Below are 72,089 nucleotides of genomic sequence, written 5' to 3' on the forward strand. Positions count from 1 at the left end.
AAGAAGAATAGAATTTAAGAAAATTTAGTGAAGGCAAATTGATGTAAATTTAGAAAATCAATAAAGATTAACAAAACTTGTATTTACAAAAGAATCCTCATAGGTAGCCTTGTTGCTCCTATAATGGGTCTCAGGATTTTCCCTTATCCTGAATGAGAGAACCTCGGACAACGAGGGTCAGGTTTATCCCTTAACCTGAGGGGGGGGGGGAAAGAATAAAGGAAATACCTCATGGGAAAGAGGCATCAGGTTTATCCCTTAACCTGAAAGGGTAAAGGATAGATAAAATTTAATAGAATTTGAGGAAATATTGATAAACTTAAAATTGATGTAAACTGGATAAAATGAATGAAATTGATGAAGATATCAAAATCAACTGAAGATTTACAAGATTTGAGAAAAAGGAGTTTTTCTGATCCTGCCTGCATATGGGATCTTGAAAAAGAATGTTTATTTAAAAGATAAGTGAGAAATCATTTTTGGGAAGAAAATTCATTTGTAAGAAGAACGATCAGTGTGAGATCTGATCCTTTTTTTTTTTAAGGAATCATCATGAGGTTTGATTTCGAAGATAGTGATTTGAAGAAAAAACCAATTTTGAAAGAGAAAACAAATATGAGATGATGATTTTGAAGACAAATGGTCTTCGAAACCTAATTTGAAAGGAAAAATCAACATGTTTGGTTTATTAAAAAGGGATTTAGATCAAAATATTTAAATTTTTGAAGAATTTTGCAATCATTTTATGATTTTGAAAATCCTCATAGGTAATATCATTTCTCTCATGATGATGTTTTTAGGATTGTCCCTTAATTTAAAAAGAATAGGAGAAATATAAATTTTTCTAAAATAAATGCCCCATCGTGGCAAAGGATAGAGGTATTTGATATCAATAGGTATGAAGAAAATTTTGACATTTTCATTGATAGGAAAACATTGATAACAATGACTGAAATATTTACAAGCTTGTTGACCAAAGGTCATAAAAGACTGGGACTGAGTTTTCCCTATTAGGTGATTGAAAAAGAGAGAAAGCAGAAAAATATTGACATGGTTTGGGAAGCTAGGCCAGGACGGGTAGCTACTCTTCCTCTTAATCTTCCACCAGCAGTTTTTTGTCAATGCAGACTTGGACGATGTTTTTGAAAACAAAGCAGTGCTCGATGTCGTGCCCCATCGCCCGATGGAATTTGCAGAACTGATCCTTGAACCTTCCCATAGTCACAGGTGGATCTGCTACCTTGGGAAGTTTAACCATCGCTTTTGTTGTCATATACTCAAGAACTTCCTCAAGTGTTTGCTCTAAGGGGGTAAACTCGCGGTCGTATCCCCAACCATCATGCTTCGGTTTTCCTTGAGGCTTTGACTCTAACTGGATGCTCGAGGGAGGGCTGCCATTCTGCCTGTTGATCCCACTCTTTTGACTGAAACAGTCATCTCTGCCTGACCCGCCAGTGTGGTTCTTTCTGCCACCTCTTTTGCCATTGTTGTTGGAGGAACTGGTAGAAAATGTAAAGTTGTTTTTTTTTTCACATCCTGACTGCCTCCTGCCAAGGTGATGCCATGATAGGTTCCATTCTCTAATCCCATTTCGAGCCATTCGACTCGCTCTATTAACTTGATGAAGGATTTAGACGGAGAAGTAGAGATCAGACCCTTCAGGGGTTGAGAGAAATTGTTCAAAAATATTGAGAGTGCATGCCCCTCCGATATCGGATCTTTCATCCTGTTGCAGGTGGACCTCCATCTATGAATGGAATCTTTTGCCTTCTCATTGTCATTTTGCTTTAGGTTGAATAGGTGGTTGAGGGTAGGCGGAGCCTCAGTATTGAAGAGAAACCTTTCAATGAACAAGTTGATGACTTTGTCAAATTCTCGCAGTTCAATCGGGTTGATGTGGTCGGCATACCATCTTGCTGCAACTCCTTCCAGACTACGTGGAAAGCATAAGAATAAAGCCCGATTGTTCTTTCTGAATCGGTTGCATTCGGCGAAAAATGTAGCCAGATGAGCCTTGGGGTTGCCGGTCCCATCAAATTTTATGAATTTACGAGAAAGATCTTCCCAGTTGTCATCCCCTTCTAGGCCGTCATAGAAATCTGCACCAGTGTAGACCTTTTTGCCTTTGTCTTGGGTTTGCAAGTCTTTGATTGCACGAGTCATTTCTCTCATTTTCTCCTGCATCGGATCTTCTGCTGGGATCTGACCTTTGGCTTTGCTTGCTGACTGGTGCCCCTCATTGACTTTCTTGGGTCGATACAAGGGATTGTGAAAATATGTCGGCTGCTCTTCCTCTGAGTCCTCCTCTGCTGACTCTGAAGTGCTGTCATACTGAACTTGCTTCTTGCTGACTTTTCCCTTGGCTTTGCTTTTAGAAGATATTTTCTCAGGGTTCTCCTCAGCTTGTTCAGACATCATTTTGGCCATCACTTTCTGAAACAATTTGTATGTAGCTGTATCAACATTGCTTTCTGCTTGGATGACCTGATGAAGTTCATTTCTTCTCCTTCACTGTCGCTTTGCTGGGCACTGTTTCCTTTCCAGTCCTTGCCCGAACCATGATGAAATGTCAATATCCTCTCTGAAGGTAAGAATGGGATATTTAGAATTTTTTTTTTGAGGAAAATTATGATAAAGGAAGAAGTCAAAGTCTGATGATGAAAATATCCCATTACGAGGGATTGGGTTGTCACTCAAACGTTTGTGACAACTGCATTGTTTTTCTGAAAAAGGATAAATAAATGCTTAATTTTGAAAAGGGACATATCCTGACAAAAATTTATTTTATCACAAAAGAATTTGAAAGAGGATATTTAAAGAAAAAATTGAAGAATTGCAGGCAGGATCAAGAAATCAGAAGAATAAAGGGAAAGTACTCCTGGGTTTAAAAGGAGAAAATTTTGAATAATATATACCCAGGGTTTTGAAGAATATAGGGAGGATATAAAATATCATACAATCACAGATATACAAACAAGGATGTACAAACAGCACTCCCTAAAGCTGACTCTATATGCAATACTTGAAATGGCAAATAGGATCTTAATCCTAACTCTAAGATTTATATCATCTGATTCCAATCAAGGTATGCCGATATACTCAAGCCGAAGCTCGAAGTACGTGGCATATAAGATATCTCTTCGGTTCTAAGGTAATGACTTCCCAACATCCTTGAGCACCTACCGATATACCTCGGACTATGGCCCTTAGGTACGTGGTAGGGGGCGCGAACCCAAATAAGTGGTCCAGTTGTGAGGCTCTCTCCCGAACTATGGTTCAGTGAGACAGCCCAGCAACATGAAGACCGGGACAATATAGGTAGGGATGTTTTCAAAATATGATCAATCATGCAATAAAATCAGAAGGCTCTAATGCAAGTCCTAAAGAGATAGATTTAAATAAAGAGAAGCATACACTTGCATACATTGTTTTGCATTCAATCCCTAAAATTGAGGAGAGTTGTATTTAAAATCTAAGTCTAATGTGAACATGTAATATTCTCCTCAATATGGTCCTACCAAGCCATACTTAGATCCTATATGCAATGATGTCAGCTTTAGGACAGAGTCTAGGCTCCTAAGGTTTGCATGGAAATGTAGCTGACATAGAAGAATAAAGACTTAGAAAATATTAAAGCAAAGCAAAGGCACAAATTCAATCGGACGAAGACGTTGTCCCATCACGGTCGCCAAATCTGTGATCATCGCAAAATTTTTCCTCTCTTGTGGTTTTCTCTCTCTTCCTTCTCTTTCCCTTTTCTAACCTCTATTCTCCTCCCTTTTGAAGGGAGAAGAAAGAAAGAAAAGAAAGAGAGAAGAGAAAAGAAAGAAAGAGAGAGAGAGAAGAGGAACTATTTTACGCGGTCTCACTTGACCTTTATTTGAAAATATTTAGAAATTTAACTCGCCTCCGTTTTTAAAAATATTGCGGGAAAATGGAGAGACGGGATTCGCTCGTCGGTACGAGGTTCGACCGTTCCTAGCGCCTTTACCAGGGGTAATCGAACCAAGGATCGAATCTATGCCTTTTTGCTTTGCCTAAATATAATCTAAGAATTTATCCTAACTCTAAATGCACAAAGAATCATGCTTGTGCAATGCAAGAATGCCTGCTCCTTTTGAAAGATGTTTTGAAAATTTTCAAGTATTCTGAGATGAACTTGGTAAAGGAGTGAAGAAATATTTGAATCTTAACTTAGAACTTGAGATAGATCAGAGAAGTTCTAAGTCTTTGAAATAAATCAGGATTTGGAAGAATAAATGAGAAGGAATGACTTGAAAAATGAAAGGAAATGAAGTTTCAAAGTCAGAAATGGATTTTGAACTTTGAATTTGATTTTAGGAAAGGAATTGAATACTTAAATTTAGATTTTGAAGTTTTAAATTGGAATGGATTGAGAAACTCAAATGGTATTTAAGAATAGAAATTGATTTAGGGAGTTCAGATGAGATCTGAAAATGAATTTGAAATCTAGAATTGGAATTGGATTCTGGATCCTAGAATGGATTTGGATCTGAAGTCTAAGATCCAAAGTAGAATTGGGTTCTGGATCCTGAGATGGATTTGGATCTGAAATCTAAGATCCAAAGTGAAATTGGAGTCTGGATCCTATAAGAAAATTGGATCTGAAGTCTAAGATCCAAAGTGAAATTGGAGTATGGATCCTAAGGAGAAATTTGGATCTGAAATCTAAAATTCAAAGTGAAATTGGAGTCTGGATCCTAAGATGGATTTGGATCTGAAGTCTGAGATCCAAAGTGAGTGTTGAATCCTGGATTCTATAAGGAAATTGGATCTGAAGTCTGAGATTCAATGTAGAATTGGATTTTGGATCCTAAGATGGATTTGGATCTGAAGTCTGAGATCCAATGTGAAATTGGATTCTGGATCCTAAAGGGAAATTTGATCTGAAGTCTGAGATCCAATGTAGAGTTGGACTCTGGATCCTAAGATGGATTTGGATCTGAAGTCTGAGATCCAATGTGAAATTGGATTCTGGATCCTAAAGTGGATTTGGAGTGTTTAAATTCAGGAGATGAATTAAGAACTTCCAAGTTTGAATTGAACTTGGGAAATGAATTTTAGAATTTGAATCTTGAATATACAAAATGAATTTCAAAGTCAATTTAGACCTTGATTTTTGAAGGGAATCTCAAAGTTAAATTGAACTTTGGATTTGATTTGGAGTATTTGAATTTGGAATTTAGAAGATGAATCAAGAGTCTCAAGGTTAAAATTGAATTTGGAGTTTTGATTAGAGTTTTGAATATAAATTGAAGTTTGGAATTTCAAAGTCAAATTGAACTTTGAAATCCGATTTGAATTTGAATACAAAAAATGACTTTGAAATCTCAAAGTTAAATTGAACTTTGAGATTTGAAAATGAAATTGAATTTGAAAATGAAATGATGAATTGGATTTTATAAGAATAGATTGAGGAAGATATTTACATTACTTGGAGTTTTTTTTTTTGAAAAAGGAAGTTTGAAAATATGATGCAGATCTATCCTAAGTGATGAATGAATTTAAAGAATTTGAAATTGGATTTTGAAAAGCTATTCCATTCTTTAAATGAATTAAAATAAGATTGAAGATATAATACATCCTCGACTATGGTCATTGAATGTATTATATAATAATCTATATTTAAACTCAGGTGAAGAATGAAACACATTTGGTGCTTTTATAGAATTTAAAATGAAATTAACTCTCAATATACCCTGACTATGGCCATTGGTATATATTTTGAATTAATTTTAAGTTAAATTCTGATAAAAGGGGAAAATATTTAAGGAAATATGATTAATTTTGAAAATTGATCCAGTGTTATTTCGTAAAAGATAAAAATCCTAAGTTTTGTCCACACCCTGACTATGGCCATTGATGTGGATCATCAACTTAGGATTGATTTACCTCTTACGAAATGGTGCACGTGTCATTCGTGTTTCACCAATGTGAGAATTTGAGAAATAAAAAAAAATGAAAACAAGCAATTCATGATGTATACAATGCTCATTCATCCTATCTAAAACAGGAAATGTAAATTTTCATTAAGATCTAACTATTATAATGTACCAAAATTGAATTTACAACCCCCAAATAATGATATCTCCCACATATTTCCTGCAAAGCAACCAGATTAGTAATGAAAAGAGAAGGAAAATTACATATATCATATGGAGATCAAATAGTGAAAAGATATGTATGGTGAAAATGATGGAAAATGGCACATATATATAAATACATACGTACATATATTTATACATATGGGTGTATATATGTATATATAGGTAGATGTATATATATCAATATCTTGGGAAAATATAGGAGTATACATAGACATATATGCATATATGCATATATATATACATATATATATATATATATATATATATATATATATATATATATATATGTATATACATGTGGATATAGACACATATATATATATATATTTATACAAAACATCAAATGAGAAACTATGTATGAAAAGGTCATTCAGAAACTAACTACTTGGATTTAACTTGGTAAATCAGAATTTTTAATGAATAGAAACTTGTGCCGAGCATTCAGTTTTAGCTTGATAAATCAGAATTTACAATGAGTCAGAAATTTGACATTGAGTTAGATAAGCAAGGCATTTTACAATAGCTCAAGACATAAGTAAGAGTGATGGTGATATTAATCTCTCTCTGAATCCAGATTGTATGATATACCAATGCTGTCAACATGTAATGAAGCAAGTGAAAGGGAAGAGGTTGGATGCCGTAGTGAATATCGAAGCTATAGCAGTGGTAAATAATTAAGATGCAATGTTGTGCACAGTGTAAAGGGCATATACAGTAATGCTGTGGGATACAGGAAATGGGAAGGAAACTATAACATAAACATAGTGAAAACATTGTAGCAGATGAACAGGCAAAACATAAGGCATGTCTATCAAATCAACGCAACAGGTACTGACTGAAGTCAGAATGCCTCTCAGTAATGTACATCATGTTGAACCCTCTATTGATGTATTTGGTACCATCGCAGAAGGTCATACAACAACTCGTCCTATAGAAGGTGCTGGACATAATATTGGGCATTCACCCCTTTACCTGTGAGGCAATCTTCCTCTAGGAGAAAGTTCTATAATTTCACCAAAAAAAAACTGATAGAACCTACATATATTATGCAGTAATTTAGATATATTCAAGAAGCTAAACAATTAGATTAACAGGAAAACCTGATACAGGAAAGAGTTACTTAGGCATGCACTGATCAACGTTAACACCTGACCACCCAATTTTGACATCAAAGGTATACACACCTCTAGACTTTGGTCTACTCCTTTTGCTAAAAAAAAAAAAAAATTTGACCCAAACAATACTGATCATATAATGAATGATCCTGTCATTGGGTATCATTCAGATGGATTGAGCCCTGTAAATGGGCATATGTAGACATTGTGGAACAAATTTTCCATATGATTCAAAGCAACCTTAAAAAAAAGATTTGCTGAAAGTGCTTTGGGTCCAATAGAAGCTTCAGAACGTGGCTTCTTCATAAATTTCCCAGGCTCATGCTATTAGCACAGATCAGGCTGAGTAGTTTAATACAACCATCTTTCTTGCCTTTTGAACCATAAAGGTGGCATGTACAGCAGCATGATGCACAGGAGGGTGCATATGACAGTGCAAGAAAAATGATGTAATGGAATGCAAAATGATGTGGATTTATCTATACAGATGTTGATGAAGACACCACAAAAGCCAATGATAGGGTAAGACAAGAATTCAATTCTAATTCCATAGACACACTACATCAAATAGAAAGGTTCCCCCTTGAAGCTGCAATCAATGATGATTTTATATGATGATGTTTTTGCAAGTCAGCCATATTCAATAGCCATGCTTTCATACGATGGTATTCGGTAAGATCAACATATTTCAAAGGCAGCTAATAGAATGTCAGGATTCATTCCAGACCATAACACATATGATGGAGATTTGAAATTATAAGACACAACAAACCCAATGTTGAGCATCAATATACTGATTTATAATCAACGTGAGAAACACGAATGCCAATATAAGACATGAAATGAAAAGGGTAAAAGAGCAAGCACTGAACAGTGAGATGCAAAGATGGGGATGTACTAAAAATAGAACTCCTGAAGCTATAAGATACTATTAACCAAAAGCTAGGAAAATGAGAATAAAACAACAACTTACAGATAACCACCATGACTGCAAGATGGGTTTGAAAATAGAGAGAGTATTTGCAGAAGGACGGTTATCTAGAAGCTTGAATTGAGCTGGTTGCCACAAAGTGCAAGATCTGCGCGATTTTCCAGTTCGTCTGTCTCCTTTTGAATAAAGCTTTCAAGGAGATTATCGTCCAGCAATGACTTTTCAAGACAAAACTCCAACGGCAATGCCTGCAGAGAGGCTACTTATAAGCATATGGTTGCTGATGGTTATCTCCTGCAGTATCTCAGAATTCGTCTGACAGCTTGCCACAAAATCCATTCTATGAGAGCTCCAGCGCGACCAAGGGTGACTTCCAAGGTATTCAGGAATTTTACCAGAGAGGTTATTTCCTGCTGAGATCAAATCTGTGAGACTCCACCTTGCTAGGAAATGTTGTTGTCGGTGAGCTTCTTCCGCGATAGAGACAAGTGGCTCAAGATGCTGATATTGTGAGTCTCCGTGGATATTTCACAATTGCCTAGCTGCTCTGGAGCGTAGCCACTCTAGCCAACGTTTGTCACCAACAAAAGGAAGGTTGCTTAGGTTTCCAATGCTTACTTGAAGCTCTCCTTCAAAGTCATTTTCAAATATATTGATGCTTGTTAAGTTCCAGAAAATCATGCCCATCAATCTGTTGTTCTGAACAGAAGAACACTTTTGGCTTCACCAAATTCCCCAACTCCAGTGAGATGTGACTCTCCGGACTGTTTGATATAACATACAACGATTTGAACTACTTGAATTCCATTAGGTGCCTTGTGCAGGTGACGTGCACAGGTACTAACAAACGTTGTGGAGCCTTTATATTGGAAATTACAGCACTTCAACTTCATGCTGAAAATCGAAGCAGTTAGTGATCCCCAAACAAATCAGAGAGATGATTTAGCTCTTGAGGGACCCATCCGATTAGGCCTAGTATAAACTGGTTACAAGGTGTTTGTGCCAAATATACAAGGATTATAACCCGATGATTGCTTAGGTTTCTTTTTTTTTATGAGGAATAACAAATCAATCGGATCATCATTTTATCATTAAGAGGAAAAACACAATTATAATATCAAAAACAGAGCATATATATAAAATGTCAAAACTTAAAAGGATTGATGCCAAAAGTAGCAGATGCAAGAATGACATCGTGAAGGATGATGAGATTTTACAGGACGACCTGTATTAACTATAGCCTGGAATGTAGTGTTAAGACGAAACTATCAACAACAAATTCAACATACAAAACAAATAAAAGGAACACTACAGAAGGTTTTTTTTTTTTGATACAGTAGATGAAGGCCAACTATTCAAGGTGGAAATGAGGGGTCAAGGTATATCATGACCAACTACATCCGCTGATTATCAAAAATGAGAATGGACATCCGAGAAATCCTCAGGCAATCAAAATAAATAGGAATCCGACCATTAATAGGTAAAATAAAAAAAAATAAAAACATAATCGGAATGAAAAGAAGGACCAAAGATAGACAGAGAAAAAAAGAAAAAAAAATATCAAACAAATGTATATTCGAAGAAGAAAGGAAAAAAGAAGAAGAGGAATTTATCAATAGAACATAGAAAGAAAAGGAAAACGAATGGAAATGTCGGAATGGGATTATTCCGTTAATGTCGCACAGAAGTGGACCAAAGTTGCCATGAACAACTCAGCTCCACCAAGCGTGCTTTTGGTGGGGTAAGAAAATCCAGAAAATGAGGAAAACTTCTGAGAGATGAGGGGAGGTAAAAAGGGAACTTACCGTAATCCTATAGAGATTCTAAAGGATGTAGGATAGGCTTCTTCAGTAGCTTTTGATTACCGTCGTTGGGGCCAGAGGTTCCTCCAATCAGTCAAAAAAAAGGGGGGAATGAGAAGAAGATGGAGAACAAAGGAGAAAGAGGGAGAGAATAGGGAAAAGGGGAGCGGTGAAGACGATAAAAAAGGGGAAGAAGGAAAGAAGGTGCATGCCGTGGAGAGGTAGGAGACGGATCCGTTTTAGGGTTTCTTAAGCTACTTTTTAAAGAGGCAAAAAGGAGGTTCAGTTGAAGATGGGAGGCTGGAGATGAGGTTGTTGGTGATGGAGGGCCGAAGATGGGGAAATTGGAGGGCGATGGAGGAGGGTTCGGCCTCGGAGAGGGAAGGAGAGCGGCGGCTGATGGCCTGAGGGAGAGAGAAGTGAGAGTTAGGGTTTTCAAAACCCTAACTCGATTTTTTTTTTAAACATCGAGAATCAGATTTTCCAAAAAAAGGCCTCTTTAAAAAGTTTTCTCTAAAACGGGTTTCTAAAAACTATTTTGCAATTTTCTTCATTTATTTTTGATTTTTTTGGTTCTTTTCCGAGTATTTTTATTTTTGTATTTTGGGAAATACAAGATCCTAAAATGTACGGCAAAATAAGGATTTAAACTAATTTTTTTTTGTATTTTTGAGAAATACTTACAAAAAAAAGGTTTTTAAGGCTATTTTGAGGAAATTTCTTCAGAAAATGGGTTCGGACCCAAGTTTTGAGAAAATGTTTGAGTTTTTGCAGCTCGAATTGAGAAATACATGTGATGGGTCCAAACGGATGTCGAATGGACTGTCCGAGCTATTTAAAGACTATTTTTGGTATTTTCTATAATTTAAATTTAAAATTTGAACAAGGAGATTTAGATTTGGATCTGGACAATGGATCCAATTCCGAAATCAATTTAAACAAATAAAATGAATTTGATTTCAGTAAAACTTGAAAAATGAACTAAAATTTATATTTAAAAATGGCACATTTGCTCAAAAAATGAATTTAAGGGCAAGAAGGGAATATTTAAAAGATTTTGAAAAATTTGGGGTGTTCACAAGGGACAGGGGCCTTTGGCCTCTGCTGAGTCTTCAAAAGGAGGGGCAAGGGCCTTCGAGGCCCTTGCTGGGTTTTAAAGAAAGGAAAGGCAAGGGCCTTCGAGGCCCTTGCTGGGTTTTAAAGAAAGGAGGGGCAGGAGCCTTTGGCTCCTGCCAGCCTTTAAAAAAAATGGGGCAGCGCAAGGGCCAAAGGCCCTTGTCGAGCCTTTGCTCGATAGAAAAAAGAGACAGGGGCCAGAGGCCCCTGTCGGCTAAAAGAGGGGCAGGGGCCATTGGCCCCTGCTCGGTTTCCGAGAGATGAGGGAGGAGCCTTCGGCTCCTGCCTCCTTCTTAAGGAGAAGAGTAGGGGCCATAGGCCCCTACATGAAAGGGAAGGGCAGGTGCTATGGCCTCTGCCGGAATGGTGAAAAGGGCGGAGGGCGGAGCCCGCTGCCTACTAAGAAGATGAGGGCAAGGGGGCGAAGCCCTTTGCCTGCTAAAAAAAAGAAAGGCAAAGGGGGGCGGAGTCCCTTTCCTGACGGAGAAAAGGAAGGCAAGGGGGCGGAGCCCCTTGCTTGACATAAAAAGGGAGGAGGAAGAAAAATGGGGGGGGGGGGGGCATGGCCCCTGCCGAAAGGTAAACAGAGGGAGGGAGAGTCGCAGAGGCCTTTGGCCCCTGCCTGCCGCTATCGAGAGGGAGACACAGAGAGGGACGAGGGGTACATGGGCTGCCGGAAGGAGTGGGAGGTTGCCGGGAAGGTGGGGCTCGCCGAAGAGGTGACCGCCGTGAAGGGGGGCTCGTCGGAGATGCAAAGAGAGAGAGACGAGAGATAGAGTCAGGGGGGGGGGGAGAGAGCAGAGACAGAGGGGAGAGATGAGAGAGAGAGTCGGGGGTTGGGGGAGGCACGTAGGCCCTCCCCTTTCCCCTCTCGCCTTTTTAAAGGGAGGGGGCGCACACAGGGCCTGCCCCCTGTGTCACCGGAGAAACCCCCCCTTCCATGGGCTGCCAGCCCCTCTGAAAAGGGGTTTTTGAGGGGCTGGGCATGGGTTGGATCTGGGTCGGGTTTGGACCCGATTCGGGTCCGAGTTTTTTTTTTGCTAAAATCTGGGTTTTACATCCAACCCTCCTTAAAATAATTTCGTCCTCGAAATCGAACTTATCGATCAAAGTACAAGTCAAGGTATTTCTCCCTAATATCAGAGTCAGGCTCCCAAGTACATTCCTCTATCCCATGGTGCTTCCAACGCACCTTTATAAGAGATATCGTCTTCTGATCTTGACGATCAATGATCTCGACTGGTCTTTCCTTGAAAGACAGATCCTTCTTAATGTCTACATCATCATAATGGATGATGTGTGATGGGTCGTGAACGTATTTCCGAAGCATGGATACGTGAAAAACATTATGGATTTGAGCGTACTAAGGAGGTAAAGTCACACGATAAGCTGCTTCACCAATCCTCTCCAGGATCTCGAACGGTCCGACAAATCTAGGGCTTAGCTTTCCCTTTTTCCCAAAATGAAATACGCTCTTTGTAGGAGATACCTTAACAAAAACCATATCTCCTATCGAGAAGGTGAGCTCTCGACGACGACGATCCGCGTAACTTTTCTGCCAACTCTGTGTAGTACAGAGTCGCTCACGTATCATCAACACCTGTTGAGTGTAGTGTTGTATCACTACAGGAGATTCCATCCTTCGCTCGCCAACCTCATCTCAGTAGAGAGGCGAATGAAAGGGCTTTCCATACAAGGCCTCGTAAGGGGCCATCCCGATGCTAGCGTGATAACTGTTGTTGTACGCGAATTCGGCCAGACTGGTATGAGAATCCCATTTTTCCTTCCAGTCCATCATGCACGCGTGCAACATGTCCTCCAAGGTCTGAATTGTGCGTTCAGACTGTCCGTCTGTCTGAGGGTGAAAAGCAGTGCTGAACTTTAAATTCGTAGCCAAAGTGATTTAAAGTTGTCCCCAAAACCTCGAGGTAAACCTCGGATCACGATCGAAGATGATAGATACCGGAACACCGTGCAATCTCACAATCTCACGAATGTAGAGATCCACCAAACTGTCTAAGGACTGACTAATACAGATAGGAAGGAAATGAGCCGATTTGGTGAGTCGGTCAACGATCACCCAAATCACATCGTTCTTTCTTCGTGTCCTAGGCAAACCGACGATAAAGTCCATAGTGATGTCTTCCCACTTCCATTGTGGGATCTCCATCTGCTGCATCACTCAGCCAGGTCATTGATGCTCGATCTTAATCTGTTGGCAAGTCAAACACTTAGAGATGTACTCGGCCACATCTCGCTTTATCCCGCTCCACCAATATCGGCGTTGCAAGTCTTTGAACATCTTTGTGCCTCCCTGGTGAATCATATATTTCGATTTATGGGCCTCTTCGAGAATCTCGTCTCTCAAAACAGGATCATCTGAGACCCAAAGACGATTTTTGAGCAAATTGCTTCCATCGTCCTTAAGTCGGAAAGGGGTATCGGTCTGCTGTGTACGAGCCTTCAGCTTCTCGTACTGCACATCAGTCTTTTGCCCAACAAGGATCTTGGCTAATAGCTCAGGTTGAGCTACCAGATTAGAAAGACTGATAGAATTTGACGAGACTGCGAACGATTTCCATGAGACCAAATCCTCAATCAACTTCCAACCCACGTATAATAGGTTGACGGAAATGCTAGAAGCCTTACGGCTAAGAGCATCAGCTACCACGTTCGCCTTTCCTGGATGGTAGGAAATGGTGAAATCATAATCCTTAAGAAATTCTAGCCACCGTCGTTGCCTCATATTTATCTCCTTCTGTGAAAACAAGTACTTGAGGCTCTTGTGATCCGTAAAAGCTTCGAATTGTTCCCCGTACAAGTAGTGTCACCATATCTTCAATGCGAACACCACAACCGCTAATTCCAAGTCATGAGTCGGATAATTCTTCTCATGAATCTTAAGTTGACGCGAGGCGTAGGCGATTACCTTACCATTTTGCATTAGGACGCAGCCTAAGCCTATCCCAGAAGCGTCAGTATAGATCACGAAGTCGCCTTGTCCTGAAGGCAAGGCCAAAATAGGAGCAGTAGTAAGTCATTCCTTCAGCAACTGAAAACTGTTTTCGCACGAATCGTCCCACACGAACTTAGCCTCCTTCTTTAGCAGCTTTGTCATAGGTAGAGAGATTTTGGAAAAGTCTTGGATAAATCTTCTATAATATCCAGCTAATCCAAAGAAACTTCTGATGTCACGAACATTCCTCGGCTGCTGCCAGCTTAGTACGGCCTCCACCTTGGCAGGATCCACAGACACTCCTTTCTCGGATATAACATGTCCCAAAAACATAACCTCATTGAGCCAAAACTTGCTTTTAGAGAATTTAGCGAACAAACGCTCCTTCCGCAAGGTTTCCAAAATGATGATTAGGTGTTCGCGATGTTGATCCCAGGTCTCCGAGTACACCAGGATGTCATCGATGAACACGATGACGAAGGTGTCTAAAAATGGTTTAAACACATGATTCATGAGGTCCATGAAGGTTGCAGGAGCGTTGGTGAGTCTGAAAGGCATGACAATAAACTCGAAATGCCCATACCTGGTTTGAAAAGCCGTCTTGGAGATATCATCTCCCTTAATTCTGAGTTGATGGTATCCTGACCTAAGGTCGATCTTTGAGAAAATCTTGGCATTCCGCAGTTGATCGAACAGATCTTCGATACGCGGTAACAGATACTTATTCTTTATCGTGGCCTGGTTGAGCATTCGATAGTCGATGCACAACCGCAATGATTCGTCTTTCTTTTTAACGAATAAAACAAGAGCTCTCCAAGGCGAAACACTAGGGTGAATGAATCCTAAATCCATTAACTCCTGTAACTGCTTCTTGAGTTCCTTGAGCTTGGCTGGCGCCATACGGGATGAAGCTTTAGAAATTGGCGCAGTACCCGACAACAACTCGATGTTGAATTCAACCTCTCGTGGTGGGGGAAGTCCTGGCAGCTCCTCTGAGAAGACGTCCGGAAAATTCCGAACCACCTCTAGAACTCTTATAGAAACTTGCGTCGGCTCGGACTGAACGACACTGACTAAAAAGGCAGTGCATCCCCTTCTCAGGTAATTTTGTGCTTTTAGAGAAGAAATCAACTTGCTTGCATGAACCGCCTTCACGAACTTGAATTCCACCTTAGGCATCCTTGGTGGAGATAACACAATCTTGCTTTCATGGCAAAAGATTTTGGCATGGTACTTGTGCAGCCAATCCATGCCTAGGATGACGTCAAATTCAGTCATATCTAGAAGGATAGTGCAGGCCGGATAATGTCGATCCGCCAAGACCACATCCAAAACTGGAACGTAGGTCGCACAAATAGTGTTTTTCCCAATCGGGTTATAGACGTTGAGAGCATTATCTAACGAAGTTACAGGTACGTGCAAGAATTCGACAAATTTTACAAAACTAAAAGAACGAGTCGCACCGCAATCAAAGAGTATGAAAGCTTCTTGGTTAGCAATCGAGATGGTACCTTGCACAAGCTCGCCTTTAGTCAGCTGTTCGACCGTGGCAGTGTAAACGTGTCCCGGTGCTTTCTTCTGGCCGCTGGACTGTGGTTGTTGCGCCTGGTAAGAATGTTGTTGTTGTTGTCATTGCGACGGTGGTCAGGGGAGCAGAGGTGCTCCACTATTCCGTCTGAGGTCGTCAGCCGCCTTCTTGCGGCACTCGCGTGCGAAGTGGCCCATCTTGCCACAGTACAGGCATCCGCCTGTAAGAAGAGAGCATGCTTGCCCGGGGTGAGGTCATCCGCATTTGGGGCAGACATCGCCCGCCTGCTGCCGGGCGGGAGGGTTGCCTTGAGGACGCTGACGTTTGGAAGGAGGATATTGCTTTCTTCTACCTTCCTTGTTTACAAAAAAGGGTGGTCGCTTGGTTTGACCGCCAGAGGGGTATTTCTTTTGATCGCTACCCACAACAGGTAGCTTCTTGCTTTGGGTGCTCTTAGAGCGTTCCCAATCCTCTGTCAGGAGAGTGGCTGCAGCAACAGCTGCGAAGAGAGTCGATGGCATGTTGTTTAGGACCCTTGGTCGGAGTCTTTCCTTTAATCCGCGGATGAATTTCCCTGCCCGTTCTCGATCATCTTCGAATAAGTTGGGGCAATAACGCTCTAACTCCTGGAATCTGGAGATGTAGTCCACCAGACTTGACGTGCCTTGACAAAGTTCCAAGAACTCCACCTTTTTTCTCTCCCTTGCATGATGAGGAAAATAGTTATCCAAGAAAGCCTTTTTGAAGGTCTCCCATGGAATAAACGAATCTGTCGGGAACTGTATGTTCCGAGTCGTGTCCCACCAATGGCGGGCGGCACCCAAAAGTCTGAAAGTACCGAAAATAGTCTTCTTGTCTTCTGGGACTGTCAAAACTTGGAATACTCGCTCCACTTCCAATATCCAGTTTTCAGCTGCATCGGGGTCGGGCTTGCTTGTGAAGGTTGGAGGATCGAGCTTTAAGAACTTTTCATAAGATACTGCCGCAGGGTGGATTGGTTCTGGGGTGGGTACTTGGTTGTGCACTTGATTTTGCATGGCGCTAGCCAATGCGCTCAGGGAGTCCATGATGAATCCCCGCTGATCTGACCATTCGTCAGATGAATCTTCGTTCGAACTTCGAACCATCCTTAAAATAACCAGATGATACATAAGTCAACACTTGAAGGAGAAGAATAATATAAAAAAAGGTTTATCGTATTTTCGAGTAATAGAGATTACAAAAGCCCAACAGTGCTGGTACAAGAGGGCACTTACAAAAAGCCAAAAACAAAAACTGCCCACGGGTACAAAAACCAACAAGTTTTATCTCCTTTAGGGCTGATGAGAGTACTTTTTCAAGTACTCTCTTGCGATACCCGTGCGCCTTAACCCGCGCAGAGGGGGAAAAGGATGCAAATCTTCATTCAGGACTCCTTGCCCGTGAAGAGGAGTTATGGTGGTGTAATGTGGTGAGGCATTCAACGCATAGGTCGGCGAAGCCAGAGTGTATACTGGAGAATCCGGTATGTATTGCGGTGAAGCTGGTGTGTACACCGGAGAATTCGATATGTACAACGGTGAAGCCAGATTGTTCACCGGAGAATCTGATATGTACTGTGGTGAGTCTGGGGTTGGTGTGTATATTGGTGAGTTGGGGGAAGGCATATGAGTGGGTGGAGCGACGTCCTAAGCACATTCTAGGGGTAATATTTGTCCATCACATGATGGTGTGTCAAAAGTACCCTGGACTGAGGATGTTGTGTCTTCCAGATCTTGTGCTGCAGGCGCCCTTCTATCGTATGCTTCCTTAAGTTGACAATTATTTATTGTATGTCCTTCTTCACCACAGAATTTGCACCCCATCTGGGCTTGCCAGGGGGACTCTGCTTCAAAGGATTCCAGAGAAATGTACCGATTAACTAAAACATGATTTGGTATGCGACTTCCTTCCCGAAAGTGCACTGCTGCCCATGTCGTGGCTAACAGTGCTTGGTAGGTATCTGGAAGCGTAAAGCCCCAAGAATCCGCAAAAGTGGGAGGGGGCGGCCTGCTGGTCCAACATTTTGAACCGATAGTCGAATGCTCAAGTCTTCCCACCACGGAGCTTCTGCCCCTAACTGACCGATATCGCGTTCTTTGTGCGCCTCTTCTGCATCACAACCTCTCACCATCCGAAGGGTTCATTTTCTTTGAACAAGAAAACCCCAAATACTCATGTAAGGTATGCTCTAGTCTAATAGTATAGAAAAAGAGAAATTAAGTTACTTACAGTGTGATGCGGATGCTCGATGACCAAGAATCACTGTTTCGATATGCTCTGATACCAAGTTGTAACGCCCCAAAATTTCGAACCTTATAATTTCTTTGAAATAGTTGAAAAATTCCTTTTCTTTACAGAGTTTGTTTTTAAAATTAGCGGAAACGATTTCTTTAAAAGAAAAAGGACAGGTTTGACAACCTTGGGCACGTTAGCGAGGAAACAAAGATTTACCATGGACGATCTGCAATAATACTTTAGAAAACCATTTCTTCTATTTAAAGAGAGTATCAAGTTTATACAAAATTTGGATTTCCTCAAGGGAAAACCGTATCAAAAACCAAAAATGTCCAGGAGAAGAACTACGAGCAGAAACAGTGGATCCTTAAATCATCTCACAGTCGCGCCATCGCCTGGTGCACCTATTCATCACCTATACCCATGAAATGAGTTAGTTTTGCGAAAAACTAGTAGGAGAGCATAAAGACAGAAAGAACTAAATTAGGCATGAATAATTTATGCAGCAGGTAGTAACGAGCAAACTAAGCCAATAAACTGAAGAAACAAGCTAAGTACAACAAACTGAAAAGATGAGCATGCTCAATTTAGTTATTACTTGTTAACCGGCCATGCAGATACATACATGGCACGTGAGTCGAAACAGTCGAGTCCAAGCCGAGTGTTCATTATGTTAAGTATTTTAAGATACCTCGGTTGTCTGACTGAATCTTATTCCTATAGAGACGACCGATGGTCGAGAGAGTAAGTCCCCAAGGCCTGATACGGATGCATCCAACTTCTGTAGAAGTGTTAGGCTAACTTATGTAGCCCCTATCTCCCCTAACCTCCGATGACTGGGGAAAATGGGTCTTTTGCCCTTTAAAAAACCATAAATGGTTTGTCCATCGGAGTTGGTACCCTTCGTCCTCTCTCTTGACGAAGCCAAGTTGAATTGAGCGCGATGGGGTTTCTTAGCCGTTGCCTCATTCTTCATGCTCTGGTCCATTAGACCAAAACGAGCATCTTGCCTATGAAGGTGATCCCATTTTTATATGTGTTTTCAACAACGTGCACAAATCACTAATTGAGGTCATAAGACCCTCTCATCCAATCATCGTAGTACTAACATGCCTCGCATGTTCAAGAGTACACTTACGAGGAAAGGGATATAGGTCCTTAATAGGAGCCTCAGGAGTGTGTTTCGCAGAGATATAATGTTTTTAAAAACTATTTTAACATTTCAAATCTTTCGAAACGACACACAACTTGCCAACATATGGCATGTGATTTTCTCGAATCTGACAACTGATGACGCAGTGTCTAGGTGCTATGCAAGTCACGACACTGGTTTTGGTAGATGGGCTTCACAAATGAACCCATCACCCAACAACTTGATCTTGCCCCAGATCAAGGGTTTTCCCAAAACATATTGAGTAAAAATAGAGGAATAGGTATTTCTTCCGAATACGTTGTGTCGATGGCAAGGCAAGAACGAAAGACAATAATGTGAAAAGTAAGAGCCTGGGCGCGAAGCGCGATGACAAACAGAAACAGGAAATGCAAAAGCAAAGGACAAGGATCGCGAAACCGCGTCCTTGAATTAAAAGACATTAAGTAGTAAATACGAAAGCAAAAGCCTAGGCGCAAAGTGCGACCGCAAACTAAAATAGGAAATGCGAAAGCAAAGGACAAGGATCGTGAAACCACGTCCTTGAATTAAAAGACCGTAAGTAGTAATTGCTAGAACAAAAGCCTGGGCGCAAAGCGCGACGACAAACAGAAATAGGAAATGTGAAAGCAAAGGACAAGGATCGCGAAACTGCGTCCTTGATTTAAAAGTGTACTTATATACGTATATGTATATAAATATATCATTAAGTCCTTTCGATCTTTAATTATTTAAGCTTGATTTAATTATTTAAGTCCTTGTGCAACTTCTTCTACCTTGGGGTATTGCGAGAAAGAAGCCGTCTACGAACGTAGGTGATCGTTGGTTTAGTTCGCGGGGCGCGAACGGGCTCCATTGCGTAACACTGCAAAAGTACATTATTTAGCATGCATAAAACAAATAAAGATAGGGAGAAAACTCGGTTTCTCCGCAACTCAATGCAGGGGTCATCAGACCCTACAGTTACGAAAAAGAACAGGGTACGGTCCAATGACCCATGCCGTTAAAGGAGATAGGTGCACGGGCCATCGGCCCCTGCCGTGATAATAGTAAGAGGGGCAAGGGCCTTTGGCCTCTGCTGAGTCTTCAAAAGGAGGGGCAAGGGCCTTCGAGGCCCTTGCTGGGTTTTAAAGAAAGGAGGGGCAAGGGCCTTCGAGGCCCATGCTGGGTTTTAAAGAAAGGAGGGGCAGGAGCCTTCGGCTCCTGCCAGCCTTGGCTCGATAGAAAAAAGAGACAGGGGCCAGAGGCCCCTGTCGGCTAAAAGAGGGGCAGGGGTCAGAGGCTCCTGTCGGCTAAAAGAGGGGCAGGGGCCATTGGCCCCTGCTCGGTTTCTGAGAGATGAGGCAGGAGCCTTCGGCTCCTGCCTCCTTCTTAAGGAGAAGGGTAGGGGCCATCGGCCCCTACATGAAAGGTAAGGGCAAGGGCCATGGCCCTTGTCGGAATGGTGAAAAGGGCAGGGGGCAGAGCCCCTTGCCTGCTAAGAAGATGAGGGCAAGGGGGCAGGGCCCCCTGCCTGCTAAAAAAAAGAAAGGCAAAGGGGGGCAGAGCCCCTTGCCTGACGGAGAAAAGGAAGGCTAGGGGGCGGAGCCCCTTGCCTGACGGAAAAAGGGAGGAGGAAGAAAAATGGGGGGGGGGGGGGGGGGGCAGGGGCCGATGGCCCCCTGCCGAAAGGTAAACAGAGGGAGGGAGAGTCGCAGGGGCCTTTGGCCCCTACTTGCCGCTATCGAGAGGGAGACACAGAGAGGGAGGAGGGGTACCTGGGCTGCCGGAGGAAGTGGGAGGTCACCGGGAAGGTGGGGCTCGCCGGAGATGCAAAGAGAGAGAGAGAGTCGGAGGGGGGGGAGAGCAGAGACAGAGGGGAGAGACGAGAGATGAGAGAGAGAGTCGGGGGGTCGGGGAAGGCTCGTAGGCCCTCCCCTTTCCCCTTTCGCCTTTTTATAGGGAGGGGGCGCACACAGGGCCCGCCCTCTGTGTCGTCGGAGAAACCCCCCTGCCGTGGGCTGCTAGCCCCTCTGAAAAGGGGTTTTTGAGGGGCTGGGCATGGGTTGGATCCGGGTCGGGTCTGGGTCTGAGTTTTTTTTTGTGCTAAAATCTGGGTTTTACATCCACAAATATTAGGGACATTCAGATATTAGTGTTGCGAATTTCAATGAAGTTTACACTCTGAAATGACCATCATAAATAATGTATGCATTTCGTGAATGATGTCTGCAAATCTCCTTGGATGAATCGAATGTATGATTGTGGAAGTCGTAATGACTTTCACATTTATCATTGCGAATATGCTATGTATATGCGAAACTGTTGACTAATTTGCAGATTTTCTGAAACAACACAAATATTAGGGATGAATTTGTAAATTATATTTTTGTTTACGGTTTTTTGTATAAGCATTAAATGTGACCATTCGATTGTTTAAAAATTGATTGTTTGTAGCCCAAGGCTATTTTCGCATAAACTAGGGTTTTTTGTGGTCCCCAACATGCTTACTCTCAAAAAAAACTTTCAACAACTATTTTCGACACGACTATTTCTGGCGATTCATCAATGGTACTTCATCGTCGAGTTTTTCATAATCATCAATAACAAGTTTTTTCGGTAAGCACATCTCTAATAGTTGAACCAATTTTTGTTTTTAAACTGCGGCTTGAATAAGTTATTTTTTTGAAACATTGGCATGAGTTATTTTTTGGAAGAATTGCACAGTTTTTAAGTTATCCAATAACTTATTTCATTTTTTATTTGTTTAAATCATTTATGTGTGATTGTCTAAATGTCTAACTACTTATACTTGTTTCTTTAATGATTTGTATGCCTCTATCCTTCAATTTGATTGTTTATATTTTGTGTATCTTGCATCATAAACATGATTAGGAAACACTTTATATATTTATTTTTTTAATAATTCGAGTTTTTGCATTGTCAATAGGCTATTATGTATTTTTTTGCAATGCTTTTTCAATAGTCTATGGTCTCTCTGTCAGTTTACCTATATTCCCTTGTTCATAGTTATATATCATGTATTTGAAATTCCACTAGAGGGGGGGTGAATAGTGAAATATGATAATGATCGATAAAATAAAATAATTAAGCAATAAGGCACAACACATAAAACACTGAATTTATACTAGTTCGGTCAGTATCCAAACCTACATCCAGTCCTCAAGCAAACCACTTGAGCTTTCCACTATAACATCCGAGTCACCGGATAAATAGTACAACACCCTCTTCCCCAGAGGTCTTCTTCTCTCAACAGAGAAAGACAACACCCTCTTTCACAGAGGTCTTCTTCTCTCAACAGAGAAGGGCAACACCCTCTTTCACAGAGGTCTTCTTCTCTCAACAGAGAAGGGCAACACCCTCTTTCACAGAGGTCTACTTCTTTCAACAAAGAAGGAATACAGTGAATAACAGAGTTACAATACTTCCTATAGAACCTTCAGAATGATATGAATGCACGAATGAAGGATTCTCAGAATGTTCTGTTTGTCACTCAGAGGATACTCTTTGTCAAAGAGCTGGACTTGACTTTTTCTCTTTTCTTTCTTTCCGTTTTCTCTTTTTTTTTCAAGGCTCTCTTTTCAAATAACGAATAGAAATTTTTCTCGTTGTAAGCTCACACGTCTATTCCATTCCATGTCTGAATAGTTTATTTGAGTGTGTTTATATAGCTTTTAAAAAGTAGTCGTTACATTTTTGGAATTGTAACTTTTTGAAATGTGAAATGTTATGTCATTTCAAAAAATATCTTTTAGATAAATTCGAGAATGCCTTTTTCCATAAAAGTAGAATAGAGGGTACACTGGTCGTTGTAATATTTTAGGTAATACATATATTATGTAAAAAGTCTATTTCTTACAATAGTACATTGAACGTTGGGTTGTAGTTTTGTCTTTATTCTAATTAATGATTTGAGGTACATTAGTACTTCTTTGCTTTAAATGAGTGTAAGTACAATGAGTGCTTTGAGATATTTATTTGTACATAGTCATGTCAAGTGTTTTCTTTATGTTGTGTATTTCAAAGTCTCCAGAGAGAATGAGGACCAAAAGAAGGTCGACATTCTTTGAGAAGGATATTAACAAGGATTTGTTACAGGAGGCATTTAATGCTTTGTAAAGAGAATGATGACTTCAAGTAAGTCGACATTCTATGGTTATGAAAAAGTAACTAGAGTTCTTTCAAAAAACATATTTTATTTGTTTTTTTTTTGTGTAGCCGATTTATGTTTTTATCTTCTTCTTATATTTAAGAAAACATTTCTTTAAAGAAGGTAACTAAAGTCTTTTTAAAACATATTTTATTTGTTTTTCTTTTGTAGTCGATTTTATGTTTTTGTCTTATTCTTATATTAAAAATATTTCTTTAAAGAGGGAAACTAGAGTCTTTTCAAAAACATATTATATTTGTTTTCTCCATGTAGCCGATTTTATGTTTTTGTCTTTTTCCTACATTCCTTTTTTCATGTTGTCTTGTATATAGTGTAAGGTACAATTATTATATGACAAAAATATCTTTTTCATAAAAGGTTGTAAGAAGGTACAATTATTGGTTTTCAAAAAGGAGCTTTTTGAAACTATCGTATACTTTTATGATATAGTGTTTATGAATGAGTATGTAATATGCAATATGCAAGTTCCTGAAGGTTCTGTTACATATGACTCTAAAGAAGAAAAAAGTCTTCATCTTGAGGTAGCCGATTTCTTCATTTGAACTTTAGGAATGCATGGCTCATCAAGCTTTTTCTTCAAGGAGTATGATTGCACCATAGTTGTACTTGAACAGGAAGTCTCCATCCTTATTGGGTGAGATATCCTTGCATCAAATACTCGTTAGATTTATGGCAAAACATATTCAGTCATAATATAACATTATTTCAAGAGGACATATTATCATATCATATAAAATCAAATGAGACAGTGTATCATATTATGTGACATCAAAACCGAGTTTCTCAACATTCTCCCCCTTTTTTATGATGACAAAATATGCTCCCCCTGTCAAAAAGACATTATGCATAGAAATAATAATATGATAAAAAAGTGAAATAATGTTTAAAAAGAGAATATTTCTCCAATAATGGAGACAGGTTTTCTCTCCCTTTGTCATGGACAAAAAGGAAGGGATCAGAGTAAAAGAGTTATTACAGACCAAATATTACAGTCCAAAAGTATTTAAAAGTTATTACAGATAAAAAAAAATGAGTTTATCTCGAAGGTGGAGGAGGTGAATGTGTTCGGTCGGCACGATTCCGCTTGCGAGTCTGCTGCAACAGGGCTTGATTACGAAGGATTTGATCCTGAGTTTGCTCGATATCCATCATAGCAGAAAAGTAATTGAAGGAGGATGTTGGATCTGCTTCATCAGAGCCGGGCATGTGCAGGGACCTTAGTTTGAAGGTGGTTCCATCGAGGACTTGCGAGGGACGGAGGATGACTTCGTTGTGAAGTGGGACTTGGAAGTATTTGAGAATGGGAGTTATGAAACACCAAAAAAGAAGAGGCTCGAATTTCTGATAACGAATAAAAAGGTCAAAAAGAATGGATGACCAGTTTATCGGAAGAGAAGAAAAGATTGCGTAGATAAGAAGAGAGATTTTTTGAGGAACTAATCCCTGGCGGGGACGCTTGGGAAAGATGTTGTGGAGAAGAATCTGGGCAAGTAGCTGAGCATGAGGTTAGAGATTCCTCATGTGCCATGGAAGTTGGTAGCAGTTGGTGCAGAGAAGTATTTTTTGAAGTACCGATCGGTCGATTGGTACTATGGTGTTAAGGTCGGTACCGGTGGTAGGTAGGTTTAGAATTCTACCTAGGTTGGAAGCATCGAAAATCATCAGCTGTCCTCGGACTTTGCTGGTGATTGAGGTATGTTCATGATCAGTAGAGAAGTTGGTATAAAACAGTCGGACTAGTTCGGGATAATAGGCAGCTGGGGATGAAGATCCTATTAGAGGTTTGAGTTCAGGGAGATAAATGTCTAAGTCAAAGAGCATGAAGTCGTCAAAGTTGACCAATTTACCTTCATGAATGGGGCGAGAGCATAGTGAGTTGTAAGTGTGAAACAAATTTGGATACCTTAGATCGGCTGCTGTAATCACATTGTTGGAGGAGGAAGAAGCCATTGCAAGAGTTTGTAAAAAAAGAACTAAGGAGAGCGAGTTTGAAGAGGGTAATAGTGTGTAGGAGAATTGATAGATACGAGTGGAATTGGTATGGTATGAACCAATCCATTAAATAGAAGAATGACAATAATTTAGATATGTTTTGAATGACATTTAGAATTTAGTCAAATAAGGAAATCCGTGAGTAGTAAGTTAAGAGGCTTGTGAATGACAAATCAAATCAAGATTGGAGGATAGTGTATTATTATATTTGAGAAGAAGTCAAGGAGGACATGGTTTTGAATTATTCTTTTATATAAGAAAGAATTATCATGTGAGAGTTTTATCGAATTGTGAGTTTGTGTCATGTATGGAGTGACTTGATGTGTGATAAAGCCAAAAAAGTGAATTTTTCTATGGTTTTTAAAGATTTTCGAGAGATGAGGTGAAATAATGGCCTAATAAAAACAAATATCCTTTTATAAGATGTTTTTACTTTATGGAGAGTATTCGTGAAGAATGTGTAGGAAAAAGACAAATAGAGCTGTGTGAGTGACATAAGATGAAGTTTTTCTTGAGGAAGTTTTTAATGAGTCTTGATTGGAGAGAAAGATATACAATATGAAAAACGTCATGATTGCTAAAGATGATAATTGATTGTACATAGGCTATGATATAGTAGATGATATAGTAAAAAATTAGCAACAAGAATAGTAGATGATAAGTTGTATATTTTACGTGAAATGTAGCAACAAAAAGATCGATGGATAAATAATCAAATTTTGACCCAAGTTTTAGTATATTGAAAGGACAAAGAAAGAGATATATCATTTGAATATGAGGAATATACTATTTTGTTGAAGATCGGCTAGCCTATCGTGAGAGAGAGGAGTGATAATGATGGAAAGAAGAAGATATTTTGATTAGACATAAAGTTGTTTTGAGAGAAACAATGAGAAACTCGTGAAGATATATATATATATATATATATATATATATATATATATATATATATATATATATATATAGAGAGAGAGAGAGAGAGAGAGAGAGAGAGAGAGAGAGAAAGTGAGCAATGATGGCCTACTAAAACAAGAAACAAGTGGGTGTTATTAAAATATAGTGCATGGGTTGAAGTGTAGAAGATTGTTATTCGTATGAGGGGTTTTCACAAGTGGACAAAAGGTGATGAAAGGATGTTATGAGATGAGTGATATGAAGGAGTGTCATAATACTTATATTTAAAGAAGGTAGTACTCACGGGTATGCGTGGAGGAGGATAGGACAAAGGTGATTATTAATGTGTACTTGAAAGGTGACAAAATGAAAGACATAAAGAATGTGTTGTTATTCATAGACGTTTTGGTTTGAGGAACAAGGTTTTGAAGGAATTCGATTGAAGGAGTTCATAGTTTCTTTAGGAAAATAGTAAAGGAGTCAAAGTTATGAATGGAGATTCAAATCGTGTGTGTGAGAGAGAGAAAAGTAACTAAAGTAACTATATAGTAAAGAGAAAATCAAGTTATGAGAAATAATAATTATGAAAGTGATGTAAAAGATGATATGACAAGAGGTAGAATGTACTTTGACATGAAGTTTCAACTTTTAAGGCAATGTGTGGTATTCGAGACCCTTAGAAATGATTCTTTTGTAAAAATAAAATAATAAACAAATGAAAAATGAAGACACGAAAATTTTTAAAGTTCTTTTATTATCCTTATTAAGATGAATTTAGTAAATATTATGAACTCAAGTGAACTCAATATTTTAGTTTTATATATCATTCAATTTACATATACCTAGTTCTCTTCTTATTCTTATAAAATCTTCATTTTTTAAAGGTTCAGTAAAGATGTCTGCTAGTTGTTTATCTGTGGGTATAAATTCTAGTTTAATTATATTATTTAAGACTTGTTCTCTTAGAAAGTGATGTCTAATTTGAATGTGTTTAGTTCGAGAATGTAAAACAGGATTTTTGGAAAGGTTTATAGCACTTGTGTTATCACATAAAATAGTTGTATTTTCGAATTTTAAACCAAAATCTTTCAAAGTTTGTTTCATCCAGAGGACTTGTGTACAAGCTAGGCTAGCAGCAATGTATTCGGCTTCAGTAGTTGATAAGGATACACAGTTTTGTTTCTTACTGAACCATGATACTAGTGAGTGCCCTAGCATATGACATGTTCCACTTGTGCTTTTTCTGTCAGATTTACTTCCAGCAAAGTCAGCATCGCTGTATGAGATTAGATCAAATGTAGAGGATTTTGAATAGAATAATCCAAAATCAACTGTGTTTTTAAATATCTCATTATTCTTTTTACAGCTTTAAGATGTAATTCTTTTGGATTTGACTGAAATCTAGCACACAAGCAAACACTAAACATAATATCTGGACGGCTAGCAGTTAAATAAAGAAGTGATCCTATCATACCTCGGTATACCTTTGTATCAACAGACTTACCATCTTCATCTTTGTCCAAAACAGTAGTAGTGCTCATAGGAGTAGATTTTGAAGCAGTTGAGTTCATGTTGAACCTCTTCAGAAGTTCACGAGCATACTTAGATTGATTGATGAAAACTCCATCCTTGGTTTGCTTGATATGCAGTCCAAGAAAGTAGGTGAGTTCTCCCATCATGCTCATTTCAAATTCTTTTTGCATGGACTTAGAAAAATCTTCACAAAGAGTGCTGTTAGAAGATCCAAAGATGATGTCGTCGACATATATTTGAACAATTAGGGTATGATTATTCACTACTTTAACAAATAATGTAGAATCTGCTTTGCCAACAGAAAAACCAGTTTTTAATAAAAAAGTTTTAAGCCTATCATACCAAGCACGAGGTGCTTGTTTTAAACCATATAAAGCACGTTTGAGTTTAAAAACATGATCTGGGTATTGTTCATTTTCAAATCCTGGAGGTTGTTTTACATAAACTTTTTCATTTATAAAACCATTTAAGAAAGCACTTTTAACATCCATTTGATATAATTTGAAATCCATATAGCTTGCATATGCTAAGAGCATTCTAATAGATTCAAGTCTAGCAACAGGAGCAAATGTTTCATCAAAATCAATACCTTCCTCCTGGTTGTATCCTTGAGCTACTAGTCTGGCCTTGTTTATTATAACATTACCTGCTTCATCTAGCTTGTTTCTGAAGATCCATCTTGTCCCAATGATTGGATGATTCTTTGGTCTAGGTACAAGATCCCAAACATCATTTCTTTGGAATTGATTCAGTTCTTCAGTCATGGCTAGCATCTAGAACTCATCAATGATGGCTTCATCAATCTTCTTTGGTTCAAGTTGAGAAATGAATGTCATGTTTGCAATCCGTTCTAGCTGAGCTCTAGTTTGAACCCCCTTTGTTAGTTCTCCTAAAATCTGCTTTTGAGGATGATCTTTGATATCGACAAAGGTTCTTTGATGATCATCTTCATTAGACTTAGCTGTGTTATCTAAAAATAAATCTGTACTTTCAACATCATCATCATTAGCTTGTATATGAACAGATTGATCAATAGATTCACAAAAACTAACATGCATAGATTCTTCAATAGTATTATGACTCTTATTGAAAACTCTGTATGCTTTACTATGACTTGAATATCCTAAGAATATGCCTTCAACAGATTTAGCATCAAACTTATCTAGGCTATCTTTTGTGTTTAGGATAAAGCATTTACATCCAAAGACTTTGAAATAGTCTATTCTTGGAGTTCTATCATAGAATAGTTCATAGGGAGTTTTATTTAATAAGGGTCTAATGAGAACTCTATTTGTTATGTAGCATGCAGTATTAACAGCTTCTGCCCAAAAAGATTTTGCAAGATTATTGTGTTGGAGCATAGTCCTGGCAGATTCCTGAAGGGTTCTATTCTTTCTTTCTACTACACCATTTTGAGGTGCAGCTTTAGGAAAGACAAAGTTATGAGAAATACCATGCAAGTTACAAAATTTTTCAAAAAGTTCATTTTCAAATTCTCCTCCATGGTCACTACGGATTTTAACAATAGAACACGATTTTTCGTTTTGTAATTTTTTACATAAGATTTCAAATTGATAAAACGTGTCACTTTTGTTTTTCAAAAATATTACCCAAGTAAATCTTGAGTAGTCATCTACAATAACAAAAATGTATTTATTGTGATTATGACTAGCTACTCTAGAAGGACCAAAAAGATCCAGGTGGAGAAGCTCTAAAGGTCTCTTACTTGAAATGATATTTTTTGATTTGAAAGATGATTTTGATAATTTTCCTAATTGACATGCATCACAAAAGTAATCCTTTTTAAAAGAAATTTTGGGTAACCCACGTACTAACTTATTTTTAGCTAATTTAGACATGTATTTAGAATTTACATGACCCATTCTTAAGTGCCATAAATGTTGAGAGTCATTATTAGCTATAAGACAATGTTCTGTGATGTTTTCTAGGTATAGTTCATATATATTATTCTTTCTTATACCTTTTAAGATGATGTTTTCATTGGTGTCTGCTATGAGGCATGCATCATGATTAAAGCTAACATTATAACCTGTGTCACACATTTGACTGATACTTAGTAGGTTATGTTTTAAGCCTTTAACAAAGAGAACGTCTTTGATAAGAGGTTTATCTATGTTACCAATATTTCCAATACCAATTATCAAACCTTTGTTGTTATCTCCAAAGGTGACGGTTCCTCCTTCTTTATGATGAAGAACAGCAAAAAGGTCTGGATGTCCTGTCATGTGCTTTGAACCTCAACTATCTAGTATCCATCTGTTCTTCTTCTTTGGAGCCTGCAAAACATTAAGTAAATCTCCTTTTTGGTACCCAATCGGGTCCTTTTTTGTTAGACTTTGGAACCCATATCCATTTGGATTTGGGTTTGTCTATATCTTTAGAGGAGTTAAAAAGATTATCATTATAATACTCCTTATTTGGTTCAGATGAACTTTTCACAAACGTGGTCTTTTGATTCATACAAGAAGGTTTTTTAAAATAAGAGTAGCCAATACCATTCTTGTAAAAACAAACCTTCTGAGAGGATAAGAGTTTATCAAAGTTCTCTTTACCTTTAGTAAACTTGAAAACCGTTTTCATGAGGTTCTCAGTTTTACTTTTTAGCTCTGAAATTTCTACTTGCATATTTTTAGTTTTGGAGCTAGTAGAAGAAATTTCAGACATAAGCATAAGACTTTCCTTTTTCAACTCAGAATTTTCACTGCTGAGTTTTTCATTCTCTTGGGAAAGCTTTAAATTTTCAGATTTTAAATCTTTATTTTTGAAACTCAATTTTCTAGATTCTTCAAATAGTTCTTGAAAAGCATCTAGAAGTTCTTCAAAGGAAAAATCAGAGATTTCACTTACCGAACTTTCGTTTGCCATGAAGCACATATTTGCAGTTTCAGCTTCATCATCACTTGACTCTTCACTAGTGGATGGTTCTGAATCATCCCATTGAGCATGCAGAGCCTTTTTCTTGAAGAACCTCTTCTTTGGTTCCTCAGTCTTAGACTTTCTTTTGAGAAGGGGACAGTCACGTTTTAAGTGGCCTGGCTTATTACACTGAAAGCACATGGGATTTTCTTTAGGATCTTTTCTTTCCTTGTGCCTGTTTGGAAGCCGGTTCCTTCTCATGAAGCGCTGGAATTTTTTGGTAAGTAGCGCAATTTCTGATTCTTTATCTGAGTCTTCATTCTCAGATAGGGCTGGGAAAGCTAGAGTTTTCTTTACTGGTTGCTCTTCTTCCCTTCTTTCTTTCATGTGGACTTCATAGGCCATAAGATTGCCTATTAAGTCGTCCAAAGTAAGCTTAGATAAATCTTGAGCTTCTTTAATAGCAGTAGTCTTTTTCTCCCAATCAGTTGTGAGAGATCTCAAGATTTTCTTCACCTTTTCAGTCTGGGAATATGTTACACCCAGAGATTTCAGATCGTTGGTGATGTTGGTGAATCTGGTAAACATCTCTGTGATGGGTTCATCTTTGTTCATTTTGAACAACTCATATTTTCTAACAAGAGATAAAATTTTGGCTTCTTTCACTTTGTTGGTTCCTTCATGAATAACTTCCAAAGAATGCCAAATATCATATGCAGATTCACATATAGATATTCTATTGAATTCGTTTTGATCAATGGCACAATATAAGGCATTCATAGCCTTTGCATTTAGGTTTGCCATTTTCTTTTCTTCATCAGACCATAAGCTATAGTCTGCGGATGGAGATATGTATGGATGCTCAACAATTTTCCATACAGCAAAATCTATGGATTTGAGAAATATAGCCATTCTGCACTTCTAGTATCCATAGTTGGAGCCATTGAAGAAAGGAGGACGAGATGCGTGTTGACCTTCAATATCACGAGCATAGGAAGTATATGTCATTTGTGCTGGAAGACTTGTTACGTCGAAACCAGCAAACCTGCTCTGATACTAAATGAAATTCCACTAGAGGGGGGGTGAATAGTGAAATATGATAATAATCAAAAAAATAAAATAATTAAGCAATAAGGCACAACACATAAAACACAGAATTTATACTGGTTCGGTCAGTATCCAGACCTACATCCAGTCCTCAAGCAAACCACTTAAGCTTTCCACTATAACATCCGAGTCACCGGATAAATAGTACAACACCCTCTTCCCCAGAGGTCTTCTTCTCTCAACAGAGAAGGACAACACCCTCTTTCACAGAGGTCTTCTTCTCTCAACAGAGAAGGGCAACACTCTCTTTCACAGAGGTCTACTTCTTTCAACAAAGAAGGAATACAGTGAATAACAGAGTTACAATACTTCCTATAGAACCTTCAGAATGATATGAATGCACGAATGAAGGATTCTCAGAATGTTCTGTTTGTCACTCAGAGGACACTCTTTGTCAAAGAGCTGGACTTGACTTTTTCTCTTTTCTTTCTTTCCTTTTTCTCTTTCTTTTTCAAGGCTCTATTTTCAAATATCGAATAGATTTTTTTTTCGTTGTAAGCTCACACGTCTATTCCATTCCATGTCTGAATAGTTTATTTGAGTGTGTTTATATAGCTTTTAAAAAGTAGTCGTTACATTTTTGGAATTGTAACTTTTTGAAATGTGAAATATTATGTCATTTCAAAAAATATCTTTTAGATAAATTCAAGAATGCCTTTTTCCATAAAAGTATAATAGAGGGTACACTGGTCGTTGTAATATTTTAGGTAATACATATTTTATGTAAAAAGTCTATTTCTTACAATAGTACATTGAACGTTGGGTTGTAGTTTTGTCTTTATTCTAATTAATGATTTGAGGTACATTAGTACTTCTTTGCTTTAAATGAGTGTAAGTACAATGAGTGCTTTGAGATATTTATTTGTACATAGTCATGTCAAGTGTTTTCTTTATGTTGTGTATTTCAAAGTCTCCAGAGAGAATGAGGACCAAAAGAAGGTCGACATTCTTTGAGAAGGATATTAACAAGGATTTGTTACAGGAGGCATTTAATGCTTTGTAAAGAGAATGATGACTTCAAGTAAGTCGACATTCTATGGTTATAAAAAAGTAACTAGAGTTCTTTCAAAAAACATATTTTATTTGTTTTTTTTTTGTGTAGCCGATTTATGTTTTTGTCTTCTTCTTATATTTAAGAAAACATTTCTTTAAAGAAGGTAACTAAAGTCTTTTTAAAACATATTTTATTTGTTTTTCTTTTGTAGTCGATTTTATGTTTTTGTCTTCTTCTTATATTAAAAATATTTCTTTAAAGAGGGAAACTAGAGTCTTTTCAAAAACATATTATATTTGTTTTCTCCATGTAGCCGATTTTATGTTTTTGTCTTTTTCCTACATTCCTTTTTTCATGTTGTCTTGTATATAGTGTAAGGTACAATTATTATATGACAAAAATATCTTTTTCATAAAAGGTTGTAAGAAGGTACAATTATTGGTTTTCAAAAAAGAGCTTTTTGAAACTATCGTATACTTTTATGATATAGTGTTTATGAATGAGTATGTAATATGCAATATGCAAGTTCCTGAAGGTTCTGTTACATATGACTCTAAAGAAGAAAAAAGTCTTCATCTTGAGGTAGCCGATTTCTTCATTTGAACTTTAGGAATGCATGGCTCATCAAGCTTTTTCTTCAAGGAGTATGATTGCACCATAGTTGTACTTGAACAGGAGGTCTCCATCCTTATTGGGTGAGATATCCTTGCATCAAATACTCGTTAGATTTATGGCAAAACATATTCAGTCATAATATAACATTATTTCAAGAGGACATATTATCATATCATATAAAATCAAATGAGACAGTGTATCATATTATGTGACATCAAAACCGAGTTTCTCAACAGGATTTCGATTTTTCAATGGTAGTGTTCCATTTTAACCCATGTTCACAGTTAGATCTTATGTATTTAGTTTTTTAATGATAGATTTATATTTTTAATACATGTTCATGGTTAAATCTCTTGCATTTCAATTTTTACTAGTAAATTTTTATTTTTGATACGTGTTCATGGTTAAATCTCATGTATTTTGATTTTTAATGATAGATCTCTATTTTAACCCATGTTCATAGCTAGACTTTATGTATTTTGATTTTTAAATGGTGGTCTTCTATATTTAATATATGTTGATACTTAAATCTCACACATTTTTATTCTTAATGGTAGATTTCTATTTTTAATACATGTTCATAGTTAGATTTTATGTATTTTAAATTTTAAATGGTGGGTTTTCATTTTTAAGATATGTTCATAGTTAAATCTCATGTATTTTGATTTTAATGTTGGTTTTTCACTTTAATGCATGATCATATTTAGTTTGATTGTATATTGCATTTTAATATGGCTTTCCTATGTAGATGCATGTTGATACATGTTAATCATCATGCATACACTTGTAAAAAATTTCAAAAACATATGTATATGCACATATGCAATACATACCCAAATTCGAGGATAGACCAACGGTGGGTTCCAAATGTGGAACCACCCAAGAGTCCTAGACATCCGACCTACAAGGGGCGGGTTGGTCTTACTTTAAAAAATACATATATACAAAAATAATAGTAATAATAATATGTTTCATCTTGTTGTTGGCCCAGATTAGACTAGACATTAACTAAGTTTGGTTCAAGTTAGGTATGACCCAAGCTGATTCAGACTAGACCTTAACCGAGTTTGGTTTAGGTCAGGTTTGAATCGTCGGCCTGTTCAGAACCAGACCTAAACTCGACTTTGGTTTAAACAGATCATGTCTGAACCTGGTGTGGTTTAGACCAGATCCAAACCAACAAGCCTATTTGGGCATGCTATTAACAAAAAAAAAGTGAACATTGGAAAAGAAAAAAAAATTGTATGCATATACCCACAGCTTGAAGTTATGTATATGTGCAAAAACTTTAGAAAAATTTATATCTATGTATGCAGTTTGTGTTATATATATATATATATATATGATGTATGATGAATGCATGTCATGAACTAATTTATGCATGATTAAAAATGCAATGGGCTGTAAATGCATACAATGGGCTAATGTATACATGATTAAATATGCAATGTGATGTAAATGCATGCAATGTCTAATGTATGATGAAAATACATGACTAAGAGTATTATATGATATAAATTCACGCAATGAACTAATGTATGAAGTACATGTATGACTAAGTATGCCATAGGTAAGTTGCAAATGCATAACTAAATACACAATATGATGTTCGGAGATGTCTGAAACACGAGAGGAAAAGAGGGGGAGGAGGGTTGACTCTAGATTCAAATCTGATCAAAAGAGAACGATCACAAGTTTCAGTATAGGAGAAGCACACAATCATATTAAAATAAGCTATTTCACATGAAATCAAATTACAAGAAACAAATAACATAAGTTAATGAAAATGCAAAAATAACTTAAAATCATATAAATAACCAAATTTAAAGATAAAAAGAAGTAAAAAAAGTGGGCAAAGAGAATTAAACATAGCATTTATCCTTTTTTGGGCAAAGAGAATTAAATAAAATATATTTTATGCTTAAATTTTGTCTTATTACACCATATACACAAACATACATCCTTGGCCAGACACACTTAGATGCCCATCCCATGTGGATGGAAAAGGCTTTGATGATGATGATGAGAACAAGAAAAAACTATTTTGATTGGCACTAGGTACAGGTTTTGCATATGACATCGTCAATCAGATTTCCTGCATGCCTATAAGGGAAAAAGAAAAACAGGCTGCATCAGCATTTACTTGGCATTCAGGATCCCCAAACCGAACATTATACTCAATGAGCTTAGCTATACAAAACTCCTAGAAAATTGTGTCATCACAATTAAATATCTTGCAATCACATGCATTTACATGGAAGAAATTAAATAACATGAATAAACAAAAAAAAACTTTAAAATACTTTGTTAAAGATACTACACAAATTTTTAAAATCCTACATTCACAACCATTCACATGAAGGAGAGCAAATAGCATGAATAAACACACAAAATCCCTAAAATAAGATTAATTTTAAAGAAAACTAAGTTGATTGGGGTCAGCCACAATGAAATTTCTCACATGAAAGATGCATTTATATCAAAGAAACCTATATGATTTAGAAAATATAGGTAGTAAATGACAAACTATCATTCCAGAAAAGCGAGAAGGAAGAACATGAGATCTATATGATTAACAAAATGCAATGCAACATCAGCAAACATATCTAAATCCATAAAATTTAGATGATCCAAATCCTAGAGTCCATACCACAATTTCAGAAGTCGGAGGCAAAAGCAGCCAACTGAAACTCGTAGAGAGGGATGGCGGAGAGAGGGTAGCCAGAGAGAGGGATGCCGGAGAGAGGGATGCCGGAGAGAGGGTTGCCGGAGAGAGGGTTGTCAGATTTCAGAAGACGGAGGCAAAAGCAGCTGACCGAAACCAGGAGAGAGGGATGGCGAAGAGAGGGTAGCCGGAGAGAGGGTTGCTGGAGAGAAGAAACCTGACGCAGCGTGGGTCAGAGAGAGAGAGGCGTGACACCCGTAAAAAAATTTGATTTTGTGCCCTAGGATACTTAAAATCGACAATTAGCGGCGAAAATATTTCCGTCGCTACTTCGTCGCTAAGCACATGGACATTTAGCGATAGAATATTTTTGTCGCAATATCCGCTACTAAGGAGCGACAGAATTATTTTCGTCGCTAAGAGCGACTGGTTTTGTGACAAAAAACTTCTGTCGCTAATCTGTCTCTACTTAGCGACAGATTCGGTGATGGAAACTTTTCATCGCTACTTTCGTAAATATTTAACATGTTTGCGATGACTGGTTTTCACTCGCTAATCCGTCGCAACTTTGTGACGGATTTTTTCCGTCGCAACTTTGCGACGGATTTTTTCCGTCGCAAAGTTTCGTCAGTACTTAGCGTTTTTCTTATAGTGTTTATGGTTTAGGGTTTAGGGTTTAGGGTTTAGGTAGTAGGGTTTAGGGTTCAGTGTTTAGGGTTTAGGGTTTTGGGTTTTGGGTTTTGGGTTTTGGGTTTTGGGTTTTGGGTTTTGGGTTTTGGGTTATGGGTTTAGGGTTTAGATAATATGGATTTAGGTTTAGGGTTTTGATAGTAGGGTTTAGGGTTTCGAGTGTAGGGTTTAGTTACATCGATTTGTATCGTTGAATTATTCGCGATTTGTTCTTTACTAAGTCTGTACATCGTGTGGCTTTGTTTGAGAACGAATTATTCTCAAACAATATCGGGTGTTGTGGAGGCCCTCCCATACAATATGGATGATATAGTTTATATATAATGATTTGTATATGTGGAGGCTAGATGAGAAAACAATTTTCACTAATTGTATAAACACTGAGTTCACATGCAATTCCTGATTTTCAAACCCAATTTTCACTAACTACGATTTATACATGTGAATGATACATATTACATGGATTTATACATGTAAAAGATACATTATCAAACAAAAGTTCTATTTTTAATACATGTGAAAGATACAATTCTATTTTTGTGGCTCACGATTCATGAAAATGGCTTCATCCAAAAGCTCTTTCTTAATAAGACCATCCAGTGTATAAGCATATTCACCTCCTGTTTTGTTAAACTATTAACAAATCTGACAATGTGGAAATTGGGTCATGCAAAGAGGCATGACAACTAACTTTATGGTAAGACTTAAACAGAATTCACATGCAATTCATGTGTTTCATAGCTCGCTTTCGAATTGATCTGAGTCTGTCATGAAACAGAACAATATAAGACACTACATTAAGTTTCACAAGAAATGCAAACATCCTTCCAACATTGATTACATACCAAAAGACTTGTAAAACTGAAGCTATCATTCTGAAAAAATTGGTCAGGATGATTGAAGGTTATAATGTTGGAAATTACGTCCGTAGGGTATTGCTGCATGTTGAAATTTACGTCCTTAGGGTATTGCTGCATGTTGAAAATTACACAAGTTAGATATTGCTTCACGTAATGCAATTTACATGGGAAGCAATATAATGTCTTACATACTTGTTCATGCGAAGGACTTAGTTGCTTTTGCTTAGAGGTTGGTTGTTTCTTAGACCTTTTCTTGTGAACCAATTTTAGTCCACCCTTTGTCCTTCGATCGTCTACCTCATTATCGAATTGCATTTCTTCTGTTGAAACATTCAAGTCAAGAGTGAATCAAATGCCTGCACCCTTGTTATCATGTGCATCATTAGTGCACATGTTCACTTCTTGAGGTACATCATTAGTACAGATGTTCACTTCTCCATATCTTTCAAATGATTGAGATAGATCATCTTTATTACAACAAGATGATAAGTGCACCACTGTTATAAGCAAGATATCAATTTGCGTTAGTAAGAGCATATGTTAACTACGATTTATTCAAGATGCATATAACAATGGATACCGATAAGGTTGAGCAAGTCAAAGAAATGATTAAATGAATCACAATATAAAATCAATGGTGATTTGTTATTTGCTTATACTATGCATCGAGTTGTTACTTACCATGCCAATAAAAGAAAAGATTTATCGTATATGTGTGTTGACGATAGCGATTTAATTATATCTACGATGTTGTGAAGCGATTTCAATAGAAATCACTAAATGAGATGCGATTTGAATACAAAAATCGCCACTGCAAGCGCATAACAATGTATTTCTGCACACACACATTTTAAAAGTCTTTCTACAAATATCTTACAAATCGATACTAGAAAATACATAATATCTTACAAATCGATATGCATATCACATAATATATTACAAATCGATACGGCAATTCAACATAATAGCTTACAAATCGACACTACAAAATATATAATATCTTACAAATTGATATACATGTCGCAAAATATATTACAAATCGATACGGAAATTCAGCATAATAGCTTACAAATCGATATTAACAAACAAAACAATATCTCACAAATCGGTAGTATGTTACTACAACCGTGATTTGCGATATATTGCATATACTGAGTGAATGGAGGATGCCGGATGGGGTAGAGGCCCTTCCACGCATCTATAAATAAGCATTCTTGTCAATAGGTTCCAGCGTCTTACAAATATCGTTAAGTTTCCAACCATCGAAAGGACAAGATCCACCTGCAATAACAAAAACAATGCTTTAATGACACTCACAATGACATATGTTCTTCAACGATAGCATGATGACATGGAAAGGTACTCACGACACCTTAATGACACTTGTTAGAATGTTTGTGCGTCATTTCTTTCTTCCATAATGCCTAACGACAATGAAAAAGAAAAAAAGACTGTAAAAAGAGATGGCTGACAAATGCCTATGACACCCACCAATGATCGAACCTGAGAATATTTTGTAACACAAGGCAGGAATGAGAAGGCGGATATGTTGTAACACAAGCTAAAAACCAAGGCGGGAACCTCAACTTGAGACGATGACAAAGACTGCTACTCCGATGGCAAAGTTTGCATCGTCAAAGGAAGCTCCTGTTTAAGCAGATGGTGCAAAAGTTTACTGCTTAGGGCGACAACGAAACGTTTGGACTTTGAGGAGTTAACATCATCCTCGACTTTCTTGAAGGACATTTTTGTCCTTTTCTCGAAATCATTTTCTTTATTTTGAATAAAGGACATTTTTGTCATTTTTTCAAACCGTCATTTCATGGCAAGAATAGCAAGAAAGGGTACTTAAGTCTTTGCAACCGTACCGGACTCCGACGCTAAGTGATGCCGACACACATGAGAATACGAGCCCCATGTGCTTATATACGTCGCGCTCATTGAGACCCCCGAACATGCACTGTAGCTAACAGCCGTTTTCGGGGGAGAACACACACCACCCTCTCATCAATCTTCATCTTGATTGTCCACTCTACTTCTGGTGCTAATTTAAACAAGCAGCATCATGGCCAGCATAAAACACGTAACCCCTCACAAAGGTTTCAAGAGACAAAAGAAAGTTCTTCTGTGCTATATTAACTTGTACAATTCCATTAAATTCCTCAAATGCAAAGAGTACACGAATAAGCACGTGATTAGGCATGTGGGTTTTTAGTCAATTGCAGATGCCCCAGAGATGAACGGTTTTGGGAACCTCTTGAATGATTCAACTACTTTCACATGTATAATCAGATCCAAAAAAAATGAAACAAAAAATTAGCTAAGCTGACCCAGAACATGAATTAAGGGCTGTCCCTATTTGAGACGGTCTCCAAATGGGGGATATGGAAACTGAATTATGCCATAAACAATTATATCTGATTTAGAACCAACTGTCCACATCCAAACCAATTCCAACCATTTATACTTTCTCAAACGCCTACCATGAAAAATAAAATTATAATAAAAGTGGGCCAAATTATCTTCTAAATGCTTTCTTCAAAGGGGGGGCCGGGTTGGTCCTACTCTTACATGCATGATCATTTACCAAAACACATTGCGCGCGGCCAACACTCACTTCACATGGAGGGGGTTGGCTACTTATGCTTGGGCACCCACGGTGGTGGGGGTGGAGGGGATTCCGAATAGAGCGGAGGGACGCCCGAGAAGATGTTGTTGTGGTTGACGCCGCCTCCGGCACTACCTGAGAGAGCAGCTAGCACCGCGACGAGACCAGCATTGCCAGCCAGGGTAGGCTCAGTGTAGTTATAGTTGGTGCGGACATCCTGGAAGTCATCAAAACGGTCGGGGCCTCCAACCATGGCACCTGTGAGAAGGTTGGGGTTGGGGTTGGAAGAATCTCGCCACTTCCATCCACCGGTGCACGTGTATTTGGTGTCGTCCCAAGGGATGGAGGCTGCACGGTGGTGGACATGCTTGGGGTACCTGGAGCCCCACCCCACTATATAGCTCATCTTCTTTGGGTTTGAACCCATGATGTAGTCCACCTGTACCACCATCATCACCATCATGTGTCAGTGTGCAAGAGAGAGAACATGGTTTTTTGCCTGGTTTTTAGGGTTTTCAGCATTTTTTGGAAAACGATGAGAGTCCATCACACGCGGGATTGATGCTCAACAAAACTGAACTGGTAGTTGCACTGCACTATATATATATATATATATATATATATATATGTCCGGCATTACGCGGCATCCAGGGCGGCGAGCCCCTTTTCTTGTTCCTCTCAGCCGTCAGGCTGGGATTTTAGATGGTGGCCATCGCCGGGGAGCTGAAAGACTTGATTGTCACCGTGAAACGGCTGGCCGCCGGTGTCTGTTGATGTGCTACAACGTGGGTCACCATTGAACGACGACATGGATTGCTGTGGGGTGAGATGGGCGACCGTCGGTCTCTGTCGGTTTCGCTAGCACTGCTGTCAGGTGGACGGTTGTCGGCTCATGACGTCCCCGGTAACGTCCGCTGGCTCCATGGCGCCTTGCTGGAGGTCGCTGACTCTGGTGAGGCTCTTCAACTTCTCTCCCCCAAATGAGAGCGGCATTTTTTGATTTCTGATTTTTCAGAAACCAAAAATCGCTTCTATGTTTTGTTTAACCCTAACGGGTTTTGCTTTTTGGACCGGGTATTTTGGCCCGGTAATGGGCCCAATCCAAACCCATATGGGTGGATCGAGTTTGCCCGAAACTGGGTCCGGCTGATCCCCGGACTGGACCCGAAACCATTTAAGTACTGGGTCTGGGTTTGATCCGGTGTGGCCTCGAGTCTTGTTTGGACCGGGTCCTGCTGATCCCCAGACTAGACCCGAAACCATTTAAGTTCTGGGTTTGGGTTTTGATTCGGTGTGGCCCCGGGTCCTGTTCAGACCGGGTCCCACTCGAGTCTTGTTTGGATCGGTTTCAACCTGGGTCCTGTTCAGACCAGGTTTGACTCTGGGTCTTGTTTGGACCGGGTTTGACCATAGTCCTGTTTGGACCGGGTCAGACCCACGTCTTGTTTGAACTGGGTTCAGTTCAAACTGGGTCAGACTCGGGTCCAGTTTAGATTGGGTCAGGTCCATATTCTATTTAGACCGAATTAGATCGGTAACAGGATTCAGGCACTATTTGAAACTGAACAGAATGCGACACATATGCATGCATCACAAATCCGGCAGGTGTCTGGGTTTGCATTGACTAAACCTTGTTTACTACAGGCACCACCATAGCATTTGGAAAAAGGAACACATTGGAGAGACGCTCAGGGTGACAGTTCCTGCTCTAACGTCACTCCGAAGCCTAACTTTGATGCTGGAATTGAACACCCCTGATGCTTTTCATGGGGTTCAAATGGGGGATGTTTAGACTTCAAACAAGTATCTTCCTCACTGATGCATCGTGCTTCAGCCGCAACTAGCTCTTTAGGTCTGTAGGTTTACTCGTTTTCGAGTCTATATGCATCATTGATGTCTTTGAAAGCTGGTCAAATAAGCATTGAAGGTGCCCTAATGTAAACTCTGCTTTGTAGAGCGCGTGTCCCTCTTTGATCTCAACTGTTTCGACTTTCTGTTTTCTGCTGTTATTTTTTTTGTATGGTTGTGACTTTTTGTCACCAGTTAACCGTTGTTTACTACTGAATTAATGAGATTTTCTTTCTTTCAATCAAATATTTGCGAGGTTAAATGCAAAAAAAATAAAATCTGGAGTATCAAGGTTTTTTTTTTTTCTCAAAAGAGAAAAAAGGGTGAAGAAGTGAGGTTTGGCTGATTTGCACATAAAAGGGAAAAAGGAGGAGAAGAAGAAGAAGAAGTAGAAGAAGAAGTAGAAGAAGAAGAAGATGATGATTAAAGGAATAAAGAAAAAAATGACCAAGTATATACCTGGGAGATGGCAAACTTCCGAAGTTCTTGTGAGGAGAAGAAATAGGGGCCGCAGGTCCAACCAGGAACACCTGTAGCATTCAAGTAATCGCTATATAGCGCAGTCAGAAATGCAGCATTTGCCACGTACTGAAGAGGTTGAGGCCGACCATGGTTCAGCTGGATCATACCACCTGCAGCATTTCACGCAAAACTCTTTACGAAATTGATTTGATGATGGGCTTGGAGGAGACCAAGTACGCGTCTTTGATTAGGAAAAAAAAATCCAAGCTTACCATCCGTTTTTTATCATTTGTTCGATTGCAGTGAGCATAATTTGATACAAAGAATGGGTAAAACTACCAGTGGTCTTTTTTATATCAGAGAACTAGATCCAGTACTGGGGCCTTGTACTTTGTTAAGCACAAGGCTAAAATTGCTGCGCGCAAGATGCGCGCCCATCATAGGCAAACTCCATATATCGGCAGGATACAACCATCCTATGCTAAAATGTCAAACTTAGCTCGATCACGGAGGTCACTATGAGAGAGAGAGAGAGAGAGAGAGAGAGAGAGAGAGAGAGAGAGAGAGACCTCTTGTCCAATTGAAAGCATTAAATTGGTGAAGGTAAGAGCAAAATGTGGAATCCAGCTCCTCCTGGTAAGCTTGCAACATGTTTTCATAAGGGTAACCAGGGTTCAAGAAAATTCTATATCTAGACAAGAGTAGTTGTGCTGCTGGGATCTTGTTGTCCCAACTGAACACCCCCAAATCCAACGAGTTGTCTACTGCTTGAGCATTACGGGCTATCCGTGGACTAGTCACAAAATCCAAATACGATATATTCCCACTGGCATAATATAACCAAGTGCCACCCCACATGTACTCATCGTAGTATCCATTGGAGTTGTAGAAGCGATCAATTGCGGGGTTATCTTTGCTGTAAGTGGATTGTCTTCCATTGCCCCGAGAGAATTGGAATACAGTTTCTGCAGCATTGATGAGCTTCTTTGAGTAGGCAGGATCGTCTTCAAAGACGATGGAAGAGGCCGCAAGTGCTGCTGCCGTCTCTCCAGCTAAATCTGCGCCGGAAGTCGTGGTTTGCACTGGACGGTTGTAATCCATGTCCTCCGGCCTCTCCCAACAGTAGTGGTCGTCTGGTTCTGTGCCTCTGTTACTTGTAGCAGCACCCACCTGGAAGGAGTCGTACACATGCAATTGTTCATGTCATCATTCAAAATACCACAATAACAAAACATGTATAGTAATAGTGCTAGTACTAAAGCCACCACCTTCAGTCGGAATAAACAGTTTTGGCGAATGAAGACAGAATGACAGTGTTGTACACCGCAGACAACTTGATGAGTGAGCCCGGTGATTGCAATATTCTGCCAGATTAATTACTTGTTTTTTGCTGGGCTGTCGCTACTTTTGCCTAATCTAAGACTGAATATCTTTCTGCTTTTAGCATGAAAAATGACGCCTAAGTTAGTGGGGATGGGATATTCAATCAAGTGATATCCAGCAAGTGCACATGTGCACATATGAAAATATCATGTTGCATTGATCTATCTAGTCAACAGAAGGCAGCAAGTGGGGGTGTCGTATACTATGGTCACCAAAAGAAAAGGAGTCATGGATGGCCAGTTGATGCCTATCATTTTTTTTTTGAGAAAAAAGAAAAGATCAACTTATTAGTTCACATAAGGTGAAGCCAAAATTTAGGATCGACTAGCAAAATAGAATATATGATGACCAATTTGGACATATGAACTTGTCGAAAAAAACTTGGACATATGAACATGTTGATCAAAATACCCCTAATGAAACCTGTAAAATAAGATGGATGCAGTCAATTAGTGTACGGGACATACTTTGTATTGAATAGTTTAATAAAGCCAAAAATGCACTGTAAGCTCGGTATATGCCAGATATTTTTTTCTCCATTATTCTAATTGAACATGGCAGGGCAAGAAACATGATTAGGTCCACCTTTTCTAGGAAGTCAAGGTAATGTGCGTAAAATCCATTTTGGCTATCGAAAGGTTTCATTAATATCTAGCTAGCTACCTGGCTATAGATGTGATCTATAGTAGGCGCTGACGAATTGAAGGTGAGGAGCATGTAGTCTGTTCCCCATCTGATGAGTTCTCTTATGTGGTCATATTCGCCCATGGCCTTGTACTTGTTTGCATACTCCACCACGCTCCAGCTGAGCATGGTCATGGAGAAGGCCATCGGGAAACCAAACTTGATGTTATCACCCGCATCGTAGTAGCCACCCACCAGCCCTCCCTTCACGTCCGTCAGATCAGAGCCGTCCTTCAAGCCAGAATTCCCTCTCCAGGGGATGCGATTATTGCCAGCAGTGAATCTCCCCGCTACAAAATTAACAATTGATATTAAATTTGATGATAATAAAAAACAAGTCTACAAAAACTAACAGTGCCTTTGGAGGTACACATGAAGATGATAAGAGTGATCATGATGATGATGATGATTACCACAAAACTTGCACATGAGCCTCAACACACACACACACGTAGAGAACACACACGTAGAGAGAGCATACATTTCTGCGCATCGAAAAACAGGAGAGCCATGTGGAGGGCCAGTGTGTAATTATCAGGGGGAGGGAGACGAGGCGCTTTGGCTTTTGGTAGACTCTTGGACACCACGATGGGCAACACGATGACGGCCACGCCTATCAGAACCGTCCACACCGTCCATTTGAAGGCCTTTCGACTGCAGACTATGCACCCTAAGTCCACGTACTTCTTCCTCTTGTCATCCCGAGGGCCCAAGAGCCAACCCTGCTGTATCTCATCCAGCTGATCACGACGACAAGTCAAGGAAGACGGATCCATATCCATGTTTCTACTACGTTCATCTTCGGCTACATGGTCAGCATCAACTTCAAAAGATCCTCCCCAATAGTTCACAGAATGCATCTCTCTCTCTCTCTCTCTCTCTCTCTCTCTCTCTCTCTCTCTCTCTCTCTCTCTTTCTCTCTCTCTCTTCCCACCTACAACTCTTCTTCCTTATATCTGCCCTTCTTCCCCAATTCTAGACACCACCAACTCCTTTCAGGTTCATCTTCTAATCTTGCGCGATCATGGCGACTTCCTCCCTCCCCCACCCCTTCTCTCTCTCTCTTTGGGCAGCTAGTTCTTTCCGTATATTTGGTATTCCAGAATCTCACTTTATGCAGGTGGGTGCACTAGCAGTTACCTTTCACCGTCCTACTTTAACCCCTTATCCTTCTCCTGCGCATGCCGCTTCTCTTCATCCTCTTTTTGCTTGCGCGTTGCACCTTCCATCTTCCTCTTGTGCACTGCCTATCTCTATGACGGTTTTTCTCATTTATGACATAGTTACTTTATTTCCTTTCTGAGCTGCCAGAATTTCTTCGTTCATGATGCTTTTTCTGGGAAATTATTTATTGATTTGATTTCTTCGTGATTCTTTGCCAACTTTTTCTATAAATGTCCTTAGTGGGTTTTCATTGCTGTCCATTTGATTCAATAGGATTTTGTTTTTTTTTATATTTACACGGAGAAACCACTCTCATGAGAGACCTAACCATGCTCTCTTTCCTGTCGTACTTACGGTTGCTCTACTGGCAACGTAAAAACCTTTGCCCTCAAGGAATCGCCACGCTTTAGCTGGTGCAAGGGATGACACTTATGAGATTTGAACCTACACCACCTTCCTAACAGCTAATAAGATTTTGGTTACTTTACTTGATTCATGGGTTTGATAAAATAATTTCTTCATAATTTGAATTCTCAAGGAAGCTGAAAATATTAGCTGCCTTTTACCCTCAAAGCTTGATTCAATATCTAACCCAATCTATTATGGTCCGATGGACTAGTATGTTTTTTATCGGGTCACGGTGAATCTTTATCAAGCCCATTATCGGCCACCCAAACCCAAATCTGGTTAACCCAATCCTAACAAAACCATTTCATGCATTACCTTCCATTCAGATCCAAATATCACATGTACCCACCTCACATAAACCCAACTTGCCCCGAGCTTGTTTGGAATGCCTCGTCAACAATATATAGAGCGCAGGATGATGAAGCAAGAGATCAAGGTTATCTCCTCATAGACTTTTTCATACTAAATCAAATTGAAACTAGATCCATTTGATGCAGATCAACAAAAGGATGTAGTTGAAGACTATGAATGATTCAAGAAGAATATCTTGAGCTTTCAGCTAAATATCAAAGTAGATCCTGTTTGGTCTACACAGTTTCTCAAACAGAGAAGCTATCTAGTTTTATATTGTAGGCCCATAACTGATTATGCGTACATTTTAGCATTTAATTCATATTAAATTATGCATGATTCAATAAAAAATCATATTAAAATCTCAAGTTTATCATTAGTTTCGAGAAAATGTGCGAAAAAGATAAATATCAGAAAAAGCATGAATTTCAAGTTTTATTTTGCGAGTTAATCACTTGTATTCCTTTTAGTAGTTAGATTTTAAGTAGATTAGGTTCGAAAAAAATAAATAGGCGCAACATTTTTAGATAGTTTAAGTAGTTTAGGTTGAATAATGTAGAATTTTGAGTTTTTAGGAAAATGTTTTTTAGCTAAAACCCCTTTTTAGAACATTGTAGAAGCATTTTTGTAAAAATAATAACAAAACCCCTTCTTCCTCTTTAAAAGCCTCACGTAGAGGAAGAATAGGGGGTCCTCTCTTGCAATATGTATTCCCCTCTTCTCTCTCAACCCCTCTCTCCCACTGGTTCTCCTTTTTCTATCTTTCCTCCATCCCCTTTCTCTCAACCTCCCTTTCACAGGTGGAAATCTTCTCAACGGGAGTGCCGACGGCAAGGGAGAGACCCCTTTCTCTCCTCAACCCAATCTGGTTCATGGTAAGTCTTCTTCCTTTCTCCTCCCTTCTCTTTTCACATTTTTTATTTCATTTCTATCGCACATCATAATCATTTGTGCATCCAGTGTGTCTCCCATCATCGTTTTATTATGTTGTTCTACCATGTTGCATTTCCTCTCTCAGCTTAATTCTTGCATCATCTGCCATGTCGTGATTCTGCATATGCATTGATTTATTCATATGCAATCTTCATCGCATCATCTGTGCATTCACCGTGTTTTGCATCCATCAAGTTTGCATTCCTCGTGTTTGCATTCATCAGATTGTGCATCACAGGTTTTGATTCCATCTTCATCAGCATCATGTGCATTTTACTACATCGTGTTACAATATCATATGTGCCTTTTCTTGTTCTGCATCATCGCATATCATTTCTTTATTCTGTTCACCTGCATGTTTTAATCATCCTGCGTGAATCAACATGTTTACTTTGCATCACAAATCACCTCTGCTCATGTTTTGCATTTGTTTTATTCCACCGCATCGCATTTATGCATTTGCATTCACCCCTGCATTTCATCGTTTCATCTGCATTCACTTTGCATAGTTGTATTTTGCATCTCATATTCACTTCATTTTCCACATCGCATTCTCATCTCTGCATCTTCATCATTTTTGCATTGCATCATCTCATCTGCATCTAATTTTCCTTGTTATAATTTTCTTTCTTTCTTTCATTCACGTTGCATCTCATTGCATCTGTGTGTTTCTGTTTGCATTAAACTACATCGCAGCATGTGCATTGTGTTTCAATTGTCATTTGCATCTTAATTCATTTTACCATAGCATTTGTGCATTGGCATTTCATTCTGCATTTTGTTTTAACGTTTTCGCATTCATTTCATTGCAAATTCAATTTCATAATTTAATTTTCATTCTCATTTAGCATATTTTACTTTGTTTAGTTTTACCCTGCTTTAGCACTCATTTCATTTTCGCCTTTTGTTTCTATAGTGTAGTGATGTTCATCTTTTGCCACTATTTTGCATTGTTTCGTGTTTTGCAGGGAAGCATGGAGGTGAGAAAGCGAGCGAGACTTAGTAGCATGCCTTTGATACATGACACAAGGATGAGAGCACATAAGACTTTTGCTTTTCTTTTAGATTAAGAGTCTTAATTTCCATTTAATTTTGAGGTTTGTAATAAAACCATTTTAATATTTGTTTAAGCCCTCAACGTAGGGTTGATCTGCTGTAATTAGTTAATTAGTTCATTTTCGCATTTTCTTTTTTTTTTTACAATAAAGCATAGTTTAGTTTGCATGTTTAAATAAAAAGTATCCCCCTTTCCCTGAGATCGACCAAGACTCCACCACTCGTGCGAGCCGGTTTTTATTTTTGGTGTCTGGCTTTCACATTGTTTTTACATAAAAATATCATTTCTAAAATCATTTAACAAAACTGACATCAAATTTTGGCGTCGTTGCTAGGGAACGGCGAAATATGAGTATTCACTTTATTGCCTTTGTTTATTCTCATATTTTAGGTTGCTAGTTTAATTCAGTTCATTAATTAGGATTGTTTAGTTTACATTCCTGTTGATTAATTAGGATTGCTTAGTTTGCTTTTCGTAATTAGGGTTAGAACCACATGTTTGCACACCATAGAAACCAGTTTACTTTTCCTGAATAACCCACTTATTAGGATACCCTTAAGGGTGATGGCGCACGATTGGTACCGTGCTCATAGTTTGCTTTTCGCAAAAAATTTGTTGTGTGTAAGTGTGTGGTGCTTGTTATTTTTCGGTTTCTAGTATTGATTTCCTTTTTACTCGATTTGTGGTTTGTGTGGTTTGGTCGCTTAGTGCGTTAGTTAGGAGAAAACCAAAGTCTAGGACGATTGTTGCACTGGTCTACTCCTTTGGTGTATGCAAGGGCGACGATCGCTCGACCACGAGCTTGTTGAGCCTATCGAGGATCCTGAGTCTCTCATGAGGAGAGCCCATTGATCCATAGACATGGCCGACGATCAGCCGTTGATCCATCCTCTTAAGGAGTATTTCATGCCAAATATGTACGCCCCCGCCTCTTGCATCACAAGACTTGATGTAGGAGTGTTATCGTCGCAAAATTTTTCCCTGTCTTCCCTTCCTTGCGGAAGAGAAAGGGAAATGCTTTCGCGATTCAAACTTGACCGGATTTTGGAAATTATTCTGAAATACTCGCCTCCGTTTTGAAAATTGCGGGAAAATCCATGGGATAGGGCTCGACCTCTCGGTACGAGGTTCGACCGTTCCTGCCGTCTTTAACAGGGGTAATCGAACCAAGGACCAAAATTGTGCTTGACTTAGTTAAATCATCAAAATTGTGTTCTATCCTAAATGCACAGAGAATTTAGGCATGTGCTATGAGATTTTGGAAAATGGAAGTTGGAAAAACATGATGTATGCTCAGAAAAAGGTTTTGGAGTTGGAAATAGTTCTAAGGCAAATGATGGAAATCCATTTCTCAGGAAAACTCATGTGAAAGAGGTTTTGAAATCCCGAGAAAGTTCATAAAGATGTGGGAAAATCATGAATGGTCGAAAATCCTGGGAAAATAGAAGTGATTCTTGAGAAAAGGTGAACATTTGAAAAAAGGGAAACACTTCTCAGGAAACTCTGACTTTGAGGATTTTCTTAGGAAAATGATGGAAAATTTATAGGAAAACTCATTGGAGAAGAAAAACTGAACTTGGAAAATTGAAATCCTGGGAATCTTAGCCTTAAACCCCTTTGAAAATTGATTTTTGATTCTCGAGAAAGGTTGGAAGACTCCTTTTGGAAATAACATTTTCCAAGGAAAATCAAGGGAAAACTTTGATTTTGGAAATCCCACTGAGAAGTTTCTTGAGAAATCGATTTCTTTGAGAATGAAGTTTTCTTAAGAAAATCATGGGAAAATCAAGGATTTCATGATGCAAATGATATGAGTGAATGAATGCATTTTGGAAGATTTTCTAAGAAGTTTGTTGGAAAAATGTGCATTAAGTCAAAATAAATCCTTCACATATTCTGACTGTGGCCATGAATATGTTCAGAGTTTAATCGATTTAATACACAATACTTTTAAAAATTAGAAACATGATGTGCATTTTAAGATAGCCTAAGAGTGTAGGCTCAATGTGACTAGTAGAAAGATGATGGATCTGGGTCTCGTCCATATTCCGACTAGGGCCGTAAATATGGATTCCACCGAGTTCATCAACTCCCTAAGAGTTGGTGCACGTGTCATTTGTGTACATCCATAGTGCTTTTGAAATAAAATGCATGAATCATAGAAACAGGATATTGCATAAATTCAAACTATATGATATGCATCCTAGTCTAAGCAGGAAATTAAAATCTTATTCCAAGATTTACATTATTACATCACTAAATAAATGAAATAAAAGAAATTTTCAGACTTTAGCTCCTTCTTTTGAATGTTCCTGCCAAACTTGAAATAAGGTTAGCTCAAATATGTGGGTTTTTTCAAGATTTTCCAATAATATTATGAAATTATTAGATTTAATTGGATATAAACCCTATTCTCATGCTTCCTTGATATTTGAAATGATGTAAATGCAGGAAATTCAGAAGAAAATAGTTTGAAATTCGAAATTGTAGTCAAAATGACTAAAATACCCCTAATTATAAAGTTACACCTTTAAAATCAGGGTTTTTTGAAGGAAAACTTGGTAAAATTGAGATTTTAAAATTCAAATTGAATCAAATGATGATGAAATGCATGATGACATGCTGCTAAACACATTAAGACTGTAAAATCAGAATTTGACATTTTGCAATTTATCCAAAATGATGAATTTTGCTTGTTTTTCGCTTGGATCAGGGTCCCGCGGGGCCCTATTTTGATATTATGGCTAAATCAAGCCTCAAATGAATTCCAAATTACAGCAAATTCGGTATTAAGCATTTACCTACTCTGATAAACAGCCTAGAATGCTAAAAATCACGAAACGATATGATTTGAATGCTAAAATTTAAATAAAGTTCTAAAAAGGGTGGATTTTGCCTATGGACCCGAACAAAATGCAATGTTTAATATGATAATGCAAGATTTACATCATAAAAACTTCTGATAATTTGCAGACTGCTAAAGGACCCGAAATGGAACGTTTTTAGTTTTTACATCATCGGGATTTGAGCCATGGTGAGTTCGGTAACAAGGATTTGGTTCTGATGGAGGAAAAATCGACCTAATTTAATATAAAATGCTAAAAAAATATAAAACAGCCATGGAAATTTCTGATATTTAACAGAGCTACTCACGACACCTACCTGGACAACTTTAATGTTCATGGCTTTGGCATTTGATCAACATAAACATGGATAAAAATATAACTTTTCATTCCTAAATTGACAGAACAGACAAATGTGGCAAAACAGAAGACGGACAAGAAAAATCCGAAACAGGTATCACCACTGTTCTAAAAATCACAAGCTTTCATATGCAAACATAGGACATCTCAGACATAACTTTCATTTTTTACAGATTTGGATTTGGAGTAACATCCAAAGAGAACCCGTAGCCCTAAGTCGATCCAAGATCTCAGAGGCCCAAATCAGGCTCTGACACGTGTCCCGCACTCTTAGATTTTTTTCAGATACTAAAAAAAATCCGAAACATTTGAGAAAATTAGGTTAAAAACTAGACATTCTCCTGAGTTTAGAACATCTTTCGGATCAAAAATAGGATCTCCCATGAGGGCAATCTCGATTTTACAAGTCGGAAAAGATATTTTAAAATGCATCCCGGGTAATAAAACCCGACTCACCTTTTTTAATGTTTACCACAGTAAACAAATTCAAATCTCTCTGAATTTTTGGCATATTTCTAGGGAAACCTTAGGGCGCATTCCATGATTTTTTTTTGAATTTTTAATAAAAAATAAATGCATGAAATGACATGTGGACTGACTGACAAAAACAAAGAACTACTGAAACTAAGCAGAATTGAAATAAATGCTAAATTAATCCTAATTAATTCATGAAACATGCTAAATTAACAAAATAAAATGCAAATTAAATCTAACTAAATGCATGAATGCTAAAAATCATCAAGGAGGCATAATTGAATATTTTTATATATGTCATTTTATGAGAATAGCTCAATCCATCCCTCGGATGAGCTCTTTCTTCAAACGACACGTGAATCGAATCATGATATGAAATCAAGAGGAAAAGAGGTGCACCTTGCTTCGTTAGGCAGCATTGAAGCTCTTGAAAGGGACAACTATCACGAGCTTTGTTCGTCCTCCGATCCGGGCTTCAGATGATTCACCAAGATCGACCCACTGCACCTTCTCCACTGAGCCCAAGGGGGGCATGAATTCCAAAGTTCAAAATGGTGTTTTGAAGAAAATCTAGGTTGAATTTCAAAGTCCAAAAGAAGCTCCCCCAGGCTGGGCGTGGAGCCTTATTTTTATAGAATTTTTCTGAAAATTTTGAATTTCAAACAGGCTCAATCTGAGCCCTCCATGTGGCGCCATCTCAGGGGGTGATATTTTGATTTTTTGAGAGAATAAAAATGAGAATTTTGTGAGTGAGACACCTCAGCAGGGGAATTTGGAATTTTTCAAAAAGCTTGCTTGATTTTCTTTGCAGGAGTCTCCCAAATGGCGCCACCTCAGAGGATGTTCTCTTGGAGTTTGAAATTCAAAGCTTGGTTTTCTGGAAGAAGGAGAGTTTGCCATGTGGCGCCACCTCAGGGTGGCTCCACACTGCCATGTGTCAAAAGGTAGGAGCAGAAGAAGCAAAAAATGCCACCTCAGAGGGGTTTGAATTCTACTTTTTCTGATGAAAGGAGAGACTGACATGTGGTGCCATCTTAGAGCATCTTCATTGACATGTGTCAGAAGGAAAGACAAAGGATTCAGATGGTGCCACCTCAGAGAGAGTTTGAAATTTAAATTTCTGCTTTTTCTAGAGGAAAGGAGAGACTGACATGTGGCGCCATCTCAGGGTGGCTCCTACAATGACATATGGCAAGAGGGAGGAAAAGGAGGGAAAGGGACACATGGCACCATCTCAAAAAATGAATTTAGGGAGGAGACTTCAGGATTTGCGCCACCTCAGCCTGGAGTTTGAATATTTGAATTGTTGCTTTTTCTGAAGGAGGCAGAAAATGACATGTGTCATTTGCTTTTTCTAAGAAGAGCAGAGAATGACATGTGTCATTTGTTTTTTCTGAGAAGAGCAGAGAATGACATGTGTCATTTGCTTTTTCTGAGAAGAGCAGAGAATGACATGTGTCATTTGCTTTTTCTGAGAAGAGCAGAGAATGACATGTGTCATTTGCTTTTTCTAAGAAGAGCAGAGAATGACATGTGTCATTTGCTTTTTCTGAGAAGAGCAGAGAATGACATGTGTCATTTGCTTTTTCTGAGAAGAGCAGAGAATGACATTAGTCATTTGCTTTTTCTAAGAAGAGCAGAGAATGACACGTGTCACTTGCGTTTCTGAGAAGAGCAGAGGGTGACATGTGTCATCTACTTTTCCTGAGAAAAGGAGAGAGTGACATGTGTCACTTGCAGGAGACATAATTCAAATGGTGCCACCTCAGGGGATACAAGCTCTACTTTTTGTGAACAGGACAACACATGACACGTGACATCTCATGGTGACCTTGAAATGACACATGGCACAGGGTGAAGATGGTGGACACTGACACGTGGCATAAAATGAAGAGGATGTCTAATGACATGTGGCGGCATCTTAAGATGGCCCCCACACTAACACGTGTCAGAGGATGGAAGGAGAGAGAAAATGACATGTGGTGCCACCTCTAGGTGAACCCCACGCTGACACTTGGCAGGTAAATGGGAAGAGAGAGAAAAAGACAAGTGGCACCAATCCAGGGGACAAGGCTCCTATATTTTTGGGTTTTTTCAAAATTCAGGTTTTTCAAAAGAAAAGCCTATGTGACACCACCTTAATGTGGGTCCCACATTGCTTCTTTATAAAGACAAGACAACAAAACCTCTTTTTGGAATTTTCATAACACCTGGACTAATTGGCAAAACAGAAATTTTGAAAAGAGTTGGCCCCTGTAGGGCAATTTTGTAAAAGGAAGATATTTGAAATTGTCAAAAGGGAAAAATCTGAGGTGAAGTGGCTGAAATCCATATTGAAAACTATCCAGATCGTTTTCCTGAGAAAATATTGTGAAATTCAGAGTCCTGGGGGTAAAATGGGAAGAATTGATAATTTTGAAGACCCAGGGTTTTGAAATCGATTTTAAAAATAGTTGAAATTCTAATATGGATTGAAATTTTTGAAATCAAGAGTTCTGGATCTCGAAATGACATGCTGTGCAGTGCAGTGATATTGGATGCTCATACAATGATATGCAATGCCATGTCTCATGCAATATAATCTTGAACCAAGACTTGGAAATTCTTGTTTTCTGTGAGGAATAAAATTTTGAACATCTGAGCTAAAAATAGAGAAATTTTGGGAGTTGCAGATGAAATTTAGACTTTTGCAAGGTCCGGGCTCAGAAAATGACCATTTTGCCCTCCGGCGATTTCAAAAGGCTGGATGATGATGTTTGGTGAAGATGTCGTGAAGGTGAGTGAAAATTTGAGTTGTTTACAAGGAGCAAACCATTTTAAAATAAAGGCCAACATCATTCAAATGTTACCATCTTTTTATGGCCTTAGCAACGAAGACCCCTACCGTCATCTCAACGAGTTCATTGAGATTTGCTCCATAGTGCGGATCTATAAAACCCATGAATTTTAAAGAATTTTTAATGAAATAAAAATGTGTGTTTACGTGAGATAATATGGTTTATGAGATATTCAATGTGATTTTGAGGCTTGTGGGTCAGTCGAGCGAACCCAATAATGAATACTGGAAAGGGTACTTGGATCCGGACTTTGATGAGATCCGATGATCCGACCCGGTTCACAAGGCCAAGTAAGGAAACCCGATGGTTTCGGGATGATAGCGTGAGATCCAAAGCACATTTAAAGTAAGCGAGTGCAAGTTTAAAACCAACGGGTGAAAAATTCACTTGAAAATTGAAGAAATTCATCAACAAGGAAAAACGTCCCAATATGACATAAAAAGAATATTTTTGCAAAAGTAAACACCAAGTGATGGTGTGGTGTTGTGGTAGGACACACGGTGTGTGATACCACAACCCAAGTTCAAAACCCTTTGTGCACAGATTATTTTTTTTTACAAGAAAGTGATGATTTCTACCTTGATGAAAAGGGTAAAAACGTGGGATTAAGTTAAGCCTAAATTTTTGGCTTTTTCATCTATCTCTACCAAGGATTGAGGAGAATCCCATGTGACATGAAAGAGGGGTACCCATAAAGCAAATAGTGAGAGAAGTTAGAGGAAATCATGCCAAAGAGAGGAGGGGGCATTGTTGGAAATAGACATCACCCACCAAAAATGTGAGATTTGGGTGAAGATTTAATGCTTTGAAAATTTAGTAACTTCCCCCTAGATAGAGGAGTTAAATGAGAGATTTTTGGTAAGGAGTTACATTAGACGTCTCTCTCTCTCTCTCTCTCTCTCTCACGGTGGTGGTCGACCTCCATTGTTGGACTGTGTGGACCTCCCTTGCTGAACGCGTGAACATCCATTATCGACGTGGGGTGCCGCTCTAACGAAGAGAAGGGGTTGCAACCTTGCCGTCATGAGACTCCAAAGAGGTAAGGAGCATTGCTATTTGTATGTAAGTGGTTGATGCCTTGTTGTACATCTATGTTGCAATATCATGGAGTTTACGCGACAAGCACCACCTATATGTAGGTATGTTTAGGGCCTCGAGACCCAGGTGGCATGAGCTGAAACACCTACTCGCCAATAGGTCAATATGTAGTGGTTCAACCAATGGTTCTCACCCTTGGCCAACGTTGGGGCATTGTGGTGTTCTTTGTAAGGGCATTTTGTTCCTATGTGTATGCCTGGTGATATGTAGTACTCATATCAAAACCTACAGTTCGAATCTATGTAGGGAAATGCATATATTTTTGGTGTGGGCGTTAGCCATGACGGATTCAAGATCGAAACAAAATTAAGTAGGCGAATGGCGTGGAACCTTAAGTATCTTGGATTATTATTTATGAAATTATTGTTTGGTTGTAGTTTCTTGTTCAATACACCTTTCATACTTTGTAGATTGAATGGTCTTAATCAAGTCTGAAGTTATGTATACGTGATTGCTATTTCACATCATGGTAAAATAAAGATATATCATTCCTATTGGGTAATTCGATTGGAATTGATATTTTTGAGTGTGGAATGCACTCATATTTATAATTGAAAGATCCCATACATTGAGGATGAAAGGGGTGGCAAAACAGTCCATTTAGAATGATCAAAATGTTTGAAAAATAAAAGGATACACCCTTTTAAAAGTTACAAAAAAACTGCAAAATTAGTCGACTGGAACAATAGTTAATTGACTGATAATATGTTCAGTCAACTGATAAAACCTTCAGTCGACTACTGCTAAAATTTCCAGGAAACAGACATTCTGTTCAGTCGACTGATAAAACCTTCAGTCGACTGATGCTAAATTTTTTCCAGAAAACAGATATTCTGATCAATCGACTGATAAAACCTTCAGTCGACTGATGCTAAAATTTTTCCAGAAAACAAATATTCTGATCAGTCGACTGATAAAACCTTCAGTCGACTGATGCTAAATTTTTTCCAGAAAATAGATATTCTGATCAGTCGACTGATAAAACCTTCAGTCGACTGATGCTAAAATTTCCAGTAAATTGATATTCTGATCAGTCGACTGATAAACACTTCAGTCGACTGCTGCTAAATATTTCCAGAAAACAGACATTCTGATCAGTCGACTGATAAACCCTTCAGTCGACTGCTGCTAAATATTTCCAGAAAACGGACATTCTGTCCGGTCGACTGATAAAACTTTTGGTCGACTAATTTTATGATCAGTCGGCTGATAAACCCTTCAGTCGACTGCTGCTAAATTTTTCCAGAAAACAGACATTCTGTCCGGTTGACTGATAAATTCTTCGGTCGACTAATTTTACAAAAAAATAACGTTTTTGCTTAGAAGATTTGAAGCAAAATGGTTGGTTGACCGGTGAGTCTATTGGTCGACTAATAAACATGAAAAATTAAGTAAAGAGTTTTCTAAAATGATTTTCATGAAGGGTTCTTTTAGAAAAGTTCTCCTAAAGACTTTTTAGGTGAAATGCAATTGAATTATCTATGAAAGAAATAGTTTTGATGGTAAACTAAATATGTGATTCACATATGGACTTTAGGATTATGTCCAATACATGGAACACACATGGTACAGATACTTGCACAATGAAGATCATTTCTTGTTCAGGATAATATAAGAGTTCAAGAATGAACATGTGGTTTCGCTAAATGTTGGGAGTGCCAAACAAGCACTTAAGAAATGATAAAGTTGGATAATGCCATGTTGCAGCGTAACCAATGGGGGTACAAAACGTACACTTGAGCTCATAAACAAAAATTTAAAATGCCGAATGTATAAGTACTCGACACAAAGTTGAACCAGAATTCTGAGAAATTATGGTTGCCGCCTATTGGGCTTCTAGTGGGTAATGTGCATACATTAAGATCACCCCGAATATGGGTTGGGATTTTGGAAAAACCTCTGTGGTGCAATGACTTGCACATAAGAAAAAGTAAAATTAAAAATATGCATACATAACCTAAATATGGGATTCTGGGTATACCTCAAAGATGGTGTATGTTACTGGTTTCCTAGGGTTCTTGGTACATCTGAAAGACGATGTATGTTACTAGACCCAAACAAACAAGAATGAAAATTATGCACATATTTAAAAATTATGGGATTCTGGGTATACCTGAAAGACGGTATATGTTACTGGTTTCCCAGGGTTCTGGGTACATCTGAAAGACGATGTATGTTACCAGACCTCTTGTAGTGCGATAGCTCACACTTGGTTATAAAGAAAATGTAAAATGAAATATAAAACCTTCGAGACTCTGGGTATACCTGAAAGACGGTATATGTTACCAGATTTTTCGGGCTCTGGATACACCTGAAAGATGGTGTATGTTACTGGACCCATGGTCTACCTTGGAGAGGGTAGGTGGTACGAACTTCATGGATGTTCGTGTTTTCGTGAGAGCTAGGCGTCTCACCGTATGGTCTTGGTCCGCTACGAGGTCTATGTCTGTGCGTACCCACAGGGTAAGAGTAAGTTAAGCATTAGATAATTTAAGTTGACTGAAAACTTATCTCTGAAGAATTATATATACTGTGGATTTGGCTTTAGTGAAACTTGTGGAATCTACAACTTATACTAATGTAAATAAATATACCTTTAGTTCAGTCATCTTTTGCAGTGTATCATGAATTAGAAATCATAATTATCTTCTTAGAATGATATAAACTTCCATGCTAGTTTATCTGCAGTTGTTGCACATATTTGTACACAGGACACTGAGCACCACATATAAATACATTGCTTCTTACGCAGACAGGGGAGTCTGACCCTTCTGCTTTAAATGTTTTTCAGGTAGCAACTAATTGGAGCATCAGGGTGTCGTTTTGGATAAAGCCAAGAGATCTCATTTATTCAGTATTTTATGTTTGAACTTTGATTAGTAGATTTACATTTCTGTTATGGGATGTAATTAATGACATTAATGTTTCGATTAATGAATGGTATGTTTAGTACTTCTCTGTTTTTACCCTGTAATGCACCCGACTTGTGTTTTTCGCACTTCCGCTATTTCAAAAAAAAAAAAAATTTACTCCAAAATTTTTACTATAAAAAGTTAGGGCGTTACAGGATCAACAATTTTGGGGATGACGAGTTGAGGTTGATGTTATTTTCGTTCACCCTCAAGGACAAAGCCAAGCACTGACTAAAGGCCCTCGATACGATTCAGATTACTACTTGGAAATGAATGCAGTGCGAGTTCCTCAAAAAGTACTTTTCAATTGGCAAGATGAATCAGTTTCGTAAAGCCATTATCAGTTTCTCTCAGATTGAGGGAGAACAATTCCGCGAGACTTGGGAGAGGATGAAAGATCTTTTCCATAAGTGCCCCCACCACCAGGTGCCCCGTTGGCAACTAGTGCAGTACTTTTATGATAACCTGATCGAGAAGGACAGGCAAATGGTTGATTCTTTGTGTGGGGGCACATCCATGCTTAAGAGTGAGGACGAGGAATGGACCTTATTTGACATATTGAGTGAAAATACCATGCACCATGCCATGTCCTCGCAGTTTGATAGGACCACATCAATGTCTAGTGGTCCTAAGAAGGTAGGTATCTCGAAAATTGGGTCCGAGCGCGAACTGTAAATCAAAGTGGACCAGTTGACCAGGAAGTTAGATAAATTCCTGGTCAATTCAGCTTCGAGAAATCCAGTAGGAAAAGTGTGTGAGCTATGTGCTAGCCCTGCATACTTTGTTTTCGAGTGTTCGACAGCACCGCTATATCCTGAATTTGTTGAGGAGCAGGGGAATGTTGCCCAAGGTTTCGCCAGACCCGTGCACGAGCCCTATGAACTCACCTATAACTCAGGATAGCGAAACCACCTTAACTTTGCATGGAGAAATCCACAAGACCCACCTCATCAGCCCTCCCAGACACATCACAGACAGAGTAACTTTCCACAAGGTTACTCGCGTCCCATATTTTTATAGACCCACCCCTAGTTTAGCTTGCCTTCTCCCCAGGAGCCCACATCGAGCACATCATTTCAGGAGAAGATGTTAGAGGTCTTTTCTGACATTAAGGCCACCCTCTGTTCTCACACGCAGTCAATAGTGAAGATAGACACACAGATGGGACAGTTGGTGGAGGCCTTAACCAAGCAAATTGAGGGAAGACTCCTTAGTCAGTCTATTGTCAACCTGAAGGGTAAGGAACCCATGTATCACAGCCTGCACCCCACAGAGTCCCACCATGAGCAAGTCAATGTTGTTATTACCCTTCAGAGTGGGAAGGCATACAATCCTACTCAGGAGTCGACGTGTGAGCCCACTGTTATATCCACTGACCAGTCAATCTCATCCACCAGGCCCAAGGAGAAGGGGCAGGGCCCACAACTTGTGTCTTCATTATATATTCTCTGAGCCCCTATTCCGCAGGCCTTAGAAAAATCGATTGATTTTAGCAAGCAAGTTCATAACCCTCCTTTGCTTGATGATACCTACATTGATAGTCGATCGGTTCTTGACTCTCCTTTCGAGCATAGTCTCCATGAGGAGAATAAACTCCGACCATCTAGTGTCGAGAGTCATTGTGTCACCTATAAGGGTAGAGTTGGCGGAAAAACACTGCGTAGTGTCACAGATGACACTCTTTTTCTCATAGAGCCCGATTAAGCATGACTTCACATCCATTGATCTCATGGACGGTGAAGGGTTTTCCAGAGATCCGTCTGGCTGAGAACGTAAAACTTAGCACTTTATAGGAGGCAACCCATATGTTGTATATTATTAGATTTTCCTTTAGGATTTGTAGATTTTCTTAGGTTGTGTTTTTATTTTTGTTCATGAGTTTCATGTCATGTCATATGCGCATTACATTTAGTGCAGTCAAAGGACGTGCATTCATATTTCATATAAAGTTGTTTATACTCTTTTTCCTCATTTATTGTGTCTCATGTGCATTCACTTAGCTTCATATAAGCATAGAGGAGTGCCACTAGGATAGTGTCATTCAAGCATGGGGGAGAGTGTAGTTTGTACACCCTGATATTTTTGTCTACGTACTTGCACATGTTTACACATCTTTCATGAAAAGTAGGTTTTTAAAGAAAGAGTTTGAACTTATATGAATGTTATTCGAAATCTAATGTTTTTAGAGGATTTTTCAACCCCATGAAAAAAACAATTCTGACATGGATCTAGAAATTGTGGTTGTTTATGTGGATTTCAAAGAAATGATGATAGATGCATGTTAGAGTTTATTTTGAATCACAAATATGAATATGCATAATGTTATTTTTGAAAAACTAAGCAAATGAACAAAAGCGCAAAAATGAGCTCAAAAGTGTAAAAGAGCATGCGTTAGGTTGTTTGGATATATTTCACAATCCTTAGTAGTTGGGCTCAGACGCCAATTGAAGCATTTGAGTTTCATTTCAAAAAGGAGAGTGAAAGTGTTTGTGATCACTAGTAGCTTGGAGCAGACACAGGTTGAAGTATTTGAGTCTTATGTCAAAAAGGTGAATAAAGTCACTTTTGTGTCCTAGTCAATATTTTTAGCCTATATTGTTCAAGCAAGAAAGCTTGTTATACGGATCTTATAGAAAGCATAAAGATATTTGCATTGCACAGGGCATAAAAGCAGACCATACGCAAACTATAAAATAGTGAGCAAAAAAAAAAGTGTGAAAAGTTGAAAATCAAGAAAAATAAAAGAGCATAAAAAGGAAAAAGTTCACTGCTTAGAAACAAGATTGAGAAAAGCTGTGCAGAAAACATATGAGTGAGGATAAGTAAATAATAACATGTGTTTATTTGATTTTTCGAGAATAAAATATAAATAATTATGATATTTAGAGAAGTAAAAGAAATCTTTTATTCTATGGTGGTGTATAAAAGACTAGTTATATTTTGATTATTTAATGACAGTAAATATTTGCGAAAACAAAATCTTTAATTACCTTCTACTCATGAAGTTGAGTACTTTTATGCATACATGACAGAGATGTTTGTGGGTAGCATCACTACAAACCCTCACAAGACCTTACTCATCCACTGGGGTAACCCAGGGGTTGAAAGAGCTTGTTATATGTGCTAAATGCAACCGTGATGCCTACGAAAGTGAGTTAGTTTGAGTAGTTTTGATTCTTGCATTTTTGCTTCAGTTTGCTCGAGGACTAGCAAATGATAAGCATGGGGGTATTTGATCATGCATACATTTTAGCATTTAATTCATATTAAATTATGCATGATCAAATACAAAATCACATTAAAATCCCAAGTTTATTGTTAGTTTTGAGAAAATGCGCGAAAAAGAAAAATATCGAAAAAACATGAATTGTAAGTTTTATTTTGCGAGTTAATCACTTGTATTCCTTTTAGTAGTTAGATTTTAAGTAGAATAGGTTCAAAAAAAATAATAAGCGCAACATTTTTAGATAGTTTAAGTAGTTTAGGTTGAATAATGTAGAATTTTGAGTTTTTAGGAAAATGTTTTTAGCTAAAATCCTTTTTTGGAAATTTGTAGAATTTGTAGGAGCATTTTTGTAAAAATAATAACAAACCCCCATCTTCCTCTTTAAAAACTTCACGTAGAGGAAGAAGAGGGGGTCCTCTCTTACAATACATATTCCCCACTTCTCTCTAAACCCTCTCTCTCACCGGTTCTCCTTTTCCCATCTTTCCTCTCTCCTCTTTTTCTCAACCTCTCTTTCACCGATGGAAATCTTCTCAACGGGAGTGCCGACGGCAAGGGGAAGGCCCCTTCTCTCCTCAACCTAATCTGATCCATGGTAAGTCTTCTTCCTTTCTCCTCTTCTCCTTACTTCTCTTCCCTCCTATTTTCACATTTTTTATTTCATTTCCATCGCACATCATAATCATTTATGCATCCAGTGTGCCTCCCATCATCATTTTATTACGTTGTTCTGTTGTGTTGCATTTCCTCTGTCATCTTAATTCCTGCATCATCTGCCATGTCATGATTCTGCATCTGCATTGATTTGTTCATCTGCAATCTTCATCGCATCATCTGTGCATTCACCGTGTTTTGCATTCATCATGTTTGCATTCATATCATTTGCATTTTACTGTATCGTGTAACAACATCATCTTTGCCTTTTCTTGTTCTATATCATCGCATATCATTTCTTAATTTTGTTCACCTGCATGTTTTAATCATCCTGCGTGAATCAACGTCTTTACTCTGCATCGCAAATCACCTCTGCTCATTTTTTTGTATTTGTTTCATTCCATTGCATCGCATTTGTGCACTTGCATTCAACCCTGCATTTCATCGTTTCATCTGCATTCACTCTGCATAGTTGCATTTTGCATCTCATATTCATTTCATTTTCCACATTGCATTCTCATCTCTGCATCTTCATCATTTTTGCATTGCATCATCTCATCTGCATCTAATTTTCCTTGTTATAATTTTCTTTCTTTCTTTCATTCACGCTGCATCTCATTACATCTGTGTGTTTTTGTTTGCATTAAACTGTATCGCAGCATGTGCATTGTGTTTTAATTGTGATTTGCATCTTAATTCATTTTAGCATAGCATTTGTGCATTTGCATTTCATTCTGCATTTTGTTTTGATGTTTTTGCATTCATTTCATTGTAATTTCAATTTCATAATTTAATTTTCATTCTCATTTAACATATTTTACTTTGTTTAGTTTTACCCTGCTTTAGCACTCATTTCATTTTCGCCTTTTTTGTTTCTATAATGTAGTGCTATTCGTCTTTTGCCGTTGCTTTGCATTGTTTCATGTTTTATATGGAAGCATCGAGGTGAGCAAGCAAGCGAGACTTCGTAGCACGCCTTCGATACGTGACACAAGGATGAGAGCACATAAGACTTTTGCTTTTCTTTTAGATTGGGAGTCTTAATTTCCATTTAATTTTTGGGTTTGTACTAAAATCATTTTAATATTCGTTTAAGCCCTCTGCGTAAGGTTGATCTGTTGTAATTAGTTAATTAGTTCATTTTCACATTTTCTTTTTTTGGCAATAAAGCATAGTTTAGTTTGCGTGTTTGAATATAAAGTATCCCCCGTTCTCTGAGATTGACCCAAACTCCACAACTCATGTGAGCCGGTTTTTATTTTTGGTGTCTAGCTTTCACGTTGTTTTTACATAAAAATATCATTTCTAAAATCGTTTCATAAAACTGACATCAAATTTTGGCACCGTTGCCGAGCAATGGCGATATACGAGTATTCACTTTATTGCCTTTGTTTGTTCTCGTATTTTAGGTTGCTAGTTTAATTCAGTTCATTAATTAGGATTGTTTAGTTTACATTCCTGTTGATTAATTAGGATTGCTTAATTTGATTTTCGTAATTAGGGTTAGAACCACGTGTTTGCACACCATAGAAACCAATTTAATTTTTGTACAGAGCTCACCTATTAGGATACCCTTAGAGGTGACTGTGCACGATTGGTACCATGCTCAAAGTTTGCTTTTTGCAAAAATTCTACTACATGTAAGTGTGGTGCTTGTTATTTCTTTCTTTCTAGTATTGATTTTCTTTTTGCTCGCTTTGTGGTTTGTGTGGTTTGGCCGCTTAGTGCGTTAGTTAGGAGAAAACCAAAGTCTAGGATGATTTCCACACCGGTCTACTCCTTTGGTGTATGCAAGGGTGACGATCGCTCGACCCCGAGCTTATTGAGCCTATCGAGGATCATGAGTTTCTAATGAGGAGAGCCCATCGATCCATAGCCATGGCCGATGATGAGTCGTTGATCCATCCTCTTAGAGAGTATTTTAGGCCAAATACGTACGCTCTTGCCTCTTGCATCACAAGACCGAATGTAGGAGCAAACCATTTTGAAATAAAGGTCAGCGTCATTCAAATGTTAACATCTTTTTACGGCCTTAGCAACGAAGACCCCTACCGTCATCTCAACGAGTTCATTGAGATCTGCTCCACAGTGCGGATCAAAAATTTTAAGGATGATGCATTGAGGTTGACGTTGTTTTCATTCTCCCTCAAGGACAAAACTAAGCACTGGATAAAGGCCCTCGATACGATTTAAATTGTCACTTAGGAAGGAATGCAACGCGAGTTCCTCAAAAGTACTTCCCAATTGGCAAGACGAATCAGTTTCGTAAAGCCATTATCAGTTTCTCTCAGATTGAGGGAAAACAATTCCACGAGACTTGGAAGAGGATGAAAGATCTTCTCCGCAAGTGCCCCCACCACCAAGTGCCCCATTGGCAACTGGTGCAATACTTTTATGATGGCCTCACCGAGAAGGACAGACAAATGGTTGATTCTTCATGTGGGGGCACATTCATGCTTAAGAGTGAGGATGAGTGTGATGCCCCAAACCCCGACCTTGTAAAAACCTTTGATTTTTTAACAATTTTTTTTTTAATGATGTACAGTTTAAAACAACCACCAAAAGTACATAAGGAAAACAGGGGTAAAACAAAGGCTGCAAGTCTGATTGAGCCACAATAAGTAGAGCAGACCACGAAACAAAACAAAGTATATATCATTTCCACAATGTTTACAATATTACAAAATGAGACTGGGTACAAAATGGAACAGTCACACCAAAAAGAGAGGAAAAACCTCTCAAACCTCAAAACCAGTAGAAGCCAGGATCCGCTGCTAAGTGTGGGTCTCAAGCCTCCGTTTGTGCACCGTCGCATCGCGCTGCGTCTACTCGTCACCTATATCCCCATAAAACGGGGTCAGAACTCTTGCGAGTTGGTGAGACAAACCATCCATACATTATCATTTTTATGGAACAACAGAAGGTAAACAACATGCCACAAATATACAAAGTAACAGGCTATAACTAGCATGATGGAACAATTAGAAATATTTAGACAAAGGTACCAGTGCGTGTCAGGTAGGTGCACGTGCCACAAGACTGTAAAACTACAAAGTAAGTAACAATGCAACAACTGAAGCAGAACATGAACGAAACAACAAAGTACAACAACCAAACAGAAATACGAGCAGTGCTAAAGTAAAACAAGTAACCAACTATTGTATGTCAGTCTGTCTGATTATTACTTATGTTCTTCTGATTACTACTTCGGGTACGCGAAGGAAACCTCGCATTCTGTGAGACACGCACCCGACGTCTGTTATTCAATTTCTAATGTGATAACCAGAGATGCTACAAACCGAGTCAAAACCACCTGTGGGCAGCACACGACTAGGAGAAACCTTTCGCAGGGGCAAATGATTGCAATCGGTACTACTGCAGTAGCAAAGGTCCCTGAAGAGGGTATCCTCGACCTCCCTAACTCCGAGTGACTGGAGGTCAAAGGGTGCTTCGGCTCCTCAAAAGAACGGGTCGTAGTAACGATATGCCACTCAGGGTTGCACCATTCACCCTCTCCCTAGGTGACCAAACTCTGAATGGAGCGCGACAAATTTATCTTATTTAGATTCATTCTTCAAGTCGTACCTCCTCTCAAGGTAGTTGTGCCTCGTGGTCCCTGCGGGGCACGCAAACGAGGACTTGGCCTGCCCATTCACGTGATCTGCCTCACACGGCCACAAAAAAGCACATCGCTTGTGAAGACGATACCATACCATTTTCATTTTATGCCTAGGGTGACATAATACGTGAGCACACTCTCATGAACTCGGGCCATTGCCTGAAGGCTCCAACCGAGTCTCAAAACCTCAACAGGTCATCAGTGTTATTACCCTATGGTGTTTTCAGTTCTTTTTAGGTGTATGTCATGTCGAGTGTAAAGCACACCTCTGGTGCGTCATATATCCATCGATATACGAATGTGAGCCAAACAAGTAATACTCGACAAACCAAACCTAGTGACATACGTGTCAGGATATACCAACGTGCATGTGCGAAAACAGGAAAAACCACGATACGTCAATTAGTGTGTAAAGTGACAAAATCACTAATTTTGAGCGGCACGAGGCTCAAAATGCATATACAATAGCTATTGTATACGCGAGGAGTGTCCAGAACCTGGAATACATACTTTTTCTAAATACGTGTATTCCAACTATCGTAACGCGGCAAATCTCGCGTAGTGAACCCTTCTGTGAAGGATCTTCATGGAAATGACACTCACGAGTGTCAAGAATGAATCCTAACTTAATCCCATACTTATGGGGATAACATTAGCATTTCCAAATGCATAGTCGCATCCTGCCCGCGCAAACGGGGCACAAACAAGGCTATCTGCCAAGAGGGTCCGATGAGAACGGCCAATCACACATAAGCGTGTGGCGCGACCCAAGTCACAAACACTACCACCTTAGTGCCATAATGGGATAGCAAGGTACGAACATCCAAGGCCCGAGATCGCAACTACCACGTTGCTCGCAAGCGAACATCCTTGCTTACTCGTGCCCTTGCCTTGGGGTTGGTGGCAATAAAGGGGAAGTCGCCGCCACCTATTGAGCTCTCGCAAAAAGCTCAATGAGTCCTTGGCAGCGGGTCTAACCCAAACATGGGCCACAAAAACTGGTGCAGTCTAACTCGGACTCGCACTGGTGGCAGCAAGGTTGTCAGGTGCCATAGCACCCGGTGCCAACCTTGGCGCCAAAGGGGAAGCCAAGACCCAAGTAGGGTCTGCTGCTAGACTGAGCCATTGAGCCCAAGTTAGCTTGGTCTGCACCTGACGTGCAGACCAGGTGCTGTAGGGCTGCAACACCGGCCCAATAGCCAAACCCCCGGCTCACCCGGGTGCACTTGCATCCGGCTAAGCGAGAAGGGGAGCCCATTGTGGGCTCGGCTAAGCTAGGCCCAAAAAAACTGGGCCAAGACCCCTTAGCAGGGTCTGGTCCAATAGTGACCAGACCTAGCTAGGTCCAAAGAAAGCCCCCTGGTCTAAACCGAGGGGGTTCGGACCAGGGTGCTGGGCTGAGCCCACACCCACATGGGGTGTGGCTAGCTCAGGGGACCCGACTAGGTGGGTCAACAAGATAGCATGGTCTGGACCCTATGGGTCCAGACCTTGCTGAGGTAAGTAGGGCAGGGCATCACACTGGGGTGTGTGCTGGGCCCATGCCCCTGGTCGGTCCCCTAGAGGGGCCCATACCGGACCTGCACCCACACCCAAGGTGCGCCCAAAGGGGTTTATCACCCTATTGGGTGGTGCCGACCAACCTGCACGGTCTAGACCTTGTAGGTCCAAACCGTGCGTGTTTTAGGGGAGGGCTAACAGCTATAGACCATCGGTCTGTAGCCCCTTGGTCTGACCCAACCTTGGGTTCAGACCAGGCCACCTTTTGGTCGGTGCCCCACCAAGTGGGTGCGCCAAGGGGAAAAGTTTGGGTGCCAAAGGCACTCGGTCCCTGGCTGCCCTTAGGCAGACCATGGTGAGGGTAGGGGCTATGCAGCCCCCTGGTTCGAGCCCAGTTGGGGCTCATACCAGGGCTGTAGCCCCTGCCCATACAACCCGCCGTGTGGATTTGCCAAGGAAGAACCCGGGTGCTAAGTGCACCCGGTTCGTTGCCATGAGCTCAACGTGTGGGGGTTGACCCCCAATGGTGGCCCCACTCCGCAAATGGGTCCACCAGGGTAGGTATGAGTCCATTGTGGCCCAGACCACCCAGCCTAATCACGTAGGCTGTTGCAGCTTAGCTGGGGCTGCTGCAATCACTTACCAAAACACAAAAAGGGGTGCGCTATAGGGAGCTTGGACTGACCGACCCTTGGTCAGTCCGGGGATCTGCTGCAGGGCTTGTAGCAGGCCCCAAGGGGAGCCACGGGGCTCCAACAAGGCTAAGAACAGGCCAGAGCTGTCTGCGGAGGAGCCTAGCCCAGTTGCCTCAAGCGTAGCCCCACAAGGGGCGTTCCATCCAATGACAAGAGAAAAAAAACATCTTCAAGGGAGCAAATCCGAAATCCGTGCCATAGGAAACATGCATTACAAGAAAAGCAAAAATATGGAACCCCACATGTTTCCACTGAGTACAACCATGGCTTGAAGCCATTACGAACTGGTATGCACCTTGAAAGTACAACCCGGTTCGTCCATAAGCATGCAACCCATGCTTATTCAACATAAACGAAATGTAAGGGAGGGTGTAAACTCACCTTGAGTTGGAAGGATCTGGGCTTCTTCTCAGCTGGAGGGGCTGCCTCACTTACATTTCATTTTATGGCGGTATATAAAAGATTCTAATTATGTTTTGATTATGTAATGGTAGAAAATATTTGCGAAAACAAAATATTTAATTACCTACTACTCATGAAGTTGTACTTTTATGCATACATGATAGAGATGTTTGTGGGTAGCATCACTACAAACCCTCACGAGACCTTACTCGTCCACTGGGGTAACCCAGGGGTTGAAAAGGCTTGTTGCATGTACTAAATACATCCTTGATTCTTACGAAAGTGAGTTAGTTTGAGTAGTTTTGATTCTTGCATCTTTACTTCAGTTTGCTCGAGGGCTAGCAAACGATAAGCATGAGGTTTTTTTATCATGCATACATTTTAGCATTTAGATCATATTAAATTATGCATGATCCAATAAGAAAATACATTAAAATCCCAAGTTTATCCTTAGTTTCGAGAAAATGCATGAAAAAGAAAAATATCGAAAAAAGCATGAATTACAAGTTTTATTTTGCGAGTTAATCACTTGTATTCCTTTTAGTAGTTAGATTTTAAGTAGATTAGGTCCAAAAAAAATAAATAGGCACAACATTTTTATTTTGTTTAAGTAGTTGAGGTTAAATAATGTAGAATTTTGAGTTTTTAGGAAAATGTTTTTAGCTAAAACCCCTTTTTGAAAATTTATAGAATTTGTAGGAGCATTTTTGTAAAAATAATAACAAACCCCCTTCTTCCTCTTTAAAAACCTCACGTAGAGGAAGAAGATGGGGTCCTCTCTTGCAATACGTATTCCCCTCTTCTCTCTAAACCCTCTCTCCCATCGGTTCTCCTTTTCCCATCTTTCCTCCCTCCTCTTTCTCTCAACCTCTCTTTCATCGGTGGAAATCTTCTCAACGGGAGTGCCGACGGCAAGGAAGAGGCCCCTTCTCTCCTCAACCTAATCCGATCCATGGTAAATATTCTTCCTTTCTCCTCTTCTCCTTACTTCTCCTCCCTTATCTTTTCACATTTTTCATTTCATTTCCATCACACATCATAATCATTTATGCATCCAGTGTGTCTCCCATCATCATTTTATTACGATGTTCTGTCGTGTTGCATTTCCTTTGTCATCTTAATTTCTGCATCATCTACCATGTCATGATTCTGCATCTGCATTGATTCATTCATCTACAATCTTCATCGCATCATCTGTGCATTCACCGTGTTTTGCATTCATCAGATTGTGCATCACAGATTTTGATTCCATCTTCATCAACATCATTTGCATTTTACTGCATCGTGTTACAACATCATTTGTGCCTTTTCTTGTTCTGTATCATCGCATATCATTTCTTCATTCTGTTCACCTGCATGTTTTAATCATCCTGCGTGAATCAACGTCTTTACTCTGCATCGCAAATCACCTCTGCTCATTTTTCTGCATTTTTTTTCATTCCACCGCATCGTATTTGTGCATTTGTATTCACCCCTGCATTTCATCGTTACATCTGCATTCACTCTGCATAGTTGCATTTTGCATCTTATATTCATTTCATTTTCCACATCGCATTCTCATCTCCACATCTTCATCATTTTTGCATTGCATCATCTCATCTGCATCTAATTTTCCCTGATATATTTTTCTTTCTTTCTTTCTTTCATTCACGTTGCATCTCATTACATCTGTGTGTCTTTGTTTGCATTAAACTACATCGCAGCATGTGCATTGCATTTCAATTGTGATTTGCATCTTAATTCGTTTTAGCATAGCATTTGTGCATCAACATTTCATTTTGCATTTTGTTTTGATGTTTTCGCATTCATTTCATTGCAATTTCAATTTCATAATTTAATTTTCATTCTTATTTAGCGTATTTTACTTTGTTTAGTTTTACCCTGCTTTGGCACTCATTTCATTTTTGCCTTTTTGTTTCTATAGTGTAGTGCTATTCATCTTTTGCCGTTGCTTTGTGTTGTTTCGTGTTTTATTGGGAAGCGTAGAGGTGAGCAAGCGAGAGAGACTTAGTAGCACGCCTTCGATACACGATATAAGGATGAGAGCACATAAGACTTTTGCTTTTTTTTTAGATTAGGAGTCTTAATTTCCATTTAATTTTGGGGTTTGTAGTAAAACCATTTTAATATTCATTTAAGCCCTTTGCGTAGGGTTGAACTGCTGTAATTAGTTGATTAGTTTGTTTTCGCATTTTCTTTTTTTTTGGCAATAAAGCGTAGTTTAGTTTGCGTGTTTGAATACAAAGTATCTCCCATTCCGTGTGATCAACCCATACTCTACCACTCATGTGAGCCGGTTTTTATTTTTTGAGTCTGGCTTTCATATTGTTTTTGCATAAAAATATCATTTCTATAACCGTTTCACAAAACTGACATCAATAACCCACAAGGTAAAACATAATTAAAAAAGTCATAAAAAAGATCCAAACTTGAGGATAAATCTTCTTCAACCCAAAGAGAATGATATAGGAGCTGAGGAGAAGACTCGAGTCCATAAAAATTCACTTGAATTCAATTTAGTTTAAGGTTCTTATTTGAATTTATTATTTAGAATTTGATCTTTTTATGTAATGGACATCCAAAGTAAACATAGGGTTTATCATGTTTTCTTATAAATACTCATTATAGAGATTTTTAAGAATTAGGTTGGATGATTGATATTCTTATTTCTCTTGAATTTTATGCACTTGCTTTGTAACAAAAATCTCTAGAGTAGATGGTAACATAGAGTTTTTTTTTTGTGTGAATCAAAGAGTCAATTTGCATCAGAAAATCATAAACTTAGTCAAATCTTACATCTTTTACATGGACAACATTGTTTCTTGTTCCATTTACTCGCCAAAGTTATTATTTTAAAAAATCCAATGTATTAAAAGTTAATTAGCTTGCTTCGTGTAGACTGAGGTCATGCATTGCCTTCGTTTGGTCGAGGAACCAAGAAACATGATCTATGTACGTCAGTTGCTCACAAGCGCATGAATAAAGTGAGAAGCATGACTTGGCACAACATGCATAATGGCTAGTGACCTGCATAATCTCTCTCTCTCTCTCTATATATATATATATATATATTCCTCTTAACCAACTTTACTCGAAGCAGGGTATATGTTTCCCCCCCGAAGACGCAGGTGCATCTTTGGGGGTTCAAATGAGCGCCATGTATATAAGCATGTGGGGCTCGTATCCCCGTG

At 38.9% G+C, this 72,089-nt stretch overlaps 2 protein-coding genes across 2 annotated transcripts; both read right to left on the reverse strand.

The window, feature by feature from the left end:
* Nucleotides 1–13,283: 13,283 nt before the first annotated feature.
* LOC149829888 (uncharacterized) lies at nucleotides 13,284–15,227 on the reverse strand. The gene is made up of 2 exons (XM_090015328.1): nucleotides 15,009–15,227; nucleotides 13,284–13,694 (listed from the first exon to the last, which is right to left on the reverse strand). The coding sequence occupies exons 1-2, from the start codon at nucleotides 15,225–15,227 to the stop codon at nucleotides 13,284–13,286; spliced, it is 630 nt and encodes a 209-aa protein (XP_089871454.1).
* Nucleotides 15,228–40,016: 24,789 nt separating this feature from the next.
* On the reverse strand, nucleotides 40,017–45,225 carry LOC149829889 (endoglucanase 12-like). The gene is made up of 5 exons (XM_090015329.1): nucleotides 44,847–45,225; nucleotides 44,345–44,655; nucleotides 42,868–43,468; nucleotides 42,296–42,468; nucleotides 40,017–40,427 (listed from the first exon to the last, which is right to left on the reverse strand). Exons 1-5 carry the CDS (start codon nucleotides 45,223–45,225, stop codon nucleotides 40,017–40,019), a joined length of 1,875 nt encoding a protein of 624 aa, XP_089871455.1.
* Nucleotides 45,226–72,089: the final 26,864 nt, after the last annotated feature.

The sequence above is a fragment of the Nuphar pumila genome, chromosome 8 (assembly GCF_984573655.1).
Source record: "Nuphar pumila chromosome 8, dmNupPumi1.hap1.1, whole genome shotgun sequence".
Classification (NCBI taxonomy): domain Eukaryota; kingdom Viridiplantae; phylum Streptophyta; class Magnoliopsida; order Nymphaeales; family Nymphaeaceae; genus Nuphar; species Nuphar pumila.

Excerpts from the sequence above, each read along its gene's own strand:
- LOC149829888 (XM_090015328.1), bottom strand. The coding sequence starts at position 15,227 with ATGCCTAAGGTGGAATTCAAGTTCGTGAAGGCGGTTCATGCAAGCAAG. Across the intron at positions 13,695-15,008 it reads GACTTCCCCCACCACGAGAG|TTGATTGAGGATTTGGTCTC; the intron begins GTTGAATTCAAC and ends GTGGGTTGGAAG.
- LOC149829889 (XM_090015329.1), bottom strand. The coding sequence starts at position 45,225 with ATGCATTCTGTGAACTATTGGGGAGGATCTTTTGAAGTTGATGCTGAC. Across the intron at positions 44,656-44,846 it reads GTTTTTCGATGCGCAGAAAT|CGGGGAGATTCACTGCTGGC; the intron begins GTATGCTCTCTC and ends TTAATTTTGTAG. Across the intron at positions 40,428-42,295 it reads GGAAGTTTGCCATCTCCCAG|GTGGACTACATCATGGGTTC; the intron begins GTATATACTTGG and ends ATGGTGGTACAG.